This window comes from Lygodium microphyllum, chromosome 30, assembly GCF_053477565.2.
Source record: "Lygodium microphyllum isolate KBCC chromosome 30, Lygodium_microphyllum_v1.1.10, whole genome shotgun sequence".
Lineage (NCBI taxonomy): Eukaryota > Viridiplantae > Streptophyta > Polypodiopsida > Schizaeales > Lygodiaceae > Lygodium > Lygodium microphyllum.
The window spans coordinates 40,718,152-40,790,240 of record NC_141164.1 but is presented as its reverse complement, the minus strand read 5'-3'; the positions used below and the strand labels follow the sequence as shown (position 1 = coordinate 40,790,240).

The 72,089-nt window shown below is 41.4% G+C and overlaps 1 protein-coding gene and 1 pseudogene across 6 annotated transcripts; one reads left to right on the top strand and one right to left on the bottom strand.

The window, feature by feature from the left end:
* Nucleotides 1–13,361: 13,361 nt before the first annotated feature.
* On the bottom strand, nt 13,362–64,944 carry LOC148009772 (methyl-CpG-binding domain-containing protein 2-like). 6 transcript variants are annotated; one of them, XM_087672690.1, is made up of 4 exons: nt 63,646–63,772; nt 15,496–15,626; nt 14,470–14,528; nt 13,362–14,290 (listed from the first exon to the last, which is right to left on the bottom strand). In XM_087672690.1, the coding sequence occupies exons 1-4, from the start codon at nt 63,647–63,649 to the stop codon at nt 14,122–14,124; spliced, it is 363 nt and encodes a 120-aa protein (XP_087528816.1). In that variant the 5' UTR covers nt 63,650–63,772; the 3' UTR covers nt 13,362–14,121. The 6 variants fall into 6 exon arrangements, 5 of the variants coding, with proteins under 5 accessions (XP_087528816.1, XP_087528811.1, XP_087528813.1 ...); XR_015689681.1 differs by having other exon boundaries at nt 14,215–14,290; nt 14,470–14,523; nt 63,646–64,944; XM_087672685.1 differs by lacking the exon at nt 15,496–15,626 and having other exon boundaries at nt 13,373–14,294; nt 63,646–64,941.
* Nucleotides 64,945–65,815: 871 nt separating this feature from the next.
* On the top strand, nt 65,816–67,724 carry LOC148009771 (protein ENHANCED DISEASE RESISTANCE 2-like; annotated as a pseudogene).
* Nucleotides 67,725–72,089: the final 4,365 nt, after the last annotated feature.

Genomic DNA, 72,089 nt, shown 5'->3' with positions numbered 1-72,089 from the left:
GGAAGTTAAAGGTGTCCATCACTAAAGAGAAGGATGATGCTTTGGCACAAATGCCTACTTTGGCCATGAAGCTTAGTGTTTGTGAGGGAGAATTGAAACATGCCCAAGTGACTGTGGAATCTCACCAGAAGCATATTGATGAGTTACAATAAAAAATAGTTACCCTCTATTCCCCTCCTGTTCCTATTATGCCTTCTGTTGTGCCTTCTAAGGAGGAGCTGTACAGTTTGCAAGAACAGGCTGCTAGGCTATGTGATGAAGTTTGTTGCCAAGATGAAAAGGTTACAATATCGTATGGATTGTGTGCAGGAAGCTTTTACTCATTAAAATGAACTTGTTTCCCCTCCACCCTCTTTTTGGCTTGAATATCATCAATAGAGGATGGCCTTATATATCTTTTTTAGAAATATGGATTTACAACCTCCAGAGGAGGGTGGTTGGCAGGATCTTTGGTTAAGTGATTTTCTTAAATTAGTGTTTGACAAAGGCTTGGATTACTTATTTGATCCTCAAGTCAAATTTCTCTCTTTCATCTATATTAAAGGAGACTTGCAAATTCTAGATGAGGAGGATTTGAATATTTATATGGGGGATGTGGTTTTGCAAGCTATATTGTATGTACATTCTGTGGAGTTCGATCTCGTGGATGGTCTGCAAAATTTTCATCAACGCACATCATGGTGTAGAGGCATTGCTGGCATCCTCGTTTGGATGATGCTACCATGAGTCCATGCTATCGATAGAGTGATTTTTATAAGTCTGATATCTAGCAGGTGCGTGCTAAAGTGTCACAACACATTGCTGATAATCCCTTGTTTACTGAGGACTTCTTCCAAAATTTTAAATTTTGTTGTTCTATTTATCCTCATGATCTTATTTCCTATTCCCTTATTGTTGCTCACCTTCCTTCTTATATTCATCTTCTTACCACTAATCCTGATTCCATTCTTCTTTTGTCTTTTACCCCTACTTCATTCCCTCATATTCTAGTTTTTACTCCCCACTCTTTTATTGTTGTTGATCTTACTACTACTTCTCCTCCTATAGATCCTTCTCTTGTTGTTGTTCCTCCTATTCCTTCCACCTTTTGTTAAAAATCACCTAAAGCCTTTTTAGTATTATTTCCTCCATTTCCAATATCATTATCCTTAAACTTTGGATCTTTCTATGATCTGTCATATCCACCTCTTCAATGTTCTAACCTCATCCCTCTTCCACCTCCTATGGAATATATCAATCTTTTGCCTCAATATGTATTGGATACTCTTGGATTTGAAACTGACATCCTTTGTTGACAACAATGGACTTTACATGATTCTATGATAGGACATGTAGTTAATTGGCCTCTCATTACTAGGTCCTGGGAGACTTCTTTAACATGTTCAAACTCATATCTTCAATTTTCTCATGTGAACACTCAGTCTGAAGATACTTCTATACATCTTGATGCACATTTCTATTGGTATCTTGCCTTCATGCATCAACAATCCCATCTGAACACTCAAAAGACCATTCCAAATTTGACAATAAATCCTAATAATGATGTGATTGTTGCTCAAACGGATGTCCTGCACTACTTTTCATAGGCATTTCCTACCACATTCATTATCTTGTTGGAAAGGATGTGTTGTCTACAATTCCTTCAAAATGTACCTCTTAATTTTTTGGATGAAAGAAAAATCCTAGAACGTTTCAAGCTTATAATGAAGTTTAAGAAGAAATATCTTCATCATGCATAGCAATGGTGTAGTCTTTAGATGTACCATATTTTTAATGAAAAATATCCTTCTTTTTAGCTCTCCATTTTTTTGGGACTAGTGCCATTCAAACTACATTTTGTTGTGTATTTGTGAGTTCTATGTTTTGTATATGTTTGTTGTGAGTATATTATCCTTATCAAGAGGAGACGATGAAAGAATGTCTGGATGACTATGTGTTGCAATGCAGAAAACTCTTATATCCTTTACTAATTTGTTTGGTTCTAGTTGGCATATTAAGGATTGATCTATACTTTAAGGTGTTTTCCTTTTGTCAATCTATTTGCTAGATCCAATTTGTTTGGTTCTAGTTGGCATATCAAGGATTGATCTATACTTTAAGATGTTTTCCTTTTGTCAATTTGTTTGCTAGATCCAAGTTCTTTTGAAGGTTGATGGGGCCAAGGTTGATTCCTAAATGCTTATTGATTGATTATGAAGATAAAGTGATGAGCTAGTATTTTGATCTTCTCTTCTTCTTTTCTAAGGTTGCAAGGATGCTGCCTGATTAAGATTAAGTGTGGGGATATGTTGAGTGCTAAAATGACTATATTTTTAGCTATTTTTTGTTGATTTTTGGATGGCTTTTGGTTGATATGAGGGTATGTTGATTGAATTTTGATGACTTTAGAAGTGTGTTGGGATATTTTGGGTATATTCAGGAGAGTCATGATGGATTTTGGTTGAGATTTGATGTACTTATGGGTTTTGTGATGAGTCTATGTTTGGTTCTATTAGGATTGGTTTGCCTATGTTTTGATATGTTTTCTTTCTATTGGTGAGGTTGAGATGGTGAATAAGTCTTTTGAGGAGTAATTGAGAGTATGTTGAATGGTTTTGGATGGTTTGAAGTGGTTGCTCGAAGAAGCGAAAGAAGTAGCTGAAGAACACTTGAAGTGAAGACTACAGTGACAATGATAGTAGTGAGCTCTCAAGGGACACTATAGTGGCTCTGGTGACTCTTCATATTAGACATACCTCTTAGGAGGGGTATCCACAGATGATTGAGGTTTGATAAAAGAGATTTCGAAGTAGAGAAACGTTCTCCAAATGGAAGTTCAGAGAGATTTGGCCTGTGGAGAGAGATATGAAAGCTTCAAGCTGACAGGGTGTTGCTGCTATGGCTTCCATGGAAGCTTCATTGAAGCTTGCAGGGGAAGTTACAAAAGGAAGTTTATGTGCAGCACCCAGATTATGTATGTAGGCTTTCTAAGGCCTTGTATGGGCTAAAGCAAGCCCCCAAGGCATAGCATGATGGGATTAAAGAATACCTTATCAACATTGGATTTCATAAAGCACAGGTTGATCACTCGCTCTATGTATGTGAGAGTAATGCAGGTATTGTGGTCATTAGTCCATATATGGATGATTTGATCATTTCGGATGATAGTGAAATAGAGATTGACCATGTGAAGGGTCTCCTCAAGATTGAGTTTGAGATGAAGGATTTGGGAGAAGCTATGCTATTTTCTTGACATAGAGATAATTAAGACTCCAAATGGTATATGGTTGTCACGAAGACAATATGCATTGGATATGTTAAAGATGTATGGTATGGTTGATTGCAAGTCTATTTCTATACCTTTGGATATTAATGCTAACCTCAGTGCATATGAGGTTGACTTGATCAAGGACATCACTATGTATTGGAAGATTGTGGTGGACAAGCCTCATCTATTTGATGATGACTAGGCCAAACCTAAACTACAAAGTTAGTTTGGAGAGGCAATTTATGCAACTTCCATGGAAGCCACATTTAGATGTAGCATTGCACACATTACTCTATGTCAAGTCCAATTTGGATTATGTCTTATTCTATGGTACGAGCATACCATTGGACTTGCATGGTTATATAGATGCAAATTGGGTTGGTAGTATTCTAGACAGGAGGTCTACTAATGGTTTTATATTTTCCTTTGGGAGTGCTGCCATTGCTTGGAGTAGTAAGAAACAACAGATAGTTGCCTTGTCTAGTACACAGGTATCGCAATTGCAGCATGTGAGGTAGCTTGGCTACACAAGCTACTTGGAGATTTGGGGATGTAGGTAGAGAAGGTTATCATTTACTGTGATAACCTTAGTAGCATTCAATTGGCCAAGAACCCAGTGTATCATGTGCAAACCAAACACATAGAGGTCCATTACCATCTCATTCAAGAGTGGGTTCTGGCAGATAATATTGACTTGGTTTATGTTAGCACCACACAGAGGATCAAGTTGTTGACATTTTCATCAAGGACTTGGGAGTTTAGAAGCTTCAATGATTCAAGACTATGCTTGGAGTTCACAAGCTCATGATGAGCTCAAGGAGGAACATTGAGATGTCGAGATCTATATGAGCTAACATCCACTATGTGCCTTGGTAATGTGGTAGGATATTACTCATTGGCATTTAGGTAATCGACATGAGGTATGCCAATGATTCTACAGCTAGACTGCACCCATGTAGTCCACCCTTGATTAGTGCACATTCATTGTGCCACCTCTTTTTTCTTTAGTGGGTTCATACTTAGTGACCACGTGTACATATGTTCTGGTTCTTTCATATTAGTCTTTTATCATGTTATAGGTATAGTTCTTTTGTGTGGAAGAAAAAGAAGAAAGAAGAAGAATAAGATTTTAGCCCTATCTCTCTGTGTGCTTGTCTCCATTATTTTGTGCATATGCTCTTGGTTTCTTCACTTCTCTCCTTTCATGTATCTTTTCAAAAATATTGTTTGTGTATTCTAATTAGGGCTTATATCAAACCAAGTTGAGCTCATATAGGCATTGGGCCTTCCCTAAGGCTAGTTGCGGGAGTGTTTCACCAAAGGGTCTATTCTTGTCCGCTCTAGATACCAAGACTTGCTCTAGATATGAGAGATCTCTCGGTATGGATTGGACATTAGCTAGGAGATGACAAGGCTGTGAGGGGGGACTCCGACCCCATAAATCCATTGGACATCAAAGACTAGTCTAACCACCACCACCACCCCCCCAAAGCCCAAGATGGATTTCCTAGAAGCCTCAAAGTTCCTAAGTTAAGGGCAGATTGGTGAAATTGACTTTGGGCAAAGTCATGTATGGATGATTGCTCTGATGAAATAAAACAATCTACCCAATTTGAAACAAAGAATTGTTTTCAAAAAGATTGTCCTCAAATTGTTTTCATGTCATGTGATAAATTAACTGAAGGAACTTTGTGCATAATTGGTTAATTAAGGAACCTTTTTATGCATCAAATTAAATATGCTAGGTAATTAGACAATTAGGAAATCCAATCATAAAAAGGAAGTGGGAGGTCATATCCTCGACGGATCTCTATCCTTGGCTGTGTCCTTGGCTGGGTGGTCTCGATAAGCTAAGAGGATTTCCCTTGAGGATGATAGACTAGGAGGAACTAGGAGGGATTGGATGATGACTGTCGTAGGAAAATTACTATAGATCTTGATTCCATGTAATTTTACAGGGTGAGGGTGAGACTTTGTCTTATGGACAGAGAGGTTGACACACTTTCTCACCCTCTTTGAACCAAGTATGACATATGTCCATTTTGATCCCGATAAATTTGCATAACCAATTGCCATGACTGATGCTAAATAAATTGTTAGGTGATCTTAGTATTGTTTAGGAACCTTATTTTTAGGTCGATGCTCATGGAAACAAGATCCCTTACAAGGTTGAATCAAATTATCCTAGGCAACAAAGTCCGTGATATTTCAAAGGTGTTTCAGATGGTGTCTCCTAGGTCGACTACCGAAATTGTGTCGTCAAGGAGCGTTAGATAGGCATGTTACACCATTGTGATATGCAGATCTATAGGTATCTCTTGTCCCCCTAAGAGATTTCAACTTGGGCTTGACTATGTGATGTTGATTGTTTGTAAGGAGCCATCTTGTTTTAAAGGGGCCATGATTTGTGACGATAAGCTTAAGTGGGAGCTAGCTATGCAGTTTGAAATGAATTCCATTATGAAGAATTAGACTTGGGAGTTGGTTACTTTTCCAAAGGATCCCATCCAAGTGGATCTACAAGTTAAAGATTACAAGGGATGCTAAACCAAAGTGCAATGCAATGTTAGTGGCCAAAGGTTTAAGCAAGACAAATGTATGGACTCTAATGAGGCCTTTTCACCTATGGTGAAATTAAGTACTTTTTATACTATGCTTGCCTTGGTGGCTAAGGATGACATGAGCCTTGTACAACTGGATGTCAAGGCAGCACTTTTGCACAATCACCTTCACGATGAGATCTACATGTAATAGCCAAAGGGTTTTGTGGAACATGGCAAAGAAAAGCTTGTTTATAAGCTTAAAAAAGAGTTTTTATGGATTAAAGCAAGCCCCATGAGAATGGTACAATAAGTTTGACACCTTTATACAATCTCATGGCTAAAAAAGAAGTGAAACGCAACATTGTTATGTGGATGACATGTTCATTGTTGGAAAAAACAAGTATGAGATTAATGTCCTAAAGAAATTGTTAATGAAAACCTTTTTAAAAAAGGATGTGGGACATGGAAATTACATTTTTGGAATATGCATAATCAATGATAGAACAAAGAGATTGCTTTGCATGTCTCAAAAGGATTATGTTAGCAAAGTGCTACACCATTTCAATATGGAGTAGGGGAGGCAATCAGCACTCCATTGCCTCCATATGTGAATCATAGTACTAATAATTGTTCCAAATCCAATGAGGAGAGAGCTAAAATTGGCTAAGGTTCTATGCTCATCATGTGTTGATAGTCTCAGATATGCTATGATTGCCAATCAATTGGACATTGCTTTTGCAGTGGGAGTAATGAATACAAATCCTAGAAACCTTTAAAACAAAGGAATTGGGACACAAAAAGTATATTTTTGGACTTTTCATAATCAAGGATAGAACAAAGATATTATTTTACATATCTCAAAAGGATTATCTTAGCAAAGTGTTGTAGCATTTCAATATGGAGGGGGGAGACAACTAGTACTCCGCTACCTTCGTATATGAAACTTAGTGCTGATAATTGTCCCAAAAGTGACGTGAGAGGGATAAAATGGCTAAGGTTCATATTCACCATGTGTGGGTTGTCTCACGTATGCTATGATTGCCAAGCTCTTGGACATTGCTTTTGCAGCAAGAAGCTACATGTCAAATCCTAAAAAGAAGCATTGGAAAGAAGCAATGAAAGGCATCTTGAGATACTTGAGTGGTACAATAGATATATGTATACACTTTGGGAGGAGTAGTATATTGTGGTGCAATCTCATGGATGTCTCATCTATAGAAATTGTGGCATTATCTACCACTTGTTGAGTATGTTGTAGCCATAGAGACATGCAAAGAAGCCATATGGCTCATTCATCTAGTGGGAGACTTGGGCTTAAGTAAATGCATGTCATTTTTGCATAGAGATAGTTAGAGTGCTATCATGCTAGCAAAGAATCTTGTGTTTGTGTTGTAGAAATTGTGGTAGTATCTACCACTAACTTTGAGTATATTGTATCCATAGAGGTATGCAGAGAAGCCATACGGCTTATTCATCTAGTGGGAGACTTGGGCCTAATTAAATACATGCCATTGGTGCATAGAGATAGTCAGAGTGCCATCATGTTAGCAAACAATATTTTGTTTATGTTTCATGTGAAAACTAAGCATGCAGAAGTGAGATATCACTCATTCATCAAGTGCTTGAGGACAAGTGAGTCGGGCTTGTCAAAGTTCATATTGATGATAACCTTGAAAACTTTCTCATGCCCTCCAAAAAGTTTTCACATTCTAGGGAGTTGATGGGAATTGGATGAGGGTAGCTCCCATGTATTTACCTCACACATTCTCTAATTGTTTTGTCTCTCTTAAAGTCCAATGTGCCTTTAAGTGGGAGGTTGTTGGGGGTGAAGCCCAATGTGGCCAGCCACCCATCTTATTCAGTAGCCCTAACTATATATGTATATACCTATTATTTATTCTTAATAAGACAATAAGATGTTTCTCACAAGAGAGCACCACAAACATTCTCTCTCTCTCTCTCTCTCTCTCTCTCTCTCTCTCTCTCTCTCTCTCTCTCTCTCTCTCTCTTGTGTGTGTGTGTGTGTGTGTGTGTGTGTGTGTGTGTGTGTGTGTGTGTTCACAAACGATGAAACCCACATAACAACCATCAAGAAGGAAAGAAACCAAGAATCTATTATTCACAACAAAGTCAACCACACCATTTAACTATCAAAAATTAGAGAAATGACCTCTCAAGTTACTAGCCATGTGGTTGAGAAGAAAGTGACTATGAAGGTACCGATTGAAGGAGAAAAAGATAAGAAAGTAGGTCTCCATATAGTACCAAAGGTAATGCTAACTGCTAGTGCAAAAGTGGAAAAAAAGTATTGGAGAGACATGAGAAAATATACAAGAGGTTTAATCCATGTCTACAAATCACCAACTTCATAACAAATGGGGAAACTTTATAACAAACAAGAAACTTAAAGAAACCACAAGGAATAAGAAAAAGGACCTTGAAGAACCAACTAAGAAAGCTACCACATTTCAAGGACATCATTACAAACTCGAGACTTCTAGCAATAAACAACTAAGCAATATCTGCTTCTCAAAAATCAAACCCTTGCTGGAGTAATAAAGAAATGTACATTTAGCATGGCAGAAGATCTAGTAAAGCAAACATGGTAGTCTCAATGGTAAACTATTTTACAAAAATATAATGACAAACCCAATCACACAAGGCTATGGTCTTGTAGATAGTGGAGCTTCCAATGAGGCCATAATTGAGGTAGTGGATTGGGAGAAGTTTCCTCATGGATGAGCTATTGTACTACCAATGATAGATAAGATCCTTACAAAAGAAGATATGCTTGTTGTAAGTCATATTACGAGTCCATTGATACTGGTGAATCAGTCACATACATAACCCTATTGAGCATTAGATCAAGCAAGTTGAACAAACTTGTAGAGCTTCAATATAATCCCTACATAAATTAGCAATATAGTTTGAAATGCCATCATGAATATATAAATAAATGAAAGCAACTAAGATATCCTTGCAAATAGTATAAAACAACACATTGAAAACATGAAAAACTACATATATGAGAACCAGATTAATGTTAGAAATGAGAAAAAGCAGAATATCATGTAAGTTTATCAATGTGTGTTAACTACATCCTATACTTACAATTTTATCTAACAACTCCAAGCGATAAGAACACTTGATAAGTTGTAGGGGAGAAAGGTTAGAGACCTATAAAGAAATGAGTTGAAGGGCTCTTGCTTATTCAAGCCACTGTCATAACTAGAAGGAGGCAAATCCCTACCCACTTCTCTTTGTCTTTCTCAACCAAACCACAAATCCCTATTATCATTCAAGGAAGAAGTAGTCAAGATGCAACCCTACAAATTCTTCAACCAAAGGGTACCTAGATAATTCACCTCACCCATTCTTGAACTTCCTTCATTATTTTATACACACTAATGTGTATGTAATTTGGTTTATGAGCAATGTACAACTTTGTACTTCAACCCACGTAAGAAACACTAAAAGATTGATATAATGATTATATATAGCACTTCAAAAAGAACAAGTAGAAAATAAAAAAGAGTACATATATTGACCTATGCCAAGGAGGAACAATATATTTGAGCTAAATGATCTTATAGCCATGCCTTGGGTAGGCACAAGCAAACTTTGGCATGAAAGGTTTGGTCATATTAGATTTTGAGTATTGAAGAATATGTACAAGTAAGGTGTGGGTTTTCATGTTCAACAATGGCAAAGATGAAGGAACCACATGAACCTTATCATGGGAAAGAAAAAAATATCCACAAGAAAGAAAGAACAAAGCAAAGTCTCCTCTATAGTTAGTGTATGTTGACTTGTATAGTAAGATGCCAACAAAATGGGAATCTTCCTATTGCATATTGGTTGCTAATGACCAATAGTAGGAAAATATGAGTGTAATTCCTTGATGGCTTAATCTTTTGGTAAGTTTAAAGAATGGCTTTAGCTTGTTGAAAGTGAAACAAGGAAAAGTATAAAGATTTTTAGAACAAATGGTGTCTATGAGTAAAACTTAAAGGTGGAGACCACACGAGCAATGGGGCCTAGCTTACAAGAGGGTAGATAGACTAGTAAGCTTGTAGTAACTTGAGGCACTCTGTATCAAGTCATGGGGGTGTAAGAGCTATCATAGACTAATTTGGGGTATAATGCCCAGATAGAAGGCACTAATTTTGGGTCCCTTGCCTAGATAAAATTTTCTTACTACATCCTTAGGTCAACTAATGAAGCTTAAAAATATGGTATAGTGGTTATATTGACTATCTCACCAGTCATCTAACAAGCTTTAAGCTCATCATCTAGAATTTCTTTAGATCCCTAATTATGCTTCTCTGTGGAAATGTATAAATGGAAGTAGTCATCATTATTATAGTTAGTTTTGAAATAAAGAAATCTCAATTCTTCTCTAATTTCATGTTTACTCCATTCTTTGCTCAAATTCTACTCATTGCATTGTATGTTTTGCATGGTATTACAACCTAGAGGCTGTAAGGATTGAAGAGTACAAGAGAGGCAAGGGCTTAAATAGCAAAAAGAAGCAATGTCTACATCATAGGTCTCTGAGGATGAAGAGTGCAAGAGAGGTAAGGTATTCAATAGAAAAATGGAGTGTTGTCTATATCATAAAATAGTTATGGTGCATCAAAAAGTAGTCAAAGTGCATCAAGAAGTGATGTTGATCCATCAATGATTCAAATATTAAAGATTCATTCACCAAGCTTCCTTGAGGGAAAGCTATATGATATAAATCACAGTTTGTTGAGGTTTAAAATTGTTGTTATCCTTGAAAATGGGCTTCTAGAGGTAAGTTTGAATCATCTTCATCGTCTCTTTCCCATACTCTCATATGTACACAAATATAATGGACACTAAATTATCTAAAAAGAGGGTTTCAATAATGTAGAAGAATATTTACCATGCTTCAAAGGTTTAATACAATGATGATGTAAGATCAAATTTTAGGATACATTAACCATTCACCATGACATACATTTCCCCCCTCAAATTGAGAGGGATTGAGTTAGAGGTTTTGGGCTAAAGAAGTAGACATGGGGTTTCAATTTAGAAAATATGATCTTCAATGTATTTCTTGGTTTCTTCTTTTTGAGAATTGATGATTTTCTATCATTATTCTTAAGCAAGTGTGTTGGGCCATAATCTGTAAAATTATAAACTAATTGGAGATGAGAGACACAACCTAGACCATTGCATGACAAGAGTTTGTGTCAAGAGGAATCTCATCTACATGTAAGCCTATAGGAATGATCAAATTATTTTGGGTGAACACATAAGTTAATTATGTTGAGTACTCAATCTTTGAAAGCCATGATGGACAATGTGTGAAAGATGCTATGATACCATTATGTCAGTGCTTATTTCGTGCCATGTAAACATCATCAAGACACTTGCAATTTACAAAATAAGGGGGATGAGCCGTAAACCACCTCTTCTAGATACCCATGAAGAAAATCAATATCTTCATGTATGTTATGCATACAAAGATTATATTAAGTTGCAATTGAGACTAAAACTCTTAAGTTCATTGATTGAGACTAGAACTCTTACAAAGCTCATTGATAGTAGTGGGGGGAAAGTAACATTGTAATCCTTTGTTAAAATATCATGGTGTAAGTTTATTTCTTCATTGCTTGCATATGTTTATCTATGCTCATATCACATGAGTAGTTGTTGGGTTCTCAAGTGTTTAACGAGTGTATAAAGGACTAATTGGTCTTGAAGCTTCCACAACCAAGTTTGCATATGTTAAGAGCCTATGCAAAGAGTTATACCTTAATTTTAGCACAAAGAGGACTTCATCATCATCAAATCCTTCCTAGGAAAATAGCATTAGTGGCTCTAAGGATGAGAATGAGGCTAGACATGGTAGGTTTGTGATAACAAGAGGAGAGGTGGCACTACCATGAGTTCTCTAGCACCAAATGTTTATATAAAATTCAACCTTTACTGTAAAATTTTCATTTTCTTTGTAAAGTGAGCACACATACAAAATCCCCTAATAGAACTCACCAAAGACCTATACATATATTAATGATGCTTAAATTTATGCGTGTTGGTTTATTCATGATACAATCCAATCAGTATTCACATTTATTTCGACCTTCACACTTATTAGTATGGGATGACTTCTCATCATAGTGGATGAGTTCTTATCATGGAGTGCGGAGGGTGATTAAGGCCCATTCAACATTTAACAAGCAAACAATAAGTTTCTACTCAATTTCTACTATCCCATACCCTCCACTTCCATATTATAGTACTCTGCATCATGTCCATGACAATATCAACAACTATGTACTCAACAATAAGATGGACTTGTTTACATACTTGCTAGAACTTTCTTACATGCATAGTGAGTTTAAGTTTGTTCCAATTTTGATCCGAGTAATTACCAAATAGTCATGCACACTTCAATACTTTATCTACATCACCCCCACAAGCCTATATATAAATAGTATGCTTAGAGATGCCATAAATGTACTCCATTTCAAGTCTACATAAACCATGGTAAACCAAGTGTTATATTCTTATCGCCTTATTTTTACAAAGAGCTTTTCCCCTTCTTGTTCAAAGAAAGGACAACTATGTTTTACAATTTACTCATCAACTTTGCTTCTGCAACTACAATGTTAAAGAGACTATCATGCTTAGCACATTTTCCTATGCCCTAACATAACATAGATAACATTATGTAAGCAATTGGCTTAAATATACTCCACTCTTCTTTGAAGTCACTAAATTTCATATCCAATCTTATGTTGTCATTGCTTACTACTTGACCTTTCACAGAAGATTCCACTTATATAACATCTAATGCAACGAATTTGCTACTGGGAGTGCTCATGATGAGCTAGATGCCTTGAAAGGTCGGCTCAAGAAGAGATTTGAGATGAAAGACATGAAACAAGCCTCACATATTCTTGGGATGTACATTATGCTCGATTGCTTTAAGAGACTTCTTTACTTGTCATCACAGAAGGAGTACATCCAAAAGGTCCTTGAGCGATCTCATCTACAGGATGTTAAGCCTGTTGACTATCCTTTACCTTCTCATGTGAAGGTTAGTCAAGCCAATTGTTCACAATCTAATGAGCAAAAGGCTGAGATGGCCAAGGTCCCTTGTGCATCTACAATGGGCAGTTTGATATATGCCATGATAACCGCTTGCCATGACCTAGCATTTGCAGTGGGAGTTGTGGCATTCCATCTAAATAAGATATGAAGCTACTAACTCCTCAAATATCATTGAAATCCCTGTTCTTTTGTATGCTTGTAAGCGATTTCGATCACATCCAAAACTTTAATGCACCAAATTCCCTTTATAATTTAAGTAAACTATGAAGATGGAAAATTTGATAATTTAGACATAATTGCTGAACTCCCTCCTTGCATTTCATTGCAGAAGTCAAAGGCTGTGACACTCAATGACTATTCAAGTTAGTAGTTTCAGTAAAACAATGTGGAAAAACTAACAGATAGCAACCGAATACAATCTCTAAACGTGATAATAAGCTAGTGCCATAATGATCCTCAGCCAACACATCTTGGATACTCTCTGCGATAGAGATTTTGCACAGGCACCAGCACTCAGAGAAAAGTTCCTCATTCAGACAACACTTTACAATGTGTGCAGAATTGGAAATACCAACAGATGGCAACCCAGTACAATCTCTAAACATGATACTAAGCTAGTACAGTAATGATCCTCAGCCAACACATCTTGGGTACTCTCTACGATAGAGATTGTAAGCAGGCACCAGAAGTGAGAGAAAATTGTCTCATTCAGATAACACTTCACAATGTATGCAGAATTGAAGAACAAGGCCATAACTTGCTTGAACCAACAGTGTTAAATTCTGACGTCCAGTCTGCCAGTCCACTCCTGAACACAAGTGCTTTGTTAGCACTGGACAAATAATCCTTTGACTTGGCCTGATCCATCAGCATCAGGACTCCAATTTTAAGTTTTTCAATAACATTCTAACAGAAAAGAAGTGCTAGCACTAAATAAATATACATAACCGTCTAAAGGTGCAGGTTAATGCTCAGAGACTAGTTGCCTGTTGAAATTTAGAACTGTATGCAAGGAATTTAGGTATGAGAGGACTTTTGTGGCATCAAATCTTTGATTGGTGCATCAGACCTTTACACTTAATTTTCAGTACAAGATTTTGACTGAGTTCTTTGCAGGTTCTCCTGACAGGTAAAGCTTGCATATCCAAAGTTTCTATCAATCCTTTGTCCCTGAAAGCTGGCCAAATCACTGGCATAATCTACTCCTGGAAAGGTGTTCTTTGAATATTGGCCAACTTCATGATATCAATCTTTATCATAGGGTTTCTTCTGAGGAATGCTGCCCCTCATTCTGCCCATTGTATATACATTTCTTTTCCTGACATAGCCTTGGTCAAGGGGCTTTGGTTTTACAAACGAAAACTGACTTAAACTGACTCCTGCATCTACATACTCAGGGTGCTCGACCAGATAACTGCCTTGGGGAAAAGAAAAAACACCATTGACAGAACCAAATAGAGCATTAAATTTTAATGCAACATAAACATCACACAAAAAGATCAGAAACATACTGGCACAGCATTGTTATTCAACATGATAGTAGATAAGGTGCACATCACAAAGACATTCTGGACACAGGCTAGAGGAACATACCGTTCAACCTCTGGCATGGAGCGTAATCTCCTCCCTGTTGGAGACTTATAGTACCTGAACTTAAACAACCATTAAACAATAAGAAATTAGAAATTTTAACTTCTTGGTCTCTGATGCTGGATAAACATAACGGCAGTATATCATAGTGGCATGCAACATTTCATTGTTTTAAAGCTCCATATCATATATCCAGTTTCTTTCATTTCAGACAACACACTTCGTGTTCTGCAGAATATCATAACTCTGAACGAGACACAAAAAGAGAGAGAGAGAGAGAGAGTTACAAGGAAATCAACATACCACGCTAAAACATCCAGACTCACTGTCTCAAACTTAAAAAAGGAGCCTCTAGAGCACTTTCGTAAGTCCATAAATACCTATAAAACTAAATCTTAAAGTTTTCATTTGAAACATGGACATTGTGGATGTTTGTAAGATGTAACCACTAAAGAGAAACATTCCATACAGATACTTCAAGTATCTGTGTAAATACACATCAAAGTTCAAGGCTCAAAGCATATCTGAGCCAAAATATCAAATTTATGAAGTCCAACACAAAACTAAAGCTCTGGAAAACATTCAAAGGAGACTCTAGAGCACTCTCTTAAGCCCATACATCACAGCAAAACTCAATCTTAAAGATGTCATTTGTAATATGTACATTGCAGATGTTTGTGAAAGTAACAATCAGAGAAAAACATTTCATAAAGATGTTTGTGAGAAGTATCTGTGTAAATACACACCAAAGGTCGAGCCTCGACGCATATCTGTGCTAAAATATTAAATTTCTGAAGTCCAAAAAAGGGATATGGAAATAAAAGGGCATTCATAGTATACTATAGCTTAAAAGATCTAACACCAAATAAAATGCAAAAGAAGACTCTATAGCATTTTCTTTAGTCCTAAATTGTTATAACCAAAATTTAAGTTTTCATTTGAAACATGGACATTGAGAATCTTTGTAAGATGTAAGCATTTCAGAAAATCATTTCATAAAGATACTTCAAGTCTCAAGTATCTGCATACGTTAGAGGATCTGCTCCTGTGTATGTCAGTCAGCCAGGCCAAGCAGGTCAAAAAGGGTGGGCAGGTTGAGCAGGCTGGGCAGATCAGCCGGCAGGCAGCAGTTGGACAGTTCACCCCAGGCAGGCAGTTGCCTGCAGCAATGTGCACAGTATTTCAGTCATGTCAAGGAGACAGGGCTGCATTTATTGCCTTTATAGGCTGCCATGTGTGGTTTTCAGTATTCAGTCTATTGGGAGAATTGAGAGATTTTCTGAGAATGATATGTTCACACACTCCTCTTGTACATATTCCGCTCACAGTTTTCAGAACTCAGCATTCATCTTCTTTAAAAACACACACACACACACACTCTCTCTCTCTCTCTCTCTCTCTCTCTCTCTCTCTCTCTCTCTCGTGAGAGTGCGCAACAAAAGAGAAACACCAACATAGAGAGAAGCAAAGAGGGAGAAAGAGAGCAGAAGATTAAGGAAGAATACTGTACTTATTGAAGAAGAATGCTGATACAATGGGAATGGACTGATCAGTCCCTGCACACAACCCACAGCGTCAGTGAGGGCACCAAATTAGGTTGATGATGATGGCAGCACCAAGCATGGAGAGTCAGAGTATCAGACTGTGCACCTATAAACGGAAGACCAAAGACTAAAGAGTGTGTACATGTTTGCCAAGTGGGAGGTGCAGCTATAAATAGCCAAAACGCCAAAAAACTGGCTAACTTGCTCCTATAGGGCCATAAATGCTGGAAACAACCTTCCTTCCGTGGATGGGTGGTAATTCCTTAATATTAACTTAGTTACAACAGTAACATTTATTACAAAACTGAGAAATGCAAACTAACTTATAATCTTGGACAATGGACACCCTAATGGCCCCAAAACTAGCACCCCTTTCAATATTTATTTAACTTAATTGAAGAAGAAATTCTCCCAATCCCTTTCAGTATTCCAACTCCCCTTGCTGTCCAAAATGACCAGCAAATCTTCAATCTGATTTACCCCTTAATTCGGGCACTCAATTGGCCTTCACCTGCTTTGATGGAGATGGAAAATGCCCCAAATTCTTTGATTTACTGGTCCCTCCACTTGAATTTGACTAAAAATAGCTTCAGCCCTATTGAATCCAAGTCTTGGAGCTTCCAATTTCTAGTACGCTTCCCGGGCTGCTGCTAAACCCTAACTTCTGTTGCAGATTAGGGTTTACAGTAGAGAAATCTGAAATTTCCCAACCTCTGGTGATCTCAATGCTATAATCTTCAAAGTAATGCTATAGAAAGGCTGGGAGATGAGAGAGAATGTTGAGGAGAGAGAAAATTCAGACTTTCTTCGCAAAGAACAAAGAAAATCTGTCATTTACAGTTGTTGCCGTATCTCAATAGCTTGTAGATGCAAAGAACTCAAGAAAATCAGTCAGCTGCCATGTCTCAATAGCTTGTAGATGCAAAGAACTAAAGAAAATCAGTCAGTTGCCCTGTCTCAACAGCTTGTAGATGCTATCACCTGTTGTTGATTGGTCTTCTCTCGCCCCTAGTTGCCTCCGAAGGTCTTCCAATGGCTGCAAATCAGACCAGTAGCATCTCCTCTCTCTCTCTTGCAACCTAAATATACTAAAATGCCTCTCTCCAGACTCTAAAGACGTTTTTCAGTCTTGCATGGGAATTTTTGATAAGTGGCAACCTTCCCAAATGGTTTTCCCAACATTATCCATAATTACATATTAATTTTCAGTCTTTAAATACTAAAAATTAATCATTATTACAGTGCTTTGAAAAATAATCTAACTGGCCAATAATTAAATTGGCTAGGTAACTTCCATTCCCGAGTGACTTACACCACTTTGACCATCAAATTGGTGTTAGGCATCATTAACCACCACTTCTCTAGTGTCACCAACTAACACTTATGGACAAATGAATGACCTAGGCCAACAACTAACACCCAATACCACCAAGTACTTGTACGGCATAACTTATAGCAACTTTTGTCTTTGACATACCATAATTTCCTCTGGTCCCAAGCTCGTAAATTTACTCTAACCCAAGTTACACCTCATATGTGTAACACTTAATTAACCATGTGATTAAAAATTAATCCACATGTTAAGTGAGGTTTCAAAAATACATGTCCTCATGACAAATGTTGGTCGACTAGCAATAAATGCTGGTCACTAAAGAGGACAAAGCCAAAAAAATAGGGGAGATGCCAAAATGTTCCCATATAACAATTACAATGTCCAACAGGTATAAGTAGACTATGGAGAGTAAATTGGCCTAGGAATACACATAGAAAGCCAACAAATAAAGAAACTGCACCTGAACTACTACAGCTCCTATGTCTTTGTCAGACTCTCACAATAGCTCACAACCAAGAGATGACTGACTAACATAACTAACGTAGGCAAGCTAACACCCCCTCTTAGATCATGGGAGTGTCTAAAGATCCAACAACCTCATGTGATGAAGCATGGAAGCCTTGGCCAACGGCTTCATGAAGAGATCTCCTGTGTTATCGTCTGTGGAATAATAAGCCACCGCTAACTCGAAATCCACAACCGCTCTCGAACATAGTGATATCGAAGCACTCTGATCGTCAACACGCAGCTCCGTAGGTCCACGCTGAGAAAAGCCAATCTCTACCAACATGCGGCAAAGCCAAACCGCCTTCATAGCAGTAGAACATAATGCACAATACTTTGCCTCTATAGAAGAAAGAGCCATAGTAGGTTGCTTCTTGCTGCTCCACGAGATAGCTCCTGATCCAAGAAAAAAGACACAACCTATAGTCGACCCTCGCAAATCCATATCACCTGCCCAATCAAAATAACTCCAACCAGATAGAGTAACCCCCTCTCCATACATGATCCCATAGAATCAAGTCCCCTCTAAATAACAAAAAATGCACAAAGCCGCTCTCCAATGCTTTGAGTGGGAGTCTTCATGAAAAAAGACAACAATCCACAACAAAGAAATATCAAGCCGAGTATAATAAGCCGAATGAGGGAGCCAACAAAACACCTATAACGAGTGGCATTTGTGAGGGGATCTCCGGTTGCCAAAAGCTTAAATGTTGGGTCCATGGAATAAGAAATAGGCCAGTGATCAGCCATACCAAACTCTGAGAGATGTTTAATAATGTACCCGTGCTGTGAAATAAAAAAGCCCTATGCCATCTGATAGATCTCCAATCCAAGGAAGAAATATAAGAACCCAAGATCCGCCATGGCAAACTCCAGTTGCAAAATCTCGAGTGCAATCAATCTCCTGAGTAGAGCTCCCTGTAATGATGAGATCATCCATATACAATAAGCAAAACACACTTGTCACCCTCAACGAAAGAATCGATCAATCCATTGATAGCAAGCACGAGGAGCCTACTTTAGGCCATAGAGAACCTTCCGCAATCTCTAGATATGGTCCTCCTTCCCTTGCACAAAAAAACCTGGAGAGTGTGAAACATAAATCTCCTCCTCAAGGACACCATTCAAGAAGGCAGACTTTGCGTCCCTCTAATAAACAAGCCAGCAATGGTGGGTTGCAAGAGCGAAGATAGCTTGAATAGTAGACATCCAAACCGTAGGTGCAAAAGTCTCAAAATAGTCCAAACCAATCCTCTAAGCAAAACCCTTGGCTACATGCCTAGCATTGTGCTTGTCCAAGGAACCATCTACAAGGTACTTGGTCTTATTGACTCACTTCACACCTATCACCTTCCGCTTCAGGGGACGCGGAACCAACTCCGAAGTCTAATTACACTCGATAGAATCAAGCTTCTCCTACATGGCCTGATGCCAAATATCCAATGCAAGAGTCTCCTCAACTATAGTAGGCTCACTGGCATGAAGAATATGTAACATAAGAGCAGAGTTCACAAAAAGTGAACTATTCCTCTAGGCCTGTAAGTGAGCTGATCTGCATGGACCTATAGGAGAAGCAAGGAAGTGAGAAACACCTAAATCATGCATGAGCTGTCCGTACCAACGAGGAATACGAAGAGGCTCATCCTACTACAAGGGAGACCGAGTAGTCTCCAATACCTGTAAGGCACCTTTGTGTGGTAGGGACTCCCCCTCACCAAGGAAAGGTAAATCCTCCCCCCTCCCCCTCTGACGGCTAATCAGCCCTAGAAGAATTTGAAGGGGAGGATGAAGAGGTAGAAGTATGCAACGAAAAAGTAGTTGTCGCATCTGTCAAAGGTGGTACGGAAGCCAGAGTAGAGGGTGGAGAAGGAGAGGGAGGGAGGAGCTGAAGACGAAGAAAGTATGCTAAGAGGCAACCTAGAAGGAAGTAGAGGAACAAAGGGTGGGAGAGGCTCAATTGATGATGAAGAATCACTTGTAAGAGAACCATCAATAGGATTCTCCAAGGCCGCAGCCTCGTCAAAGATTAAATTCCTGCTCACCTCAAGCTTTTGTGTCCATGGGCTATACAGGCGATAGCCCTTTGTGGTAGTGTTGTAGCCTACGAAAATGAGCTTCTTGGACTTTGAGTCAAGCTTCATCTTCCTCTTCTTCTTGTCTAAATGGAAAAATGCATCACATCCAAAGGTACGGAAGTAAGACACGGAGGGCTTTCGACCAAAGAAGGCCTCGTAGGAAGTTATATCCTATAACACGGAAGTCAAGAAACAGTCTGGATGTGAACTGCAATAGCCACCACCTCACCCCAAAGGATATAAGGAAGACCCGATGCTCCAACATTGATCGAGCAATCTCTAGCATGGTCCAATTCGCACACTCCACCATACCATTCTCCAAAGGTGTCTTCGGATGGGTATACTCCGTCTGAATGTCGTGATCCCTGCAAAACTAAGAAAAGAGATTAAAATAGACTCTCCACAATGATCTGCTTGTACACCACAAACTTTGGAAGTAGTCTATGCTCCACAAACACCTTTCACTCACAGAAACAGAGGCCACATAGAACAACTGAAGTCGCCTATAATCAACATCAAATACTTGGACTTCCCAAGGGAGGCCATGTCCATAGGTCCGCAAAGGTCGGTACGAACCAAGTCAAGCAAAGTAGAAGCCCTCCTAGTAGCAACCTGGGGATGAGACTATCTATGTTGCCTGCCCCTCAAACAACTAGGGTACAAAGTGTGAATAGGAGGGAAATCGAGAAGTCCCTCCACCATCTTCTTTCGAGAAGCCCGTTCTATCAAGTCGAAATTTACATGACCATAATGAGCATGCCAAAGCAATCCAAGATAGTGAGAAGACCTCGCAGCAGCTAAGGCTGTGAACATGTAAAAGCCCACCCTCTTGGGATCCTGTCCAAAGAACGGCACCTATAGAAGCATCCTCCACTATTATCACATCCTATGTGATACCATGCGAGTACTAAGCCGTGTAAAACCATGAACAGACAAAAGGTTAAAACCTAAATCTAGTACATAAAGAACTTTGGCCAAAGAAGACTACTTATCCGGCAATAAAGGAATAGTCCCCACTCCGCGAACGGAAATGGTAGAATTGTCACCAATGGTAAGGTGCCCCCTCCGGCACTCAAGTCCTGACTTCTCCCTAATGGAAGAACCAAGAGTTGTGTCCTCCTCCACAAATACATGCACAAAGATAGACTCTTGTTGCAGGAGCAACCCTCGTATCCTTCGAATCCTTCTCCTTTGGCTTCAAATGGGGGTAGTTTTGCCAACACTTCACCAAAGAAGACTACTGATCCAGCAATAAAGAAATAGTCCCTACTCCGCGAACGAGAACGGTAGAATTGTCACCAATGGTGAAATGTCCCCTCTGGCACTCAAGTCCTGAAGCCAATCCTTCCCACTGTTAACAAGGCAAGGCTTCTCCCTAGTGGAAGAAGCAAGAGTTGTATCCTCCTCCACAAATATATACACAAAGACAGACTGTTGTTGCAAGGGCAGCCCTCGTATCCTTCCAATCCTTCTCTTTTGGCTTCAAATGGGGGTAGTTTTTCCAACACTTCTCGTCGAGATGAGTGCCCTTTCCACAGTGTGGGCACTTGGGCTTCTTCTCCTTCTTCTCATCCTTCTTGTCCTCCTACTTCTTGTCCTTGGCCTGCACCATCTTCTTCTCCCCTCCACCTATACTTGCAATAAATGCATTGCTCGAGCCAGAACCACGAGCCCCAACCTCTCTAAGTCGCTCGTCATGCTCCAAGTCAAGCGATGAAAGCTCCTCCCATAAGAGTGACTCATGGGTCCTTCACATGATAAGGCTAGTGTAGAAGACATTGAACCAAGAAAATGGCAGTTGAGTCAAAAGGATAATAGCCATGTCTTTGGAGGATATCATCCAACCAAGAGAGGCAAACTCACCCCTCATGTCCATCTTCATGATGTGCTCCTTCAAAGAGGAGAAGTCATCAAAATTGAGCATCCGCAACTTCTTCTCGAGGGACATCTTGTGGACAAATATCTTATGCTAATACAAACACGCAAGCTTCTTCCACACTTTTGCCGCAGTCTTCAACCTGCAAATACGCACAAGGACAAAATCTACAAACTCATATAGAGAAAGGATCGAGCTCTAGAGTTGAGTCAATCCCACAAGGCTACTCGGTCCATAGAAGTCCCATCTATTGAATTCTCCTTAGAAAGGTATAGAATCAAAAACAAGAGCCCTAAGATCAAAGGTGTGGACTATGTGCTCCACCTTACACGACTACAACGAATAGTTGGAACCATCGATTTTGTCTTATTTGGATAATAAAAGTAAGACAAGCACCTGCACCGAGGATATCAAGGATAGCATCTTCACTGAGGACGGAGCCTTCTGTGAAAGATGAATAAAAGAGGGACCATTGTGAACGGGAGACGTCTCTCACTAACTATAATCGCAATAATCTCATCTTCATCCAATAGAATGTGTGGAAAGAAGCTCCTCCTCTAAGTCATAAAAGCGCATGAATTGGTAAGACATCTTTGATTCTACAATCACCCAAAAAGTTACATTTTGATGGAGACAACACGGGAGACAAAAGGCAATCAGCTACACGGATTGTAGATGTGTCATCTGTTAGGGAAAAGTTGTCGCCTGCCACCAAAAGGGGGTTGCCTCCACCAAGAACCTATCACCTGAGCCAGAAAGCTGCCACCTGCAAAATGCAAATTTGTGTTTGCTGCAAAACACAGAAAATAGGGGCTGCTGGATGCTTGGACGTTGGCACCCGGTCCTGTATGCTATCACCTAGTCTTCTCAAGAAGTCACCTGGCTGCCAGAAAGGTCAAACAAGCAGTGGACCACCTGTACAAGCTATAAACACAGTAAACGGAGGCTGAAATCTGCATTTCATAAATCTGGGCTGCTCCTCCATAATGAAAACCTGCTCTTTGAAGAAGAATGCTCCAAACTGTGTACTCACTTGGGTGATGATACTATGTGAGAGTATGCAACGAAAGAGAAACATAAACACTGAGAGAGAGAGAGAGAGAGAGAGAGAGAGAGAGAGGAAGTAAAAGAGGAAGAATATTGCACTTACTGAAGAAGAATGTTGATACAATGGGAATGGACTGATCAGTCCCTACACACAGCCCAAAGCATTAGTGAGGCTGATGACGATGGCAGCACCAAGCATGGAGAGTTGGAGTGTCAGAGTGTGCACCTACAAACGGAAGACTAAAGACTGAAGAGTATGTATATATATCTGCCAAGTGGGGGGTGCAGCTATAAATAGCCAAAAAACCAAAAAACTAGCTGACCTACTCCTATAGGGGCCATAAATGCTGGCCGACCAGCAATAAATGCTAGTCATTGAAGAGAAAAATACCGGAAATAAAGAGGAGACCCTGAAAAGATCCCATAAGAAAACAACAATGTCTGGTAGGTATAGGCTGAGTGTGGAGAGCAAAAACCGGCCTAAGAATGCACACAAGAAGCCAACAAATTAAAAAAATGCACCTAAACTACTAGAGCTTCTATGTCTCCATCACACTCAAACAAGAGCTCACAACCAGGAGATGACAAACTGACATAACTAACATAGGCATGCCATAGGCATGCTAACAGCCGCTGTCCCCCCCCCAGGCCCCACCCATGCATTCACTTCCACATCACTACCTCAAACATGGAACAAAACAGTAGCAGGCTGCAGCAAAGCTGGACAGACTTGGATGAGCTTCAGTGCACAAGAAGAGCAGCATTTTCAGTGTAAAAGTGCAAGCAAGAGGGTTGCACATCAGGCTACTGCTGGAGCTAGCTGAAATGCACATCAACAAAGGGAGGACTGCTGTGTTTGCTGATTGGGAGGGCTGCTTGGACCCACACTGTGCCAAAAGGAGGCGTGAAGACCTGATTTTGCAAAGGTTTCAGTAGAAGAGTGCTAAAAAGGCTGCATTCTCAGTGATCAAGGGCAGATTTTGCATTTTCATCACTTCCGGCAGTGAATAAGACCCAGGGATCAAGCGAAGGAAGTCCTAGCTGGCTGACATTTTCAAAGTTACAGGGGGCCTGCCCATAAAGTGCGGTATTTTAAAGGCAGGAGAAGGATGTCTACTAATTCAGACCTAGATTTCTAGGCCCTGATGGACTGTAAAGTCTCAATTCTACCTATGCTTCCTCAAGATCAGATTATAGATGGAGACAACTCCAACATCTCGAAGGTCATGATGGAGGCCATTCTAGAGTCGTATGATCTTGCGGAGATGGTGACTGATAAGATTGACCATCCCATGATCGGGAATCCCCAACTCTCTATCTAAATCCAAGAAAGCTGATTTGGAGAAGCCTGAAGGCCCATCCACACTCGGACAAACTAAATGTGCCCAAGTCATTGCACAGTTGCAGCCATTGCCCAAGTCAAGAATACAATAGGTGCACAGTTGCAGCCATTGCCCAAGTCAAGAATACAATAGGTGCACCGCAGATTTGGCTGCACTTGGAGCAGCTCTACAACTGGATGACGCCCATGAAGCGGGTGTCCTTGGAGCTGCAAATGCAGACTTTGGACCCAAACAAGTTTACATCAATAAAAGATCACATTAACAAGCTGCAACAGCTGCATTAGGGGATTCTCTAGGCAAGGAAGGTGATCTCCTCCAAAGGTTATGCTGTCAATCTACTTGTACGACTTGTTGAGAAACCACATCATTCTGTACAATTTCCCTTCTTCATTCCCATTTTTGGTTTCAATTTCCAGCCCCAAAAAGGCTTTCTAGAGCCTTCTGAGAGAGTCGGAGCACCGCTCGAGAGACTTCAATGGGCAAGACTCGAGACTGTTTGTGCCTATATATATGGCGCCTCCCATTCATTCTTCACCCACTTCACCACACTCACTTCTTCTGAGACTTTTGACTCTCTTCTCTCCTTCCATCATCTTCTTCAGGCATCCTATCTACTCTACATCACGTTTGCATTTGGAGTCCATTCTCAGTCTGCCATCGGCTTCTCCACCCTGGAGATAGCACATCTCAATCTTGTGTCAACATCCCCACCTTGGAAACATCTTCCTTCTCCTCCAAAAGTCATCTCCACCTTGTGTTTGACTATCTGGGCATTTTTTCTTCATCAAGTGTCCTCATTCACTAGCCAACGTCACCATCAAAGCTAGTCGGATCTTGCGTTTTGCATCCTGGCTGCTCCCTTCATCAAACGTCACACTTCCCAGCTCGCATCATCATCATCAAAGACTCCGACATTTGTATTTTCAGTTTTTGGCCCTTCCGTCTTCTCCTGTGTCACTCTCCACCAGCTGGCGTCAATCAAGCTTGCATTTACAGATTCAAGGGCTCCTCACCCTTTGATAGCAATTTCCCTACTCTAAGCATCACCTCTTCATCTCTATGTTGCAGATTCAGAGGCTTCTTCGACAATCTCCCTGCTCCACGGCATCCTTTGTGCTACGGCGCCCTTGTATCAGATTCACTTCATTATTTCATTCATTCATCTGACTAATTTCTTGACATGGTATCAAAGCCAGAGGCGCTCATTGAGCCGCGAAGATCCTCTGCATCAATGAAGGCAAAGATAGGTTGGTCATGCGGACATGTATTTTTGAAACCTCACTGAACATGTGGATTAATCTTTAATCACATGGTTAAGTAAATGTTGCATATAGGAGGTGTAACTAGGATTAGAGTAAATTCACCAACCCGAGACCCAAGAAAATCACGGATTGTCAAAGGCAAAAGCTACTATAAGTTATAGTGCATGGGTACTTGGTGGTATCTAGTGTCAGTTGTTGGCCTAGGTCATTCATTTGTTCATAAGTGTAAGTTGGTGACACTAGAGAAGTAGTGTTTAATGGTACCTAACATCAATTTGATGGTCAATGATGGTGCAGAGACACTCATGAATAAAAGTTGCCAAGCCAATTTACTTATTGACCAGTCACATTATTTTTCAAGGCACCAAAATAATTATTAGATTAATTTTCAATATTTAAAGACTGAAATTTAATATTTAATTATAAATAATGCTGAAAAAACCATTTGAGAAGGCTGTCACTTGTCAAAAATGCCCATGCAAGATTGAAAAAACATCTTTAGAGGCTGGAGAGAGGCATTTTAGTATATTCAGGCTGCAAGAGAGAGGGAGGAGATGTTGTTGGTCTGATTTGCAGCCATTGGAGGACCTTCTGAGGCAACCAGGGGCAAAAGAAGACCAATCAACAGCAAGTGATAGCATCTACAAGCTGTTCAGACAAGGCAGCTGATTGATTTCTTCAATTCTTTGCATCTGCAAGCTGTTGAGACAAGGCAATAGATAGCAATAAATGGTAAATTTTCTTTAGTTCTTCGCGAAGAAAGTCCAAATTTTATTTCTCTACTATAAATCCTAATTTATAATAGAAATTAGGGTTTAGCAGCAGCCTCGAAAAGTGTGTCAAAAATTGGAAGCTCCCAGACTTGGATTCAATAGGGTTTATGTAACCAGCCTTCTCGCATAGGGTGATAAATCCCTGATTACAACTTAATTACAGCAGCAAACAATTAATGCAAATCTGAAAATATAAATTTACCTACTGATCTTGAACAATGCATGTCTAATTGGCCCTAAAATTTGCGCCCCTTTTGGTATTTCTTTAGCTTTATTGAAGAAGAAGTTGATTTACAATGGGATTCTCCCAATCCCCTTTACAATCCAAACTCCCCTTGCTGTCCAAAGTGACCAGCAAGACTCCAATCTATTTTGCTCCTTGATTTGGGCAATTAATTAGTCTTCACCCACTTCATAGACGATGGAAATGCCCTAAATTCAATGGCTAGCTAGTCCTCCACTTAAATTTAGCTGAAATTCACCTTCAACCCTGTTGAATCCAAGTCTTGGAGCTTCCAATTTCTAGCGATGCTTCCCAAGGCCGCTTGTAAACCCTAATTTCTGCAGTAAATTAGGGTTTACAACATAGAAATTTACAGCTTCTCAGCATCCAAGGGTCCAAATGCTGAGATCTTTGAAGCAAGGCTGTGAAATGGCTGGGAGATGAGAGAGAAAGCTACAGAGAGAGAAAATTCAAAGTTTTGTCGCGAAGAATGACTAAAAATTAATCAAATGCAATTGATGCCATGCCACAACAACTTGTAGATGCAAAGAATTGAAGAAAATCAGTCATTTACTGCTGCTGCCCTGTCTCAACAGCCTGTAGATGCTACCACCTGCTATTGATTAGTCTTCTCATGCCCCTGGCCCCTCTCTCTAGCCTCTAAAGACGTTTTTCAATCTTGCATGGACATTTTTGACAAGTGGCAGCCTTCCCAAATGATTTTTCCAACATTAACCATAATTAAATATTAATTTTCAGTCTTTAAATACTGAAAATTAATCTAATAATTATTTCGGTGTCTTGAAAAATAATCTGACTAGTCAATAATTAAATTGGCTAGGCAACTTCCATTCCTCAATATCTCTGCTTCATCTTTGACCATCAAATGGGCGTCAAGTACCATTAAACACCACTTCTCTAGTGTCACCAACTGACACTTATGGCCAAATGAAAGACCTAGGCCAACAATTAGCACCATATACCACTAAGTACCTGTGCAGCATAACTTATAGCAACTTTTGCCTTTGACATCTCGCAATTTTCTCAAGTCTCGGGCTCATAAACTTACTCTAACCCCAGCTGCACCTCACATGTGCAACGTTTACTTAACCATGTGATTAAAAATTAATCCACATGTTAAGTGAGGTTTCAAAAATACATGTCCTCATGACAGATGACGTTTTCAATCACATTCAGATGGAGGGACCAACAAATCAATGACTTTGGGCATTTTCCATCTCCATAAAAGCGGGAGAAGGCCAATTGACTACCCGAATCAAGAGGCAAATCATATTGAAGGCTTGCTGGTCATTTTGGACAATAAGGGGAGTTGGAATACCAAAAGGGATTGGTAGAATCCCATTGTACATCAACTTCTTCTTCAATTAAGTTTTAAAAAATACCCAAAGGGACGCCAATTTTGGTGCCAACACGATGTCCATTTTCCAAGATTGTAAGTTAATTTGCATTTCTCAATTTTGTAATAAATGTTACTGTTGTAACTAAGTTGTAATTAGGGAATTACCACACATCCACGTAAGAAAGGCTAGTGTCAGGTTGCAAGTTCGGTAAACACATCTACTTTCCTTACCATTTCCACTACGTCAATGGGAAATATCCTTCTTCTCCCTTCCACCCTAACTTTCACAAGCTCGTACTATAGTATCATGGCATCTCCCCCAACAGATAGCCTATCTCTTAGGTGCTCCTATTGCGGCAAGAACGGTCACACCACCGACGATTGTTGACTTCGACCTTTGCTTCCTACCCCACCAGAGTATATACATCTTCTACAAGGCACTCGTTGTGCTATCTCTACTTTTCAGGCCATAGATATTGTCCTACATCAGCTCTCAACTTATTATGCTCAAGGCAATAAGCCACATCCCACACACACTAAGTCCTCAAGAGCAAACGGAGGTGTTAAGACCTCACAGGGTGATATGTCGTCATGGAGACCACAATACTGCGCAAAAGTTTTCCCCATCCATTTTTTAGTCCAATGGCTACCATGGCCCACATCTCCTCCACAGTCCACTCCATTGAGAGCCCGCGATTGTTCCCCACCCTTGGCTCATCCTGAGTCTCCTCTTTCCCCATCCTCTTCTACCCAAGTTCGAGAAATTACCTTTGGGTGATATCCTTCTTCTCCTTCTAACCCTAACTTTCACAAGCTGGCACTATAGCATCATGGCATCTCCCCCGTCAAATTACCCATCTCCTAGGTGCTCCTACTGCGGCAAGAACAGTCACACCACCGACGATTGTCGACATCGACCTTTGCTTCCTACCCCACCACAGTATATGCATCTTCTACAAGGCACTCCTTGTGCTACCTCTACTTTTCAGGCCACAGATATTATTTTACATTGGCTCTCAGCTTACTATACTGAAGGCAATAAGTCACATCCCACATGCACTAAGTCCTCACGAGCAAACAGAGGCCTTAAGGCCTCACAAGGAGATACGTCGCCCTGGAGACCACCACACTACATAGAAGTTTCCCCCACCCATTTTTGAGTCCAGTGGCTACCACGACCCACATCTCCTCCACAGTCTACTGCATTAAGAGCACACGACTGTTCCTCACCCCTGGCTCATCATAAGCCTCCTCCTTCCCCATCCTCTTCTACTCAAATTCGACAGGACACCTTTGGGTGCTCTTCAATTTTTGCTCCTTCCAAGCCCCATATCACTTCTTCGGCCTGACCGGCAGTACTTATTTCGTCCTCAGACACCTCGGAGTCTGTGATCCCTAAGTTAGAGTCCCTATCTCTCTCAAAGGGGGCTACAAAGGAGGATCTTTTTCCTTTGCCCTCAGAGGGTTTATCTCCTTTTTCTTCGACTTCACAAGGGACTCCTCCTTCAGTTTCTGAGAAGGACCCTACTACTCTCGAAGTTCCTCACCTACCATCATTTACTTGCGAGGACTCACTTTCTTTCAAGCACTCCTTTCCCCTACTCCTACCCAATCTTTAGAAGATCTATCTTCGATCCAGGGCCATGGATTTTCAGCCACGATTTTTTGACTAGTCCTTCGTATTCCTTCCAACATGGTGTAACGAATCTAGTGGCTTCTCAGCTAAAGTTGTGTTTTAGGTTCTACAGCTCATCTCGTCACCTGACTATCTTTCAAGTCTCCTTTCAGGTGGCCTTCTCGAATTACAAGGTGGATCTTCTTTTCTTCACCTCACTCCTCTTTTGTGTTCCTTTTTTGGCCTAAGAGGGGGTGTTGAGAGACCACATCATTCCATACAATTTCCCTTCTTCATTCCCATTTTTTATTTCAGATTCCAGCCCCAAAAAGGCTTTTTAGGGCCTTCTGAGAGAGTCGGAACGCTACTCAGGAGACTTCAATGGGCGAGACTCGAGATTGTTTGTGCCTGTATGTATGGCACCTCCCATTCATTCTTCACCCACTTCACCACACTTGCTTCTTCTAAGACTTTCGTCTCTTCTCTCTCCTTCCATCATCTTCTTCAAGCACCCTGTCTACTCTGCATCAACTTTGCGTTTAGACTCTAGGCATCAGCTTCTCCACCCTCACGACAACACATCTTAGTTTGGTGTCAACATCCCCACCTTGGCAATAGCTTCCTTCTTCTCCATGCCTCATCTCCACCTTGCGTTTGACTGTCTGGACATTTTTTCTTCATCGGGCGTATTCATCCACTAGCAGGCATCACCATCTGACTGGATCTTGCATTTTGCATCCTAGTTGCTCCCTTCATCAAACATCACACTTCCTAGTTGGCGTCATCACCATCAGAGACTATTGACATTTGCATTTTCAGTTTCTGGCCCTTCCGTCTTCTCCACCGTCACTCTCCAATAGCTAGCGTCAATCTGCAAGCCTGCATTTGCTGATTCAAGGGCTCCTCACCCTTTGACAGCAGTCTCCCTAGCCCAAGCATCACCTCTTCATCCCTGCGTTGCAGATTCAGAGGCTTCTTTGACAATCTCCCTACTCCAAGCATCCTTCGTGCTACAGCACCCTTCTATCAAATTCACTTCATTATTTCACTCATATATCTAAGTTTCTCTTCTTTTCTCCTCTCAGTGTTTGCCGTACACACTGTGTTTCTCATGCAAACCCTACTCTCTCTCAGGTTGCTCAATCATTTCTTAACACAACTACTCTCTCAGTATGGTGGGTTTTACCCTTTTTTAATCACTTCTAGCAAGCTTAATAGCATCACATGGAAAGAGTTATTGCCCATGGTGTTGGATCAAGAGGACCAGTTCAAGTTATGTTCTCCACCAAAGGGAAATTTGGAGGCTTTGATGGGCCATAACTCAAACACAAAGGAGAAGGGGAAGGAGTTAAAAAAGGAAATCAATAGACTCTACTTGACACAAGTGTGGCAAGATCGATCACTTCAAGAAGAATCGCCTAGATAAGGACAAGAAGGAGGCATCAAAGAAGAATCCAAAGTCTTCAGGAGCAATGGCTGCTCCATCTTCACCAGCATTTCTACATGGGGAGATGTTGGAGGGACCCCCCCTCTCCCAAGATGCATATTTCCTTTGGTTCGTGAATGGATTATGGACAATGGCACTTCCCATCACATGACTCCATCAAAGGAAGGTATTCAACACTTGTGTTCCATGCAAGGCAATGCCTTCATCGGCAATAGTTATTCAATCCCTATTTGTGTCATCGGAGAGATACAAATCCCTCCAAATGGTCATGGAGGTGCTTTTACATTAAAGGTGTTTTATGTGCCTGATTTTGGCTTTCACCTCCTATCAATAAGTAAGATCTTCAGCCTAGGGCTGCTGGTTGAGTTTGACGCCAACTGTTTCAGTATTTGAGATGGCAAGACAAAAGTGATGGCGTGCCAACGTTCAGAGGAGAACAGCATCTACAAGTTGAAGAATGCAATAGCTCTCTCTCATTATCTCCTTTCTTCTCAGTCCCAAACCGAGTTATTGTATGCTCAGTTTGGTCACCTCAACCACCAGTACCTTCAAAAGCCAACTCATGACAAGATAGTTGTATGGCTTGAGCCAAACACCCTCTATGTCTTGCATTAAAGGGAAGTTGCAACAAGGTTCCATTCAACAAGGCATCTTAGAGGGTTAAGAGTCTATTGGAGCTAGTACACACGGATTTGTGTAGGCCTATGTGACAAGAGTCCCTCAAAGGAAGCGCGTATTTTATACTCACCATTGATGATTTTAGTAGCATCACATGGGCTTTCTTTTTGCAATTGAAGTCACAAGCATTGCCCATACTTTGAGATTGACTAATCTTTGAAGAAATGCAACCTAGGTGGAAGTTGAAGGCCATTAGGGCTGACGAAGGTGGCGAGTTTACCTCCAATGTAATGGCTTAATTTTGTGCAAATTGAGGGATACATCAAGAATTTTCCCACACCAATACTCCATCAAAGAATGGGATGTTGGAACACAAGAATCGGATGGTGGTGGAGTTGGCAAGGACCATGGTGGAGCATTGTCAAGTGCCCCAAGCTCTATGGGCAAAGGCCATAGCAATGGCCATTCACACCTTAACAGATCTCCTACTTTGGTCGTTCCAAACGTGATGCATTTTGAGGCCTACTTTGGCACTAATGTGATGCATATGCCACATTTCAAAGGAGCTAGGGAAGATGGATCCGGAGGTATCATGGTATCTATTCATGGGTTGCACCTCCCAATCAGTGAGATACATATCCCATGATCCTGAGACTCAAAACATCTACACCAATAGGGATGTGCACTTCATGGAGTTTTCAACTTAAAAGGGGTGTGAGAAGCACCCTATTCTTGGAGATCCAAGCAGCCACAATTGCAAGTTCATCATGAGCTGTTAGAGGATGAGGTTCAAGTGGAGGATGATCCACAGTTCTTAGCTTCACAACCGATGTTTGTTCAAAATTGAGATTCCGAGACAATGGAGTAGGAGGAGTTTTTGCCTCTTCAACAAACTTGTCAAACCCTTGGACACAAATGTTGAGATTGTCCTAGAGAAATAGGAGTGGCAAGATGGGTCACAGCCATCTTATCAATATCAAGCCCATTCAAGCAATTCTTGCACACGAATTATGAGTTCATGACTCGTACCATGGCAAACTGACTTCAATTGGAGAAGCTACACAGCATGAACATTAACAAAGAGCCATGGAGTAAGAATTAGAGGCCATTGGGTAATATGGCACTTGGGAATTGGTGCCTTGAGCAGCTAAACACAAAGTCATTGGAGTGAAGTAGGTGTTCAAAACAAAATAGCAAAACAATGGTGTTTTGGACAAGCACAAGGCCCGACTAGTAGCCAATGGGGTTGCTTAGAAATATAGAGTGGATTTTGATGATATCTTCACCCCTACCATATGGGCCATCTTATCAGTATCAAGCCCATTCAAGCAATTCTTGCACACGAATTATGAGTTCATGACTCGTACCATGGCAAACTGGCTTCAATTGGAGAAGCTACACAGCATGAACATTAACGAAGAGCCATGGAGCAAGAATTAGAGGCCATTGGGCAATATGGCACTTGGAAATTGGTGCCTTGAGCAGCTAAACACAAAGTCATCGGAGTGAAGTAGGTATTCAAAACAAAATAGCAAAACAATGGTGCTTTGGACAAGCACAAGGCCCGACTAGTAGCCAATGGGGTTGCTTAGAAACCTAAAGTGGATTTTGATGATATCTTCACCCCTACCATATGGGTTGTGACCATCAAGGTTGTTCTTGCTCTAGCTAGCCACAAGCAATGGCCAATCTATCAACTTGATGTGAAGTCTATATTTCTCAATGGACATCTTGTCAAAAGTGGATGCAGTGATGAAAGCGTGGAAAGTTGTTGTAATAGACCGCTGCATATAAGAGACAAAGGAAAGAGAAACACTACAAAAGAGAAGAGCATTGCACAAAGAACTCAAAAGCAAAGAGATTCTTGGAAAATGGAATCCATATACTAAGATATGAGACAAGTCACAATACAAAACCAATGTGAGTCACCGATTGTGAAGGCACTGACACTGACTCCCTCTCTCCAGCAGAACCTATCAGATGATAAATAATAACTGTGGAGGAGTGCCTAAAATGTCAAGAATCGCGTGGTGGGGGGACTTGCTTGAGCTGCTGCGCTAAACACACACTGTATACACAAGAGCAAGCTCACTCAAGAATACAAGAAGAGAGATAGAGGCCAAAACGTTTTCTTGCTGATTTTTTCTTATTCTTCTACACACTATACAATGTACACAAAGTATAGATAAGATACAACATAAAGGAAAGTTGCATTTTAAGTCAAACAATGCATAACCGACTACACTAATCGACTGGCACTATATCTTTGTCAGCTGTAAGTAGGTGCAACAAACTAAATATAATAAGTCATAAGTCAATGGCCATGCGAGTGTCATAATGACCCCATTGCTGCATCCCACTGAGCATGACCAACAGCATCCTCAAAACAAGTGGGCTCAACATCCTCAACTAGTTTCACCATGTAAGCATAATGATGAGCTATATAACCTTTAAAACCAGATCTTTTAACAAGATATCTGACCTTGCTAGATCTGCATACCACCGGATCACTCAATGGAGCCTTTACATTACTATGAGCTCTCTGTACACCTGGTGTCCTGACTGAAGGAATACCAAGCTCATCATCCAAACTCTTCGAACCACTAGAATCTCCATCAAATCCCAAATGACTGGTAGATGTATCATTATCATCCAGCACTTTCTTCTTTCCTTTGCCCTTCCCTGCAACACTTATAGATCCACCTGAAGATGTGGGGCTACTCCTTAGTCTCCCAAACCAAGGGCTCACTGTAGGTATAGTACCAGAAAATGATTCTTATCCACTAAGACTCCGTGATTCTTGTTTTTCTTTCTGCACATAGCTATCCTGATCATTATCATCATCTAATACATCACCATCAGGTGCATACCAGCTGCCCATCTCATCGAAGATAACATCCCTGCTCACTCTAAACTCACCTGTGACAGGGTTATAACAATGATACCCTTTCTACTCTAAAGAGTATCCAATAAAAATACAATTTTCTGCCTTTGGATCAAGCTTCTTCTGTAGCTCATCTGGCACATGAACATATGCAACACATCCAAATACCTTCAAGTGTGATACATCAGGCTTCTTGTCAATAAAGCATTCTTCAAGAGTCATCCCATGAATTGCAGCTGTGGGGGTTCTATTCATAATGTAGACAGCAATATGAACAGCCTCAGACCAAAAAAGTTTGGGCATATTCTTTTCAACCATTAATGCCCGTGTGACTTCTACAATATGTCTATTTTTTCTTTCTGTAACCCCATTTTGATATGGGGTATACATACAAGTAAATTGCCTATTTATCCCATGAGTCCTCAAGAAGCCACTAAACTCATTAGAGAGGTACTCTCCCCCTCCATCTGATCTCAAGCACTTCACTTTTAAGCATGTTTCCGTTTCAACAGCTGTCTTAAAAGATTTGAAGTGCTCAAACACATCACTCTTTTCCTTCATGAAGTATATCCATAACTTCCTTAAACAGTATTTGTTGCCACCAAGAGATACATTCTGTGTAGGCCCCCAAACATCTGTATGCACTACATCAAGTATTTTTCTACTCACTTCTCTGTCATGCGAGAAGGGTTGTCTTGTCTGCTTACCAAACTAGCATGCTTCACAGACTTTATGCAATTTTGCAACTCTAAATGAAGGCAATCCTGTAACCAATCCTCTGGACTGCATTAATTTCAACATTTACGCATTTGCATATCCAATACGTTTATGTCATATTTCAATATCTGCAACTGTTCCTTTTCCTTTAGCATACATGGCAGTATCCATTGCAGGAATTCCAGCATCTAAAGTGAACATTCGGCCAACTCTACTTCCTCTTGCAACCAACTTGCACTTATCATTAAAGTCTTCTACAAAACAACCTTTTGCATTGAATCGGACATGCAACCCTTGCTCTACCATTTGGCCAACAGACACTAGATTCTTTGTGATTGATGGCACATGTAATACATATGTCAAACTCTTTGTCTGGCCATCATACAAGGATAAGGAAACCTTTCCAATGTGTGAAATTGGGTGGCATGAATCATTACCCGTCTGCACATAACCTGGATTTTGTAAGTCTTGCATCTCTCCAAACTATTCAACATGACTGGTCATATGATTAGATGCACCTGAATCGATATACCATACATCATCATGTGTTCCCTTTTCTATAACTGTATTCATCATATGCTGTATAACAAACAAACGCTCATTTTTGTCTTCATTCTGTCGTGAAGACGATGCATAGTTTCCTTACTGCAATTTACCACTGCCAATATCATCCTTCTTAGCATAGCAATGGACTGCAATATGGCTTGTTTTACCACAATAATGGCAAACAATAGCAGAATTTCCAGAACCTCTATTCTGTCATCCACCTCTTCCTCTAGAACTCCCCCTTCCTCTAAAGTTTCCTCGACCTCCTGAAATCTACATTTCACCAAATTGCTGATTGAACTTGTTTTGCTGATTATCGCCAGTATGTCCTATACCATGGCCTCTCAAAGAGGATCTACCACGTCCCCTTCCTGAACCTGAGTAAAATGCTTGGACCTGTTGACCATTTCTTTTAGACGAATCACTCTGCATATTGATCTCTTCGGTAATCATGAGAGAGATCAGCTCATCAAAATCTGAAAATGGCTTCTGTACATATACTGAAGTAACAAATGATTTTCATGCCTTCTCATTGTTAAGGCCACTCAAAGTGGATGAAACAAAATCACCATCATCAAGCATTGCATCAATCGCTGCTAAAGCATCTACAATGCTCCTCACCTTCAACACATACTCATTGACAGACATTTTCCATTTCTTCAAGGCATTCAACTTTTGCTTGAGTTGAATCTTTCGTGCCTTTGTATTTACTGAAAACATGTTCTCAAAAATTGTCCAAGCTGCTTGTGAAGTTTTTGCATTTCTGATATGTCCCAACATCGTATTATCAATGACTATAGATAGCTAGTACATCACCTTTTTGTCTTTCGCATTCCATTCTTTCCATGCTTTTAATTCATCTACAGTCGAAGAGATACCCAGCTCTAGCTCCTTTTCTTCACCTAAAACAAACTCATAAAGGCCATTTCCAATGAGAAAGTTCGTCACACGGAACTTCCATGAAGGGTAGTTGTTCTTGTCGAGCTTCTCAATAATGGGATTTCCATTGTTCTCCATCATTATCACAAACAAGGATACAACACAGCAAGCTAGTCTTCCGCAATCTTTCACAACACGTGCACAACAATACACCAAGCAACTTTTTTCACTAATTGCTCAATAGTACATGTAATCTGCAATCTGTTTGCAAATAAACCTTATCTTTGTTTCTTGTAAACACTTCAAAAAACTACGGATTCGAAATCTGTAACTTGCATTTATTTTTTTTTTGTAATTAAGTCTAGCGATCAAATCGAATAAATTTCTTGATCTTAATACTCTCAAGAAAATGACATAACATATCCGATATTATTCTAGGCAGTACTCGTGCAACAAAAGCATCATACCAAATCTCACAGCAATATGAGATTTTCACTCTACCCTGCTTCCGGTGCCTCCACAGGCACTATCCAAGAGAGAGAGTGAAAGAATGAGAGAGCTTCTTATCCGTTGCTTGCTTGCTCGAACCTTACTTCTTCTCCTTCACTTCAACCTTCAAAATCAGCCTCTCTCAGTGGTGCGGCTCTGATACCATGTCAAGAATCGCGTGGTGGGGGGACTTCCTTGAGTTGCTGCGCTAAATACACACTATATACACAAGAGGAAGCTCACTCAAGAACACAAGAAAAGATATGGAGGCCAAAACGTTTTCTTGCTGATTTTTTCTTCTTCTTCCACACACTATACAATGTATACAAAGTATAGATAAGATACAACATTAAAAAAATTAGCCTTCTAAGTCAAACAGTGCATAACCGACTACACTAATCGACTGGCGCTATATCTTTGCCAACCGTAGGTAGGTGTAACAAACTAAATATAATAAGTCATAAGTCAGTGGCCATGTGAGTATCATAATGACCACCAATGTACTAAGTATAGACGTGCGGACCCATCTAGCCAGGTGATCCATCATCAATGTCCGCACATGTTAAGCTTGCCATCTCAACATAAAATAAATAGGCAAAAATAATGAAATAAATGGCAACATGTTAACCAACATAAAATGCTAAAATAACCATCATAAAATACTAGATAAAATACCTAAATAAACTAGGAAATAGAGTGGTGTCCTACCCCCCTAAATCACGTATACAGACTCAACCATGAACTGACATATTTGCTAACACCCTCTCTCAAATCATGGGTGATCTGATATAATACAATATACAATGATAATGTCCCATCATAGTACGTACAACAAGGTCCACCAAAGTAGAACCATGGATATCCAAGCAGTGGATAGACAGGCCACCACCAAGGTGCCTTGAAGAGAACCTAATGTTGATGGTGATCATACTAGCTCCAAAAAATAGAGAAGAATCATAGCAACTCTCAATATTTGTCAAGAATGTCTCACAATAGCATACAAGATCATCCTGTCAAAAATCCCTCTGAACATACATAACCATGGATTCCCCGCCTTTGGCCAAGACCACCAAAGCTTCCCCTCATGTGAGCTCAACCGATCTTGCCAACTATCAAATAACCAACTCATCATGAACCTAGATGTCAATCCCAGCTCTAGGATTTGAACCTACTAGACTTCAATCAATGCATCAAGAAACCTCTCTCGAGAACCTGTGCATCTATATACCTGTATAGATGAGGCTCTCTAACCCCATCTCACCACCCTCTCACACTTCCTCTTTGGCACTAGGGTTGTGAAGAATGACCGCATCATTTGTACTAGCAACCTAGAAGGAAGGCCCCTGCAACCATTACCGAGGTCACATAGCTAGAGCCTAAACCTGGACTTGGAGATGAGGAAGACTCGCCGAGAGAGTCATCACCGTCTGCTCCTACTCCTGCCGTAAAGCTACTGATGTCCTATAGTCCTTCCGGAGTTATCCATTCTTACCACAATAATAGCACTAAGACTTATTCTTCCACCGTATGGCACCCCTCTTTAAAACTAGAGCATTTGAAGCACCAAGAGATAGCATCCTCACAAAAACCTAAAGCTGAACACAACAAGAGTAAATAAGTCTCCAATATAACACTTATAGATGAGTAAATAATGTTTGCATGCTGACCATCAGAAGGAGATGCCGGAGGAGCCATGATGAGGGGGATACAAAGAAGAGGAAGAAAGAAACAAGGGATCTTCAGGGAGAAAAGTATGCCAAAATACAGAGTCACAAGGATTGCACAAGTTTAAAGCAATAAAGAAAGCACATAGAGAAAAGATCAGCATTAACTAGAGTATAGTGATGAGAACACGACAACCGGATGCACATGAACCCTCTCTAAAACTAAGTAGTGTACCACAAAGTGAAAAGACAAACCAAACTTAGCCAAAAAATAGCTTAAAACTTGTCACCCAGCCCTGCATAGAAGCAAAAAGGCAAAACGCAGATGCTAATGACAAAACACACACAGGAACAGCAATAAATGCAGTTGTCTTGCAGGAAAACTGTTTGCCTCAGCCAGCAGACACCCAAACACTGATGTAGAAGGGTCAAAAACAGATCCCCAGCCCTGAAAGAGCCCCAAAAAACAATAAACCCAAATGGCAAACTGCGAAATGCTGAGAAAATAGCAGAAAAACAGGCTGAAAATTAGTAGAGAAAGGCCGCATAGGCTGTAAATCAATCGCAGAAGTCAGAAACAGGTCCAATAAGCAAACAAAAAAATCAAAACTCAGACCTGAAACAGTGTAAAACAGCAGCAGGAACAATGATCCTGCTCTAATACCATGTCAAAAGTGGATGTAGTGATGGAAGCATGGAAAACTGCTGTTATAGATTGTTGAACATAAGAGATAAAGTAAAGAGAAACACTGCAAAAGAAAAGAACACTGCACAAAGAACTCAAAAGCAAAGAGATGCTCGGGAAATGGAATCCATACACCAAGATATGAGACAATACAAAATCAATGTGAATCACTAGCTGTGAAGGCACCGGCACCGGCTCCCTCTCTATAGCAGAACCTGTCAGATGGCGAATAATGACTGCGAAGGAGTGCCTGAAATAAATAGGCAAAATAATGTCATAAATGGCAGCAGGACGGCTAGCATAAAATGCTAAAATAGCCATCATAAAATGCCTAAATAATCTAGGAAATAGACTAGTGCCCTAGTCCATTGAATCACATGCACTGACTCAATCATGAACTAAGACATCTACTAATAGATATAAAAATCTATGTTGGAAACCTCCCAATTCACAAGGTCAAATGCCAAGGCACAAGTGTACAAGTTAAAGAAGGATTGTTATGGCTTGAAACGAGCTCCACGTTTGTGAAATGAAAAGATCAACACCTTTCTTAGGAAAAGGCTGGGGTATCAGAGATCAGACTCTTAATCCCAATCTCTATGTCCACATCTTAGGTGGCCCAATAGCCATGTTCATGCTCTACATGGCAGACCTCATTTTGATAGGAGACCGCACTCAGATGGTGCAAAAGACCAAGGATTCCCTTAACTAGGAGTTTGAAATGACATGCATGGGGCTATTACACTTCTTTCTTAGCTGTGAGATATAGAAAAGTAAGAGGGGGATTTTCTTGTCTCAACAGTGGTACATTCAAATGAGTTACCAACAGCTTTAGGCATGACATCCTATCAACCAATTTCTTTTTAATGGATCCAAATTGAATAGTGACAGCTTTTGGAGATTTAGAGCCTATGGATGCTTCTAATTACCAGAGGCCTGTGGGTTCCTTTAGCTTCTTAACATGAGGCTAGATCATTACTTTTCGATTGGCCTTCTTGCAAGTTTATAAGTGAGCCCAAGAAAACTCGTTGGCAGGAAACTATGAGGCTAGATCTATACTTTTCGATTGGCCTTCTTGCAGGTTTATAAGTGAGCCCAAGAAAACTCATTGGCGGGAACCTATGAGGATTTTACAATTCTGCAAGAGCACACCAGATTGTGATCTGTTTTCTCCAAAAAGTAAGGGTGATCCCAACATTGTGTTGCGCAGACAAACACATTACACTTCGGTAAGAAATGCCAATCTCTGAGGGTGCATTGGGGGCGAGTATAAATAATCTGGGAGGAGACAACCCACCATGCCGTGAGGTGAAGCCAAGTGAGGGTGAGGAACCAACATCAAATGGAGGCCGCACTGTGAGACCATTGGGACCTCGTAGGTGCCGGTGAGGTAAAACAAGCTAGAGCTCGTAGAAGCCAACGAGCAATACAAAGAATCTAGCAAGTCCAATTAGTTCTCCAACCACTTATGGACATCGGGCGAGTCAAAAGAAGTCAGAGGACAAGACAACCCACCACGCCATGAGGAGAAGCTAAGAGAGGGTAAGTGTGACATTAAGGTAAATCAAGGGAAACATGCACGAGGATGACCGTCCGGGGTCTTGGGCGCCTGAACGGGTTTTAGGGGAGCCTAGAACCAAAGAGAGTCCAAGAATAGTAGGACTCACCAAGGTTTGACGGCTGGCAATCGGATCACGATGGGTCTGGCCAGCAATAAACTAGGCAAGGCTGGGAGGTGAGGAGATCGCTCGTACTCTTTTATTTTTACTGCTTTTCCTCTGGCTTTTAGGGTCTTCTTCAGAACCGTCTGACATCTGTTCGTCGAGAAGACAGAGCCGACGGGTCTCGTGAAGCTGTTCTTTTCGGGCGCCCAAGACCCCGGACGGTCATCCTCGTGCATGTTTCCCTTGATTTACCTTAATGTCACAGTAAGGAACCAACATCGGGTGGGGGTCATGCCCAAAGACCACTGGGACCTCGTAGGTGCCAACGAGGTAAAACAAGCTAGAGCTCGTGGAAGTTGGCGAGAGATACGAAGAATCTGGCAAGTCGAGTTGGTTCTCAACACGCTCATGCATCTGGGGCAAGATTAAAGAACCAAGACAGGGATGTGGATATGAGCCAAGGCCGGAGTGAGAGGTCTTAAGCAAATGCCCCAAACTGCCCAAGTGGAGGCCAGGCAAGTGGTCATGTGTTCCACTATAAAAAGCACTTATCCCCTCCATCGCATGGGGGACCCCTCTTTGCATATCGTGCCTGTACTACCTGGATACAAGACCCTTAAAACATGCCATTCTGACTAGGAGAAACTGAGGACATAGGAGCCGAGGGCAAGGAACCCATAAGATGGTAGCCTAGAGACTCTTTGAGGCGCGAGTATAAAGAAATGACCTCTACCTATGCCGATGAAGCCCTATGATCAGGCCGGAAATGTGTGTAACACTTGTAGTCCTGGAGCAAGCTAAAAGAAGTCGAGAGTGCATCACCAAGGGAGGATTTGGAAATAGGTGACTTGGGGCTGAGACCAAGAAGCTTGCAACCAAGCCCTTCTCCATAGAAATTCGCAAGGACTCTCCCAAGGAGTTTCAACAGACTTCACCACAAGGAAGCGAAGGATCTTATGTGGGAGAATCGGACCCATGTGTGGAAACACACTTCTCAAAAGAAGCAGTCACCCATGAGGCAGTGACAGTCATCTCTCGGCCACAGAGTTCCTACAGTGGACAGGGTGAGTGGATAGACCCAACTAGCAGTGACATTAACTAGCCCCTCATGTCTACAAAGGGAGGTGATACCTACAACCTCTGGAATGCATAGTCACCCATGAGGCGGTGGCACCGACTTCTCATTCCCGTGAAGCCTCTATAGTGGAACGAATAGCCTCAACGTTAGGAGACTCGGAGCTTACTTGCATATCCGATGTGCAAGCATTGTACCCTTTACCTATAAGGGGAACAAAAGGTGGTCCAGATAAGATGCGCGTCATGAGTGCGGACGGGACCAGACCCTTGGTTGAGAAATGACAAATGATGTATGCTCCAGGAAGAGATGTCCTAAATCCCATATGCACAATGATGAGAGTGGAACAACCCAACTTCTATAAATCGTTGTACTTGACTATCACTTTCATAATGATAAATGCAATATCATGATGCTTTCCTCTTCAATTAGTGTAATTGTCATTGTCAGTCCAATACACAAGATTGTCTTTATGAGTCCAAGCTTCCATCTTGGAACCTAATTAACAGTTGCGTACTCATTGTTCATGTCAACATAAATTCAGTCTTCACCTTCCAACCTCCATAGCTCCTGCCATGCTTTAGATCCGACATTCTCACATGGTATCACAGCTCAGCTCAGCATGGTCAACTTCTCACTCTGCTTCTCCAGCTCCCTTTTTGCTTCTCCAGCTCCCTTTCACTTCTTCCCAGCTTGATATCAATTCAAGACTTCATTTCCTACTCCAACTTCACCTTCACCTTCATTGGAGCTTGCATAGTTGCCATAGCCTGTTGAGAAACCCTTCATCCGCAGTTTGCGTTTTTGCATTTTTGTGTTTTGCGTTTAGGGTTTGCAGCCCCAAAAAGAGGCACCATCCTAGACTAACTGTGCCTATTTATAGGCTGCCTCTGTCACTCATTCTTCACGACTGATTCATTCAGTCCGTCACCTCTTCTCTCCAGCCTCTCCACTACCCTCTCACCCCTTCAGGAGGACATTGCGGTTCGTGGTTTGTGGCTGTCTTCATCATCTTCCTTGTGCTATAGCACCCTTGTTTCCTTGTATCACATTCACTCCATGATTCAGAACTTCATCATTCCATTCATCAGAGTTTCTTCTCTCTTCTCTTCTCTTCTCAGTGTCTGCTGAGTTCACTCTGTGTTCCTCCCCGCAAACCCTACTGTCTCGCTGGTACGTCATCTTTTGACATGGTATCAGAGCTGGATCTGCTCAAACAGTGGCAAAGACCGGTGGCGGGTTCAGCATCCACTTCTCTTCTTCTTCCGCTGCATCAAAATTCTCGTTTTTGCAAGTTTCAGATGTTTTTAGCTTGCTACCCGCACCCCTTTTGCGGAGGACATCACAGTCTCAGTTGTCCTTTACTGTCATCTACACTTTGGCGCCTGTTTCCAGCCTTCCACCCGCAGTTTGCAGCTGTTTACAGCAGAGCAACTGTTGCTAATCGCAATAAGACGCAACCGACGTGCACTAAGTCCTTTCAAGCACACAGAGACTTTAAGACCTTACAAGGAGATAAGCCCTCCTAGAGACCACCCCACTGTGCGGAGGTTTCCCCTACCTACTTCCGAGTACAGTAGCTTCCACGGCCCACATCTCCTCCACAGTCCACTCTCCTAAGAGCCCCGGACTGTTCCCCACCCTTGGCTCATCCTAAGCCTCCTTCTTCCCTACCCTCTTCCACTCCAGTTCAAGAGGCCACTTCTGGGTGCTTTTTGACTTCTTCCAAGCCCCAAATAACTTCTTCGGCACAACAGGCGGCACTTCCTCCATCATTAGATGCTTCACAATCCGTGAGCCATGAGTGGTTGGATTCCCTCTCTCTCAAACTGGGATTCAAAGGGGGATTTTCTTACTTCGCCCTCAAAGGGGCTTCTAGTTCTTCGGCTTCAGAGAGGGCTCCTGCTTCTACTCCTTCCAATTCAGAGAGGCACTCTATGTGCCATGAAGTTCTTCACACACCACCACCTTTCACTTTGGAGTAGTGGCTCTCCTTTGAGCAGTCATTTCCTCTACTCATACCCAGGATCTAGAGGATCTACCTAGATCAGAGCCCTTGGGTCTTCAGCAGCGACTTGGTGGCTAGGATTACGCATTTCCCAAGTCGTTGCTCAAAATTGTATCGATTCTAGTTCGTACACACATTCGTCTCCTACACTACGTGATTTACCCTGCGAGTACAGGGCTTTGGAAGCTCACTATGTAAGCCTACTCCCCATGCAATATCTCTTGCAATGGTCAACTCCTTAAGCTGCACAAGCTGAAAAAATAGTCGCCTATCAAAACCCTGAAGAAGAAGCCATAGCCATTGACCTTCAAGGTCATAAACACTTCATTTTTCCACTTCATTCCAACACACTAAAGCCTCAAACACTCGGGACTGATCAATTTCCAGCAAGAGAAATTCTCAAAAAGAAGATTTTGAAACATCAAGCATCAACTATCAAGCTCAACATCGAGTAAGGCACAATCAAGGCATAGCATCTCTTGATACTCCATTAGTGCTTCTTAGCACTTGGATCATAAGCTCACTCAAGAACAACTCATTTTTTATCCCATCTCAACTGCTTGATCAAATATCTTGTAAGTCTTAACCCCCTTGTAAAAAGACAGACACTGCCCAAGTATGCTCATGCTAAGACCTCCTTCAAAATGAGTGAACTTGAGCAAAATAGCTAAATTCAATGGTGAAAGCTTTCATGCCTAGAAGGAAAAGACCATAGACCACCTCATGATGAAAGCCCTCTGGGATCTCTTTGAAGATGATGAAGGTAATGCAATGGCCGGAAAGAAGATTCAGAAAGTGGGATCCTTGCAATAGCTCCACCAAAAACCAAAGAATGGAAGAAGATGAATAACAAGGCACTAGGCATCATTACCTGGGGACTAACTGATAATGTGCTACATTATATCTCTGGCATTAGAGATGCTAGAACTACTTGGGAGGAACTTGATAGGATTTTTGGTACCCAAGCAAAGAATTCAAAGGTAAAAATACTCGTGCAATTTTATAAACTAGATATAAAAGATAGTACTTCCATGACCATACGCATTAACAAGTTCAAGAGCCTAAAAACCCAGCTTGCAACTCTTAAGAAGAATATTGTTGATGAAGACGAAGCAATAGCCGTACTACTTGCAAGTGTAAATAAGGATCCATATGAGAATCTTGTGTCCACCCTAAGTAATGTTCCAAGTCTCTCACTTAAAGATATTGAGTACTCACTACTTGATGGAGAAAGCAAAGTTAAAAGCAAGGATACAAAGAAATACACCACCAACAACAGTCTCTTGTACACCAATGGCACTTATGGAGCAAAAGGCCGTGGTCGAGGACTCAGTACCAACAACAACAAGGATCGGATTATATGTCATTACTGTGACAAGACTAGCCATATAGCCAGTGAATGTTTCCACAAGAAAAGAGCAAAACAAATGCAGAATGATCACCACCAAAACCAATTCATGAATGAAGAAAAAGAAAAAGAAGATGCTTCCGCTACCATCAACAACTCTGACAGATTGTTCTAAAGAATTTTCATTGTATCTTTCATATGTTTTTCCCATAGTGGATCTCTATTTTTTTCCTTAGTGGATTTGCTTTGCAAAAACCCTTGCCAAAGACTTGAGCTTTAACTTAACTAGGCTGCTCAAAGCTTGAATTTTCATGATTATTTCTTGCCCTCGTGGTAAGCGCTTCTTATGAAAGGCCACCAAGTCTGCAACAAGGTTGCCAATGTACTCCTTCAGAGCTGAATCCTTCCGTCGATCCGCATACCGAGCTCCTCCTTGCCTTGATGCAAACTCATCTATATACAGTATGTCCGTTTGCTTCAAAACTAATACGCTCCCCTTCAGCTCTTTCTCCAGGAGAAGTGGATTTGACACTTTAGCAAGGTCACCTAATGTAGCAAGCACACACATTGCTCCACCACGCGTTTGGTCAAACAAGTAAAGAAGCTTTGACTGCTTGATGAGCACCACTTCTCCGAGCTAGATGTCACAGGTATTGCTCAAAAAGGTCCTCATACCCTTGATATGGAAGTAACACTAAGCCTTAGAAGCAAATGGTGGTGGATCACTTTGGTTTAGGTTGTTCGAAAAACAATTCAAAGACCACAGGTGACAGATGTGTCTTTGATGTGAAAGCTCAAGTAGTGGCAAGGTGACAGGCTATCGGAATTCCAACAAAAGCAAATCATGAGCTAGTGTGAACTTTCCCGAAGTCTACGGACCAGATCGAGCCCTGACTACTAGTGGGCTGAGAACTAGTAACAGCTTGTGGGTCCCGTTGAAAGGAGGTCAGGAGACACGCGAGGAAGTAAGATCCATAGTGCACCCAGACTCAGTAACACCAATGTTACCTTGACTTCTTGAATGTTAGGTCCGACCGAGCACCTGATGGTTGTAGTATCTCTTATACCACTTTGATTGTTCAAGGTCTTTATGCCTATAACTCGATTTCGTAAGGACACGAATTCCGTGAAGGGTGGATGTGTATGAGGATAGTGGGGTGTGAGCACTTGGGCAACCTGGCATCTGCTCCCTCCTCCACGGCACCTAGTGCCAAGGAGCAACCATCTTCTTGCCCCCCGATACTGCAAGGTTCACAAAGGAGCCAAGGCAATCAGGCCCTATGTCCTCCATGTGAGTCGAGAGGCCCCTTGGGGGTGAGACGAGCCAAGGCATGGGGATAAGTCGTCGTGACTCGAGATGGTTCCGTAGCGCGATATGCCTATAGGGCGTCGCGTTGTGCTAGATAAGCTCGACATTATGAGTCTGGCAAATGAGACGCACAAGGTGCCAAGTGACCATGCTATGTGAGAAGCCCCATGAGAGTTGTGTGCCAAGAGCAAGCTGCGACGCGGAGCGGATATCTAGTCCCAAGGGGACTGTGATGCACTGAGGCGCTATGGCAAGGCGACGCGACATGATGGAACAGTGTCAACCTCCATGGCCACCCCATGAAGACTTGAGCCATGCAAGGCATGTTATAGTACCAAGGCCGAGTGAAACCCCGCGCCCGACCCTGGATATGAGTGTGTCCCTTCCATATATGCCAGGGCGTGTTGTGAGGTGGCACCTATACGAGAGGACGAGCACCTTCAATGGTTCTCCCTTGTGTGCACGTTGACGGGATGAGTGCCTTAAATGGTTCTCCGTTAACATGGGGCACGTTCCCAAGAGCAAATCTTGGACGGAAGGTTAATGGAAACACCTATCCCTTCCGGGCATGAGACTTGTAGATGTAAACACGGGTGAAGCTATTGATGATGCCACAATATTCATATCTCAAGTGTTAACGTCTACATGTTTGATTATTTAATGGAATTCCAATGATTAATTGTTTATTATAACTAGCTGTTTTTATTTAGTTAATTATTTTTCTAACATAATATTTTGAATTTTTTATAGCTGATGTGTAGAGCAAGATGAATTGGATATTCATGGCAAGCATAACTTACTCCAAAGACTTCTTCATTAAATTATTTAAATAAGGCGCACCGCTGTTTATTCTAAGGCGTGCTTACATCCTCTTTGTAAATATTTATTGATGTTTAAGATTCTAGGAGATATAGTATATCTCTCAACAGTTTTGTGGGTTGTGCAATTGATTGTAACCATTGATTCAGTTAACTCAAACTCTTTTGCGAAAAGAGTGATTATAAAGGGCCTATCTTTGAGCAAAGCAAGATTCACTTTAATATCATAAATACGACATGGAGGAGATGCCCACTCCATGTACGGGGGGAAATTACACCCAATAGTGTGTCACTCAAATTTACTTTACTCTTCTTTTTGTCTATTTTGAGATGTATGAGTCATGCTATCAATTTTTATAAGAAAAGAGAGTAAGGGAGAGCTTCTTTGGTTCGCTACGTGCAAGTCTTACATCCAATCTACGCAATAGTGGTATCACACATCTCAACTCAAACCAACTACACCTAGATTCCCAAGGCTTCAAAACCTCAAACCCCTCTATCTCTACTCAGAAATTTTGCAATTCAGGCCAAGATTGAAAAATTCAATCCCCTCTCGCATGGACCATCCAAATCAGCTTAAATCATCTCTAACTTCCAGCCTCTAAGAGGTGATTCTTGTACGGTCACTCCGGGGCTGCGGAACCTTATCAAGATATTATCAAAAATTCCCGTCCTTCTTGCCTATTCCGTCTTATTATTTTGCTAAGAAGCCGCTCTTTATTTTGGTGCTTATACGTCAAAATTCTATTATTACAGGTAAAGAGTCTCTTCAAGGCGTCTTTATTATTCAGATATCTTCATCAAGTCATCCGCAATCATTATGTCTCATGAAGGCTCGTCCAACACTACAAATTTTGATTCCACATCACTTCTTCCCCTGAACCAACCATGGAGCAATGCATGGATTTATTGGCCATGCAACTAGAAGAAGAGCATCAACATCGAGCCCAACTGGAGCAAGAGTGAAACCAACCTTCCTTCCATGGATGGGTGGTAAATCCTTGATTACAACTTAATTACAGCAGCAAACAATTAATGCAAATCTGAAAATACAAATTTACCTACTAATCTTGGACAATGCACACCCGATTGGCCCCAAAATCGGTGTCCCTTTCGGTATTTCTTTAGCTTTATTGAAGAAGAAGTTGATTTACAATGGGATTCTCCCGATCCCCTTCGTAATCCAAACTCGCCTTGCTGTCCAAAGTGACCAGCAAGTCTTCAATCTGATTTGCCCCTTGATTTGGGCACTTAATTGGCCTTCACCCACTTCATAGACAATGATTCAATGGTTGGCTAGTCCTCCACCTGAATTTAGCTAAAATTTACCTTCAGCCCTGAAAAATCCAAGTCTTGGAGCTTCCAATTTCTGGCACACTTCCCAAGGCTGCTTGTAAACCCTAATTTCTACTATAAATTAGGGTTTACAGTAGAGAAATTTGCAATTTCTCAACCTCCAAGGGTCCAAATGTTGAGATCTTCGGAGCAAGGCGGTGAAATGGCCGAGAGCTGAGAGAGAAAGTTGTAGAGAGAGAAAATTCAGAGTTTTGTCACGAAGAATGACTAAAAATCAATTAAATGCAACTACTACCCTGCCACAACAGCATTAAATGCTATCGCCTACAGCTGAGACATCCAAATCAGCTGTCACCTTGTACCTGCAATCGTCCAGTTGTAGAGGGTCCCCAATCTGCAATCGCCTCCTCAAAACTCACTCATGGCTAGCTGCAATGGCTAAAAATAGGTTGGCCATGGCTACTCACAACTCTCCCACATTTGCTATAGCAAGAATGATCTCGTTTTTCCTCTTCTTCAACCTTTTACTAGCTTGTATGGGCAAGTTTGCCAAGTGGCAACCTTCCCAAATGGTTTTTCCAACATTATCCATCATTAAATATTAATTTTCAGCCTTTAATTACTAAAAATTAATCTAATAATTATTTCGATGCTCAAAAAAATAATCTGACTGGCCAATAATTAAATTGGCTAAGCATCTTCCACTCCCAAGTCTCTATGTGCCATCTTTGACCATTAGATCAGTGTTAGCTACCATTAAACGCCACATTTCTAGTGTCACCAAACTGACACTTATGGCCAAATGAATGACCTAGGCCAACAATTGACACCAGATACCACTAAGTGCCTATGCTGTCAAAGTGCAGCGATGCGGAAGCATGGGACCAAGACTGAGAGAGAGAGAGAGAGAGAGAACGCAGAGAGGAGAGACAGAGACAATGGAAGATGAAGATCCGCTGTATAAAGTGTGCTGTATACAAAGATATGCAGATATGTACACGGGTGCAGTACGCGGGACTGCCTGTCTCCACCTCGACGATGCAACCTGCTGTTCACCTCGAAGTCCGCTACAGTCTGTACGATCTCCAACCTGAAATCTGCAGACAGAGATGAAATCTGCACGAGCCTCCAGCCTGTAATCTGCGAACAGAAGTGGTAGAAGACTGCTGGAATATCGGCTATAAATAGCCACAAAATAGGCGCCCAGTAAATGCAGGTCAGCTGCATTAAATGCAGCCGACTGTCCAGCAACAGGCGGACTGCCACGTGGCAGTCCGACTGTGCAGTCCGACTGCAGTCCCCGACAGGGTCTGATCGCTAACACCCCCTCTCAGAGCCTGCAGCCGACTGTCCAGCAACAGGCGGACTGCCACGTGGCAGTCCGACTGTGCAGTCCGACAGGGTCTGATTGCTAACACTCCCTCTCAGAGCCTGGGTGGGGCAGAAGCCTGAGGGATCTGGCATGTCTCCGAAGTAGAGCCTGGGGAAGCGCCTTCGTAAACAAATTTGCAAGATTGTCCTCCGTCTTGCAGTACTCCACCGCGATGGTCGCATCCAGAAGCTTCTCTCTGATGAAGTGGTACTAGATCTCTATGTGCTTCGTCCGGGCATGGAAAACAGGATTCCGTGCCAAGGCAATGCAACTCTCATTGTCACATTGCAGCAAAGTAGGACGCGTCTGGGGGCAGCCAAGCTCCTCCAACAATCTCCGAAGCCACACAGCCTCACATGTGGTGGAAGACGCAGCTCGATACTCCGCCTCAGTAGACGAAAGGGCTACCGTGGGCTGCTTCTTGCTACTCCATGAGATAACACCTGCACCCAAGGTAAAACAGTAACATGTTGTAGACTGCCTGTGGTCCACATCACCGGCCCAATCCGAGTCGCTCTAACCTGCAAGTACAAGATCTGAACCACCTGTGCCTTGCTGGATAATGAATCCCTAAATCAGATGTCCCCCTCAAATACGGAAGTATCCTCTGGGCAGCCTGCCAATGCACCATCTGAGGTTCACTCATGAACCCCGCCAAGAGACCTACAGCAAAACAAAGATCAACACGAGTGTTGAGGAGCCAAATCAATGATCCAATCAACTGACAATAGCGGGAAGCATCCGCCATGGGAGAAGCTGAATGTGAAGTGGCCTTCCAGTTCGGATCCATAGGAGTAGAAATGGTCCGACAATCCTCCATCGCAAAAGAAACCAAGAGCTCCTGTACATATCTCTGCTGAGAGATGAAAATCCCCCTCTGAGACTGATAAATCTCATGGCCCAAAAAGAAATGGAGTAGACCCAAATCGGTCATCTCGAACGTCTAATGTAAATCTGCCTTCATCTCTTTGGCCTTTTGTGCATGATCACCTGCGACAATCAAAATCGTCAACATACAACACAAAAAGCACACAACCAGCCTCGGAAGTGTGTACATAAAGCTGCGGATCGGCCTTGGAACACCGATATCCCAACTGTGACTGAAGGAACGGATCAATCTTCTCGTTCCATGCACACGGAGCCTACTTGAGGCCATATAAGGCCTTCTTCAACCTGTAGACTTTCCCATCTCAAGATCCAAAGCCAGGAGGCTGCTCTACATAGATCTCCTCCTTCAAATCACCATTGAGGAAAGCTAACTTCACATCCAACTGGTAGACAAGCCATCTCCTATGGCCAGCCAAGGCAAGAACAGCTCGAATAGTCGCCATACGAGCAATGGGGGCAAAAGTGTCATAACAATCAATCCCTGGGCGCTGTGCAAAACCTTTCGCAACAAGGCGAGCCTTGTGCTTGTCCAAAGAACCATCGCTAAGGTACTTGGTCTTGAAGACCCAGTTGACGCCAATCACCTTTTTATTCGAGGAGCGAGGCACGAGATACCAAGTGCCATTCCTCTCAATAGCCTTCAACTCGGCTTCTATAGCTTTCTTCCATGGTGCGGACTGTAAAGCCTCCTTCACGGAGGTGGGCTCTCGATCCTGCATAACACAGGTCATCAAACAATAGTTAGAGCAAACAAGCTCCGTAGAATGGGCCTGGTGCCGCCGTGACCGCCGCGGACTATCCTGCGGTCCCCACTCCTCAGGGACCCCCTCGATCCCTGAATCACGGAGTGTGTCACGGGCCCAACGAGGAGGAGGCCGGACCTCTCCTCGTCTCTCTCCAGCAACTGAAGACTCTGGGATATCCACCGGTGGTAACTCCTTAGAGGTGACCGATTGAACAGTAGACTGTATCGGAACCAAAATCGGAATCAAAAGGCGCGGGCTCCAAAGAAACTGTCGCGAGAGCCCAACTCTCCCCTGGATCTCCAAGAACGGGATGCTCCTCACCCGCTGCTATGGCCGGAACCTCCACGAACCGCACATCTCGACTGGTATACATATCCCGCTTGACGGGATCATACAAACGATAGCCTTGGGACTGAGAGCTGTAGCCAACAAACACCTGTCTTCGGGAAGCTGCTTCAAATTTATCACGATGAGCCTTGGGAATGTGAACATAGGCATCACACCCAAAAACCCTAAAATAAGAAACATCGGGCTTAGTCCCAAAGTAAGCCTCAAAAGGTGTCATCCCATCAACGGCCGAAGTGGGGGATCGGTTGAGGATGTGAACTGCAGTAGCCACAGCCTCGGCCCACAGAAACTGAGGTGTCTGTCGATGCTCCATCATGGTATGTGCCATCTCGAGCACACTTCGGTTCTTCCGTTCAAGAATGCCATTTTCTTGAGGAGTGTTGGTATTAGCAAACTCCTGGTGAATACCTTTATCTGCACAGAAACGAGCAAACTCATTAGAAACAAATTCACCACCCTTGTCGAATCGCAAGGTCTTCAATCTCCGGCCTGATCGGTTCTCCTCAAAGAGAAGCCAATCCTTGAAGTGGGAGAAAGCTTCTGACTTTAACGCCAAGAAATAGACCCATGTCATCCTGCTGTAGTCATCTACAATCAACATGAAGTACGAGCTCCCTCTCAGGGACTCGCTCCTCATAGGGCCACAGATCCGTGGATACAAGCTCCATCGGTGAAGTAAACCGCCGCGAAGCTTTGTTGGGAATCGCATCCCTATACTGTTTCCCACAAATGCAGGAGACGCATGGCTACTGGCTCACCACTATGTCCAGCAACCCTCGAACAAGCTGTCCACGTGACGCCCTCCGAAGATGATCATAGTTGAGGTGACCAAACCGAGCATGCCATAGCTCTGACTATGTCTGAGAGGTAAAAAGAAGAGTAGGAAGGGCAGTAGAAGACGTCAATTTGTAGATGCCGTTCTCCTCATATCCTGATGAGAGAACCTTCCTTGACCCACGATCAAGGACTCGCACCGAATCACTGTCAAACTCCACCAAAAGTCCAAGGGAACAAATCTTATGAACTGAAAGTAGATGATACCCTAAACCTGGCACATGCAAGACCTCTGAGGTATGGGTACCACCACGTCCATCTGGAATAAGCTACACTCACCCCGTCCTGCAATAGACACCGAAGAGCTATCTCCAATGAGAATCTACCCACGCGAAGGTCGCAACTGGGCAACACCAACTGATGAAGGAGTCATGTGCCGGGGAAGCACCACTGTCAACGATCCACTCTCGAGCCTGGGGAGCTGTCATCGCAGCATCAGAAGCATGCAGTGTAGAGTCCTCAATGACAGCTAGATGAAGAAACACAGCTGATGAGGATACAACCACCGCTCCAGAATCCTTCGTGTCCTTCTTGTTGGTGTCCTTCTTGTCTTTGTCAAGGCAATCCTTCCAATGGCCAGTCTTTCCACAAATATGGCATGTGGATTCTTTGTCCTTGTCCTTCTTTGAACTTGTTGTCCTCCTTCTTCTTCTTTTGGTCCTTCCCCTTCTTCTGAGAGGCTTGACCTGTCAAGGCTTCCGTCTTGGAAGCATGCTGTCTCTTTAGTTGTTCCTCTTGGTCCAAGACCATAGGAACCAACTCTTCCCACCGAAGAGTAGACTCACGCCCCGAAGTAATAAGGGCGGAGTAGAAAGCACCGAATCGTGGCAGCAACTGGGACAAAAGTGTGATCGCCATGTCTTCGGAGGAAATCGGCTTCCCTGCATTCTCAACCTACATCTGAAGCTGTCTAAGCTTGTTGATGTGCTCCCGCAGCGAAGAAGACTTGTTCACGGACAAAGTCCGCATCTGCACCTCCAAAGAAACCCGCTTCATAAGGGTCATCCGGTTATACATCTGATCAAGCTCCAACCATATCTCCCGAGCCACCGTCAAGTGCTCGATGTGGACTATCACGGCTGTAGTACAAGACAGAAAAAGAAAAGAACGAACCCGGGCATTCAGTTTGTCCCAGTGAGACTGTGCCTTGGCCAACTCCGCACGAGCATCGGAAGAGTTTGGACTCATCTCTCACCGAGGGCCGGTCGATCTCCTCCTGTACAAGCTTCGCCAAATTGTAAGACTCAAGGATGGCCAACATCATCACGCGCCAGATGCGGTAGTTGTCGCCATTGAGCTTTTGATCTGAGGGAAGAGCCGGTAAGACAGGTTCATAATCGTCTGGAACTCCAAGTCAATCTCTGTAGATATCTTCACCTGTAATGCCTTCACAAACGCAAAAGTAGCCACCTCTGACTGTGAAAACGCAGCCTGCTAGGGCTCTTTCTTCCATGTCCCGAACCTTCTTCACCCGCCGGAGGTGATGAAAAAGCAAAACCTGCACTTGAAGACTGAAAACTTAGCCTTCCTCCTCTTCAAACAGCAGCAAATCCACCGACTGGACTCCTTTCCCGCACGCCCACGCTCGCTTTAGCCTTCTTCCGAGACGCAGCCCTCCCGCTCACCCTCAAACGCTGGAAACGCAGCCTTGTGTCGCGATGGAAACTCTTCTTCAGGTTGGTTCTTCACTCAGCCAGCCCTTCTACACTGCTCTGATACCATGTCAGAGTGCAGCAATGCGGAAGCGTGGGACCAAGACTGAGAGAGAGAGAACGCAAAGAGAAGAGAGAGAGACAATGGAAGATGAAGATCTGCTGTATGAAGTGTGCTGTATACAAAGATATGTAGATATGTACACAGGCGCAGTGCGCGGGACTGCGTGTCTCCACCTCGACGATGCAACCTGCTGTTCACCTCGAAGTCCGCTGCAGTCTGCACGATCTCCAACCTGAAATCTGCAGACAGAGATGAAATCTGCACGAGCCTCCAGCCTGTAATCTGCGAACAGAAGTGGTAGAAGACTGCTGGAATATCGGCTATAAATAGCCACAAAATAGGCGCCCAGTAAATGCAGGTCAGCTGCATTAAATGCAGCCGACTGTCCAGCAACAGGTCGGACTGCCACATGGCAGTCCGACTGTGCAGTCCGCAACAGGGTCTGATCGCTAACATATGCAACATAACTTATAGCAACTTTTGCCTTTGGCATCCCGTGATTTTCTCGGGTCTTGAGCTCGTGAATTTACTCTAACCCCAGTTGCACCTTACATGTGCAACATTTACTTAATCATGTGATTAAAAATTAATCCACATGTTAAGTAAGATTTCAAAAATACATATATCCCATGACAAGAGTTGCGATTTTCTTACTAATTTTCTTCTTGCCCGATTCGAGCTTTGTATGCAACAACAATGGGATATCTTTATGTAGCAAGAGTGAAAGACCATTCTTCAATACACCGAAAGATTCTTGAATACTTAGCTACAACTTCAAATGGTCAAGCCTATAGTTGAATCAACGTTTAAAAGGAAGTATATATCTGGCCTTCTTCCGGTTTTCCAAGCTGAAGTCAATATGTTTAAACCCAACACATTCGACAAGGCTATTTCTTTGGCACATAACGCCGAGAAGAAACAAACTAAAGATCAGCGACAATTTCCAGCTTCCACCGAAAATAATATGGATGATAACAATTTTCGTTTTAATTCTTTTCATGCTTCCATCTTTTAATTTGGAAAGAATCATTATAATTATCGACCTTGGATGAGAAACTTTTATAATAATGCAAGTCAATCTAATCCTAAAATTTCTCCTTTGCCTCCTACTAAGCCATCTGAATCCAAAAATATTAATCCAAGTATCTCAAATACCATTTTCAAATATGTAATATATTACAAATGTAATCACTCTAGCCATATTACAAGTCGTCCTATGGGCAGCACTCATGACTAGAAAAAGCCTACTACACACTTAAATTATCTTGGAGCTAATGAAGCAACTAAAGACCTTGAAGCAATACCAAATTTTGATAAAGCCGCGCTTATGGAAGAAAACTCTAACGATATTGATAAACTTGCTAGTAAAATTTTTGTCCATGCTTTACTAAAAATAATATATAAAATCCATAATTATGAAATGACTATTTTGCATGATAACAGAAATACACATGACTTTGTTTCAAAAAAGGTAGTCAAAAAATTACAACTTAAAGCTATTCCATCTACTTATAAAATGAAGATTGTATTTTTAGGGCAACAATATAACAAAACTAAAGAAGTACATGGATTAGAAATTTACATTGGACTCTATAGAGAAAACTGAAATTTTCTAATAGTACCTTTACAATCTACCGATGTAACTTTAGGTACGCCTTGGTGATATCAATTTAATCCTAATATTAATTATAACACGCAAGTAAAGTGTACCATTCGAAAACAATCTAAAGCTTTTCTCGTATTACTTAATGAAGTCGAAGTTGCTAAGTCTAAATTGATCGTAAGACAACAAAATTTTGTTAATAATTTTTTTATTGTTTTTTTAAAATTCACCTCTTCAACTTCCTCCATCACAACCCGAGGATCATCAAATTAACCTTCTACCCGGTAGTCAACCTCCCTGTAAAGCTCCTTATCACCATAATCAGGTAGAGCAAAAAAAAATCCAAAAAAAAGTTGAAGAATTATTAAATAGAAAATTAATCCGACCTAGCAATTCACCTTTTGGAGCTTCCATTCTTTTAGTAAAGAAAAAAAATCAAACCTATCATATATACATAGACTATAGAGCTCTAAATAAAATTACTGTTAAAAATCAATATCCAATTCCTCGTATGGATTATCTATTATTAGACAAATTGCAAGGTGCTACTGTGTTTAGCAAAATTGACCTTAAGTCCAATTATCATCAAGTGCATATGGCTACGCCTAATATTTATAAAACTGTCTTTAGAACCCAATTTGGCCATTATGAATTTTTAGTAATGCCCTTCGATTTTACTAACTCACTTGCTACTTTCAGTAGAATAATGAATCGAATATTTCTAAATTTTCAGCATTATATTATTGTTCCTTTCAATGATATCCTTGTCTTTAGTAAAACTAAAAGAGAACATAAACATCATTTATCTTTAGTCTTTGGTTTACTAAAATAAAATCATCTTTTTGCTAACCCAAAAAAGAGTATTTTCTTTCAAACAGAAATTGAATACTTAGATCATATTGTGTCTGCTAAAGGAATTCAAGTTGATCTACGTAAAATTAAAGCTATTAATACATGTCCTACATCCAAAAATATACATGAAGTCCATTCATTTTTAAAACTAGTCAGTTTTTATCATAAATTTGTTAGAAACTTTTCATTACTTGCTTTGCCATTAACTGTATTATTAAAGAAAGATCTTGTATTTCATTGGGGCGACAATCAACAGTGATCCTTTGATCTACTAAAGCATGCATTAACTCATGCACCTGTTTTACAACTTATTTTCAATAGACTATTTTTCCTCGTCCTTTTACTAACACTAGTGGTTTTGGTATTGGAGTTGTATTGATGCAAGATGATCATCCAATTGCATACTTTAGTTGTAAATTGAAACCTTCTGAACTTAAGTATAGTACATATGGCAATGAGCTTTTAGCTGTAATACATGCATTATACATATGGAAACATTATTTCATGGGTTCAGAATTTATGATTAAGACAAATCAACAAAGTATCAAACACCTTCTTTCTCAACCACAAATTTCTAATCGGCATATACAATGGGCATCTTTCATTCAGTCTTTCCATCCTCTAATCCACTATCAGCCCAATAAAGAAAATATTATAGCTGATGCATTAAGTCGTAGATCATCTGTAGCTAATATTTATGTGCTTTCTACATCTTCATTAGATACTATGAAGAATATTTATCTGTATGACTCTGATTTTCATTATGCTTGGTTAAATTTGTCTCAAAACAAATGGATTCCTATTAATAATTTTTCTGTCTCTAATAGATCCCTCTTTTATGAAAAACGTTTGTACATTACTTAACCCTTTCGTCATTTTGTTCTCCAAGAAGTTCACAATCCACCTTATATAGGACATCGTGGTATCGTTTCTACTCTCCATAATTTGTAAGAAGATTTTTATTAGCCTAATATGAATCACGATGTTTCCACCTTTGTTTTTGAATGTCTTGTTTGTCAATGCATTGAAATACATCATGGTAAGCGGTATGGTTTGTTAATGTCTTTACCTATTCCTAACTCACCTTGGAAACAAATCTCAATAGACTAGTTTGCCACTAGCTTCTTCACAAAATAATATGCTTTGAACTATTATTGATCGATTTAGTAAGCAAGCATATTTTATTCCATGCAAGAAAACACTAACTGCTTCACAAGGTGCTAACCTTTTCCTTAAGCATATCTTTGTACATCATGGTTTGCCACACATTATTATATATAATCGTGATCCCTGCTTTTGCAATAACTTTTGGATCACTTTGTTCCTTAACCTTCATACTAAAATTGATTTTAGTTCAATCTTTCATCTTGAAACTAATGGTGAAACTAAAGTTACTAATAGCACTATTCTTAATTTGATTTGTGCCTATACTATCTCTTCACCTAGTACATGGAACCAACATTTGCATCTTTTACAATTTGCTTATAATAATACACCTCACTCTGCCACCAACAAAGCACCTTTTGAAATTATCTATGGTCGCAAAATGCCAATACCAACATTTCATTTAAGTCAAAATGTACATTTTGTTGATGATTGGATACATACTCATTCTACTATTTTTTACCAAGTTAAACAATTGATTGCTAAGGCCCAGAAATCCTACGTTAAGCAAGATAATAAGGAACGCCAAGCTATGCGTTTCAAAGAATGTGATGGATATGGAGCTTTGAAAGCCATGTAGTTGCAGAGTGAACCATGCCATGCAGGAGTAGAATCGATAGTACGAACGACGACAGGCATAGAATTTCAGCAAGCTGCATTTTTTCAAAATGCTGGAGTAGAGAGCATGTAATGTCGACCTTTGATGTGATACAGTGATGCGACCTGAGCAAGGGAACAAATATCTAGAAGAGAGCTAGTTGAGATAGGCTCTACTTGTTTGATTGTGAATTGAGAAACATAGACTGCATAGTGTTTAGAAGAATCCTAACAAACTTGCACCTAGATTTTATGGACCATTCAAAATTCTTCACTATATAAATGCTAATGCTTTTAGATTAGAATTACCCTCACATTGGAAAATTCATAATACCTTTCATGTTAATCTTCTCCATTCATTTAAAGGTTCATTACCTATCCATCCTGTGTATGATTCTCCGCCATTGCTTGAAGATGATAATGAGCTTTTAATTCCTAAATCTATTATTGATATTGATTACATAACCACCCACACTGGCAATACTTATCCTCGCTATCTTGTGAAATTTCAAAACCATCCTGTTGAGGAAGCTCAATGGATGATTGCTCGTGCCTTGCATGATTATCCACATTTATTGACTCTACATCCGGACAATAACAATTGAGGACAATTGCTATCCTACCCCGAGGGTATGTTGCTAGGTAACACCTACACAAGGGAATGAGCGTCTTCAATGGTTCTCCCTTGTGTGCACGTTGACAAGAGTATCAAATGGTTCTTCATTAATGCAGCCACATTTCCAAGAGCGAATCTTGGGTGGTTGATGGAGATGCCTATCCTTTACAAGCATGAGACTTGCAGGTGCAAACATGGGTGAAGCCATACATGGGTGATGCCACAATATTCATATCTCAAGTGTTAACATCTATCCTTTACAAGCATGAGACTTGCAAGTGCGAACATGGGTGAAGCCATACATGGGTGATGCCACAATATTCATATCTCAAGTGTTAACGTCTACATGAATTGATTATTTAATGGAATTCCAATGATTAATTGTTTATTATAGCTACCTGTATTTATTCAGTTAATTATTTTTCTAACATGATTTTTGAAATTTTTGACAATCGGTTAATGTGTAGAGCAAGATGAATTGCATATTCGTAGCAAGCGCAACTTATTTCAAAGACTTCTTCATTAAATTATTTAAGTAAGATGCACCACCATTTATTCTAAGGCGTGCATACATCCTCTTTGTAAATATTTATTGATATTTGAGATTCTAGGAGATTTATTGCAAATATTTTAGAAATATTTTATGGCTTTCAACAGTTGTGGGTTGTGCAATTGGTTGTGACCATTGATTCAGTTAACTCAAACTCTTTTGCCAAAAGAGTGATTGTAAAGGGCCTATCTTTGGGCAAAGCAAGATTTAATTTAATATTATAAATATGGGATGGAGAAGATACCCACTCCATGTACAGGGGAAATTTACACCCAATAGTGTGTCACTCAAATTTACTTTACTCTTCTGTTTGTCTATTTTGAGTTTTATGAGTCATGCTATCAATTTTTATAAGAAAAGAGAATAAGGGAGAGCTTCTTTGGTTCGCTATGTGCAAGTCTTGCATCCAATCTGTGCAACATGGCATGAGACTCTCTCGAATGTTTAGCATTGCGCATGGACTCTGAGGTCCCCCCTAGGTTCATGACATTGACTAAGAGCTACTCTTCTTATTGGATTTGGGTGCTATTTCATGGAGCAACAGGAAGCAACCCATGGCCCTTTCTACTATAGAGAGAGAGTATCAAGCAGCATCTACTACATGTAAGGCCATGTGGCTTCCCAAACTGTTAGGTAAGCTTGAATGTCCTCAAAGCCATGCTACTACCATTCTATGCAACAACTAGAGTTGCGTAGCCTCTTCAAGACCCGATGTATCACGCCCAAACCAAGCATATTGAGATCCAATATCATCACATTCAAAAAAATACATTAGATGTTGTAGCTCCATATATATCTTCTCCATTAAGGGTAACTTCACATCTAGTTGTTAAATGGGCTATCTATGACAGGCATTCATTGCTATGGCCATCTTAATAGCAGTCATCCAAGTGGTTAGTGCAAAAGGTCTCTACATGGTCCAAGCTTGGCTTCAAGGTAAAACCCTTGGCAACAACCTTGGCTCTAAGTTTATCCAAGGTCCCATCAACCATATACTTAATCTTCCAAACCCCTCTAACCCCAATCACTTGTGAGAGTGCACAATGGAAGCACATAATGAACATGAAAAGAAAAGGGTAAAAAGGGAGAAAGAAACGACCGAGAGAATGAACAAATCTTCACTAATCAAAAAGAAAATGTTGAATATATGGCTGCTATAGACAGCCTACACACTACTTATCTACATCACTCAGAATGCCGCAATGTGGCAATAGAATGTTGAGATGGCAAGAGGAAGACCACATGTTTCCATTGTGGTCACCATTTTTAAGTTTTTCATGCAAATACCCTTTCAACGCATTGATAGGCCACTTTGTGGGTGTTGCCATGCTTGTGGGACATTCTAACACATGAGTCATCTATGAAGAGGGGGCTCACTGAGTCACTAGCAAGTTGGACTGATTTTGATTGGGTAGACTACACACTTGAAGATCCACTACATGTTTTTGCTTTACCTTGGCTTTAGATGCTATTACTTGGAGCAACAAGAGACCTCAAACAACCTACCATTGTGCTCTTGTTCTACAGAGTACAGAGCTACGTGTTTGGCAGCCTACAGTCCTATGTGGTTGAGATAGATGTTAGCCCCAATTGGTTTTCCACAAAAAGATCCTTGTAGTTCATGTTCTCGCAACAACCAAAGCTACCTGATCATAACCAAGAACCCCGTGTTTCATCCTTGCACAAAGCAAATTGAGGTCTTAGTACCAACTATGTTTGAGAGCAAACCTTGGATCAAGAGATGGAAATGGAGCATTGTCATCCAACTAACAATGTGGTAGACATCTTTGCAAAAGGCAATGGAAGAGCCTTTACTTCTTCGCCATTTGCGCTCCTTGAGAGTTCAACCACACCTTGGATCCAAGAGGGGATCTTAACACTCATGGTCATTTCTTAGTTGTGAGCCCTACCCTAAGTCGTTTGGGTCTATTTTTATCAGCCTATGTCTAGTATCCTTATTTTTGGGTCCGCTCATGTCTTTGGACCCAAAACACATTTTAACATTTGTGCCTATTTAGGTCATGTGCCTATTTATAGGCTGCCTGTCAGTTGGTGATCTCTTTTTATCTCCACCCTTTCATTCTTTCTCCCGCCCTTCTAACTCTTAGTTCCCTCACTACAGCTTCAAAGCATAGGACACACAAAGGCTTCCTTGTGTCAGCATTCTTCATCATTAGTCTTAGTTCTTCATCACCTTCATCATTGATCTTCAGCGTTCTTGTCCTCTACTTGTGTATTCCTTTGCTGCCATTCTGACACAAATTGCCGATAACTTGTCATCTGACGTCTATGTTTGTACCTTCCTTCTAGTGATTGCATCTCAGCCCGCAAACTGCAATATTCCTAAGTTTCCTGCTCAATGCAGCAGACCAGCCTTATGCATGTATATTTCTCCATCCCTTGGATACCTTAACATGTTTAGGCTCTCTTGATAGATGCTTTGTGCTTGTGCAGATTCAGATTTTAACATCACACTTCTTTTCCAACTTTGTGAATTTGCATTTTGTTGTTTTCTGTTTATTTTCAGTAGACTGTTACACTACCCTGTATGTACACAATCTGTCCTATGAACTTCCCAATTTCGAGGTGCATAACATGTGAACATAATAAATTAACACCTCAGACATGAACGTGTTAAAGGAGGTATGGAACAGCATATGGGCATTTCACATGGGAGAAAAAGGTGTCAATGTTTTAATTGTTGCCAATGCACAAATTCTGCATCCAAGCTGGGTAAATGGCTACTCATTCCAAAGTCCATATCTCTTGCTCCTTGTTGCCATCATGAACACCCAACAAAGTGAGGATCATGTGATATATGCCAAAGCATTTTTCTGATCTGGGTCAGCAAGTCGGTATCAACAGCAATACACTAAGGATGATGTTTTACTTGCTGCTGTAAATGGAAGGTAAGTATATGAAACATAGTTACCAGAAACACCCTGAAACTCCACTCCATTGCTGTTTCAATACTCCTGTTTCCTAGTTACTGGATACACCCTGAAACTCCACTCCTTTGCTGTTTGAGCATTCCCGTTTCTGTTTCTGCCTTTCTCATCCCGATAGTTACTGGAAATTCCCTGAAACTCCAAATTTTTGCCGTTTCTACTTCCATTTGTGTTTCTCTTCCTCTTTTTGTTTCCCATTTCCCATAACCATAACATGAAACACTTCAAAACTTCAGAACAATAATGAACATGGCCAGACCAAGTATGTCATCATCTCTCTCCCTCTATTTTGTTAGACAATGCATTCAATTTGTAAGTGTGTGCCTTCCCAAAAGGTTACTTCACATACATGTCAAGCTGGCCTCTGTAAAAGCTAGTTTTATGTAGCTGTCACTTGAGAGTTGAGATGTTTAGCATACAGTGCCATATTATAATTGAAGTACTGGTCTAAATCCACTAGAAGCCTTCAGTTATCAATAGGTACCTGAAATTTGGAACTTAAAACTTGGACAGCAAAATTCAAAAACAGATAAAGGAACTTACACATCCGCAAACTTTGTAGACCCTTCAGCCCTCAAGACAATCAGCCGCTCCCATCCACTTGGAGCTAATGGGATATTTGGTTGGTCGATGGCCCACACATGGCTGGCATCTTGAGACAGGTCTGAAGGATCATCACAACATGCATTTGGACGCCAACTTGCTGCACGGCTACATGAGAAAGGATTCTCCAGGATATGCTGTCTAATTTCTTCATACAACTCTTTGCTAGGAATCAATCTCCACTTCAAGCACAAGGAGCATTGTATGGAAAATGCAGCAACAGCAGGTAAGATGCGTGGGGAGTCAACATGTCCATCCTCTTCAGCATCAGTACTGCAAAGCCCTAGTTCACTCTGTTGGGCTTTGTACGGGGCCACACTTTCCAGTCGGGGTGCATGTGACGAGGCAGAGGTGCACCCATTTCCTGCTTGGCCTGCAACAACAGAGAGAGAGGAGTTGTTCTCTTGAGGTCCCTGAGAAGGATAATTGTACCCCGTCGCAAGGGTACTAAAGTTATTTGTTGTCTGCACGTTCTTTTCTTGCTGCAAAGAAGAGATCTGAGCCGAGGATGTGGTTGTTAGCAGTCCCCTCATGGTGCCAACAGGTTATGCTCACTTCTTTACAGTTTTCTGCAGTAGAAAAGAGGTGGTCGGGGATGAAGCCATAAACGATAGAGCTCATCAACAGGATATAAACCGTCTGATAATATGTTGACAAAGCTGAAAAGCGAGCTTCGTTATCCAGTCATCCGATTGATCCCTAACAGCAGCTGCATGATCCAGCTTAAATGCAGCCCAGAACAGAGATGGTAATGTCTATGAGAAAGACACCTTAGGGAGGACATAACAGTTGAATTCCGGGGAAGAGGCAAAAATGGTGCTCTGTTTACAGAACCCGAGAATCAAGAGCCCACAATTGAATTCTGCAGAAGGAAAATCCGAGAATGGGCTTGAAATGACCTGTCTTACCCTGCTCCTTTCAACACTGGAGCTCTCAGTCTTCTAACTCTTCTGCCTCTCCCTGTTCTCCCTTCTAACTATGGCTCTCAGAAAAACTACCACCAGTTTCCCAGTGGTAAGGCAGACACCCCTGTCAGTGCTGGCTATCTTCTCTCTCAAATCGCAATCAATCAATCTGCAGTGAAGTGGGAGACGCTTGCTTTTAATTTTGTTTTTTTTCGGTTTCAGGGTTTTGGGATCTGGGCTATGGCTGGATAGGCTGACAGCCTACAGGATAGACAAGGGGACAATCGTCAGGGGACGCATTCGGACAGAACATGACGCTATATAATTTGCACTGTACACTGCCGCTACAGCACCAACTCGTGAAAGAGGGTTTCACACCAGGCCTCAAATTGCTCCCGGACCACCCCCGGGTCCCACACACCCTCCCCCCAACCACCAGGTTGGAGAAAATACGGGTTTGCTTCACTTAGAGTAGGCTCAAGTTATGGAAACCCTTCCTAATACCTACTAAGCGCTCCGCGCCTAGACTCACCCCAGTCGGGGTGGGTGCGATTTTTGCGGCGAGGGTGGGTGCCACGCGTCCAGTACCCGCCCCCATGTTTCTTTGTGGGGAGGTTGGGGCCTGCCACGTGGCACCTGCCCTCGCCTCCCCTTATAACTAATAGTAAAGATAGTAAAGATGATGGAACAGAAAGCCACGACAAAGATAACCAGTCAGAGAGAGAAAGAGAGAGAGAGAGAGAGGCACGGACACAGACAAACAGAGAGAGAGAGAGAGGCTGCAATGCCACGCTCGTTAGCATCGTCCTGTCTGACCACCACCCCCACTAGGTCATTCCATCACCCAAGTTAATCCTCCCCCTCCCCATCCTCCCTCTGCCCCCTTGCTGCCACAGACACCATTGAATTTTTCACGTCTACACGTTTCCTACTTGATCTTCATAATCATCCTCCCTCACGCCATCTTCCCCTCGGATTTGCAGACGCGCTTATCATAATCTGCTTTCTTGCCCTGCATATCCATCACTTCTTGCCTCCTGATGCCGTTGGCCATAACCCGCCTTCCTTTCTTTGCTTAATCCGTTTGCCTTCTCCCTTTGCCTTCCAAGACAGACCTTTCCATTTCCATTAATCTCCCGCACGGAAGGCTGACAATCTTAGCGAGGAGAAATTCTTTCCTTGTCGGCCACAGCTCGCCGCTGCACATGGCTATGGATGCCGCAACCAAGGAGTCCGAATGGGTCGAAAAGCTCAAGCACGGAGGTCCGCTACCCCTTCGGGACCTTGATAACTACTCAAATGGCTGGGCCTCTCCTCCAGGTAACATCTTCCAAGTCCAAGGTCCTACTTATCTCGAGTCTAGGCTCAAAATTCCGAGCGGAGAATGGCTCCTGAAGCCCCTCGCCTTCGACTAGATCAAGAGCTCCTCCAAGATATTCAACATCATGAAGCATCCCAACGCCAGAGTAAGAGCTGCTTTGGAGGAAGCCAAGAAAGAGCACAAATTTGCCTTTCATCTGGACCTTCAATCTGCAAGTCCCGAGCAAGGAAAACCACAGCTTGGTCTTCTACTATGTCACATTTGAGCATCCACCAAAAGGTTCCCTGATGCAACGCTTCCTTGACGGCGACAACGCCTTCAGGAACTCGCGCTTCAAGCTCTTGGCCAACATTGTGCAAGGCCCTTGGATTGTCAAGACTGCCGTCGGCGAGAGGGCCATCTGCCTCCTTGGCAAGGCCATCTCTTGCAGCTATACTCATGGTGAGGATTACATGGAAATAGATGCAGATATTGGATCCTCCTTGATGGTGAACGCCATTGTTCATCTTGCTTTTGGATATGTTACAACCGGGGTGGCCGTGTTTTTTTTTTTGGGGGGGGACACGTGGCACCCGCCCCCGCGTCCTCTTTGTTTTTTGTGGGGGAGGTGGGGGGCTGCCACGTGGCACCCGCCCCCCACCTTTCCTTAACTAATAGTATAGATAAGAGTTCAAAACAGAAAATTTCCTTTTCGAAAATACATAGAGTTACTTACACTCTTAGAGCTACGCCACGCCCAAATCCATTGAGTTCGGTGTGTAGTAACTAATGTAAAGATATCATTGCCACACTCTTCCAAACTTGACCTAGACCCCACCACTGCCAACTAGGAGAGAGGCTCTATGTGAAACCATTTAGAGGGGAGGAGAGAGGTGAGAGAAAGGAAACTTAAGGAGAGAGAATGCAAAACCTACCAATCAATGACCACCATGCCATTTTAACTCTAGCTAGTTTGCAAGTACTCCATCAACTCCAAAAGTTATGACACAAAAGTTAAGTGTGGTTAAGTAAACCATCTATGCATTATTAAACTTAACTACATAGACTTGTGGAAGTAGAATTTGAGTAGGCATGTCCTAGCTTTTAGAACTAAAAAGAAGATAGGTTATGGTTTTGAAAAGCCTCCTCAATCAAAGATGAGAAGGATTCATGTATTGTTCAACAAGAAATATTACCTTAACCCTACAACCAACCAACAAAGGAGAGAGAATAAAGTTGAGAAGTGTGGAAAGCTTACTATCAAGGTGCATCTTTGAAGCTTAGAGCATCATTGCATCTATGGCCAATAGGATTAGGACTACTAGAAGTGGTCATATCACTGGTTAGTGAGTAGCCTCCTAATTGTTTATTTCATTATTGGCCAACCTATTTTGTGGTAGGACAAAACATTTATTTATGTATATGAATTGAGGGAGTTTGGCCACATTTATTAGTTCATGTACTTGTGATTGCATATTCTTGTTGTGGAGAAAGGGAGCTTGTGAGTGTGTGAATTAGTGCTCAACCATTCTACTTTTGATTATTTTAGTGGAATCCTATTCACAGTTTCATCATGTGCATATTTTGCTACTTCTTTTGTTCTTCCACATGGTATCATATGCTTAGATTGTATGAGGAAGTTATGTTTGTGTTCTATGATCAATTGTCTTCTTGTGATGTGCACTGGCATGTTTCTTTAAGTTAGTGTTTTGACCTCAATTGCAAGCTTGTGTTTGTTGTTGGAACTTCCATATCAAGTGATTGCATTTCATTTGGCATGCTTACATGTTTGTGAATTTATAATGCAGTTGTGATCACCACTTAACTTACAAATTGTATATTGGTAAGGTTGTTTGTTGCTTTTACAAACTTGAGATGTGTCTCCTCTAGTTTACATGTTTGTGAATTTATAATGTGGTTGTGATCACTACTGAATTAATAAGCTATCATTGGTAACTTATCAATTGTCAATTAAAACACAACATTTTGACTTTGTGTGTTGACTGCTAATAGCTCATGACAGTTATCTAAGACTGAAGGTCTTCATATTTGGAAGCCACATGTGACTATGCTATGATATTGATGTAATTTGTTTGCATTTGTGTACTTGGTTGGCATGGCAACTTGTTTTTGCCCATGTGTCTATTATGTGTCCTCGTACCTAATTTACATGGCAACTTGTGTTTCCAACTGTAATGTCCCCATTACTTAGTTTATTTTAATAAACAATGTGCATATACATTCCAAAAATTGATTTATGTTGAAAATAAAATAATAAAGATTGCACTTTTTAAAAACTAGCTCTAACTATGAAGATAATTGAAGGAAGGCTTGGGAAACCCTCCCAAGACAAGCTTATTAAAACTATGTTTGTAGTATAAAACAATAAAAAAGAACTAGCCTAGTGGATAGTCACTTGGTAGTTAAGTGCACTTGGGTGATGACATTGCTGGGATGGGTGACCCTCCGAGAAGCTTCTCCTACAAGCTAGCAAGAGCTTCTTGCGCGCAACCAACAGCGCCAACGAAGCCTTCGTAACCATTGCCAAGTATGCCAAGGCCAAGGTGCCAAGATCTATGCCTTGGTCATGAGCCCTGGAGTGACGCCCGCCCAACAATGCGACATGCGGTGCTCACCATATATTCATAAATTTTTTATATCCACGCTACGTTCCAAAAACAAAGCCCCTCTTTGACATCATCGATGATATAATTGAAAACGCTAAAAGTAAGCATTCTCTCTTTATCCCCCCCCCCCGGATTACTATATAAATAGAGATAGAGCGTCACGTCAAAAAAACAACCCATGCAAAAGTCTCTCTACATGTTGACGCGACGAAGCTTTGTTGCAATCAGCCAAGTCTCTCTCTCTCTTCACACCTACGCGGAAGCGTTGCTCAAATCCATTAAGCTTCTTCCATGGCTCCCAAGACACGTCGAGATGTTGAGCAAGGTCATACTCGGGGAACTCCCCAATGCGAGGAAGTAGCCGCCGCTGAAGCGCAAGCAAAAGTTACCCCCGAATCCATTCAACCCGAAGGACCGGTTATTCCACAACAAACCAAGGTCGCGGTCATACCCCATAATCACGATAGATGGCCGAACGGAGATAATCAAGTTTAGTACATAAGAAAAGGATTACTTTTAAGTTATTAACTTTACAACTTCCTAAATTTTTTATTTTTTATTTTTTATTTTACATCTTACAATAAAATGAGGGATAAGTTAGTAATGTTAAAAAAGCCCATAGGATAAGTCTGTTACATAGATTATGATTAGTTAGAATGTACTTAAACTTACAAAAATATGTTAGTATTATCAATTGCTTTTTAGGAAAGAACATGGAAATTGATGACAAGGATAGATTCTATGCATCGCATACATTGACAAGTGTGTTAAAAATGTTTTATGGTTATGTCTACTTTTGGATTTTATGAATTATGTCTCGTATGATTCCGTGCTTGTAACAGCTAGACAAGTTGTGGATTGTGGTGGTTCAGGACGTTGGGGTCCCCAACCCAATCCTCCCTAACACTCTGCAGAGTGTGGAAAAACTCACTTGCGGGTGGGGGTCCTATGCTCTCGAGGAAGGTAGGTGTTTTTTATTTTTGATCACTCAAACACCTAAGAGGGCAAAGGGCCGAGTGATAAAGTGCCCCTGCTATGTAGGACGGCTCTTGAGGCTCATGGAAGCTTAGAGGGGCTCTGAGCTAGTAAATTCCATGTCGACCGCAGAGAGAGTTCGATCACATACAATCCAATCCTATGAGATTGGAAGGTCCTACCCTAGGCTGGACAATGTCTTTAAGCTGAAAGATGGTTTTGTACCACTTTGCAGAGTGATGGTTCTGCTTGTTATTATGAATTAAAGTATTTGATATTTGAATTGTTTGTCATGTGCTAAAGATTGAGTTTAATGAACCTAGTTTAACTGAGTAATAAAATGAAGGTGCTTTTAATATGTCCAAGTAGGGTGGTAGTATGCTTTGCTAGTTAGAAAACTAAAGCAAGCCCAATCGAAGAAAGTGGGAGGCTTCAATATCCTGGCGATCGAATGCATATGGCTGGGTGCACCCGATAAGTTGGTGGGAAACTTTCCAATACTAGATAGAGATGATTAAATCGTGACCCTCCCAATATCGATAGGATTAGTCACCAGGTTTAACATCGTTTTAGGGGGCTGGAGCTAAGATTTTATCTTATGGGTAGGGGAATCGAGTTACACTCTCCTCAGTCTCTCACTCTTTTTGAACCAAGTGCGGTGTTAACCTCACTTCTGCCTTTGATTAATTACAAAGTGGTCTTGTCCACTCTTCCCTTGTGAACTAGAATTGAGATTCCATGTTCAACTAAGTCCCGGGTCTCCCATGGGGAGATTGGATGGTGATGTTCATGGATATGAATTTCGGTCGACTACTAAGAGGACTCCTCCGGGTCTGTTGGAGGAGGCACCGCACACGTGGTATCAGAGCCTAGGTTTCAAAAGAGCTTTTAGTGTAAGGTTAGGTAGTCAACGTATAAAATGAATTAATAAAATAACCACACTTGTTTGAAGAAAATTGTTGTTGATTATCTTACACTAACACTAGCATACACGTTATGCCCACAGGAACTTAGCGATGAGGAAGCTACATGTTTGCGGTATATTTTTCCCATCATGTATCAAGTAGCCTTAGGGTCGAATAAATTCTCATACCACAAAGCTATATTTGAGATAATGGAAGTGATATTTATTTCTCTAATTGTATAGCAACCTTATCCTAACTCATGGTACATGAGAGATTTCTAGCCAAGGAATAGGTCACACATGGGGATATATTGTGGGCATAACATCCTCCTTCATTACGAGCTATGGAGGATTCTATGGGCTGAACAACTAAGGATAGTTAGGATATACCTTTTGTTCAGTGCCTTTGTTAAACGATTACTAGACATTGGGAATGAGCCTACACCTGAAACTTTGTGGGTATATGGAAAAGTGGTACAAACAGTACCACCCGAGAGAGTTGTTACAGTGTCAAGAAGGCCTTATTTTGGCACGGGATGCTTTCGTTACCTCCAAGAGCCATAATATTATGTTGTTTGCCATATACACATTGAGAATCCACCAAGATATGAGAGAATGGACCCTGATGCTTTTCATGAGAAAAGGATCCATGAGATGGTGTGTTAGTAGATTATAGTATGGTCAATATATCTTTGTAAATACTCATTATTATTTTTGAAGAGCGTGAGTTATGAGCTTATGATGATAGTTGAGTTGCTTTGACAGGTTAATGATGAAGTACACTTTATGCGCTTGATTTTTGAAATCATATATTCCACTACTTGCCAGTCAAACATGTTGGAATTAAGAGAGATCGTAATGGCTATCTTAGAGAACACTTGTCTATGGGGTTGTTTAAGGTTATGAAAGGGGCAACAACTGGAACCCAACCTGGGGACGGGACGGCCCTTAATTTTACTTAGACTCAACTCTATACGAAGATGTGAAAGTCCATCTCAAGTTGTTGAAATGGCTTGAAGAACTAAAACTAGTTCGATGTTTCTTATTTAAAGGGCAGAGGGTTAATGATACAGTAACAATTAATGGGGAGACAATGACCCTACATCGTTGGGTGTATGAACAAGTCATCCAAATTATACCTCCTGATCATATAGTAGTCCACAATAGACATGTCCGAAATGGCTACTCTGTTAGAGGATACCCTCCTTTACCCTCAGTTTATAGAGTCCTAGAGATAGACAAGAAACCCCCTTACTTTGTAAATGTACCATTACACGAAGTCCATGTTCAACTCCATTGTATTTCTTCTTTTGATAAATAAAGATTACTTTATTTTCTAAAGTTGACTAAGAGAGAGTAGGTACTTTAACTCTTAGAAAATCAAATCTAACATTCATCTTGTGTGGTAATCAGAATCGCCAACTAGTGCGAATTGATGAAACATACAAGGAACTCCAAGAGAAGAAGTTCCTTCTCAAGCAAACACCACCACCTATGTTTAGCAGTGAAGGAACCAAGGAGATGGAGCAAGATGCAAAAGCTTGGATTGAGGCTATGGACAACTATTTCCTAGTTGTTGAAACTATTGCTGCAAATTAGTCCATGACTGCTCGTCTTCATCTTACTAGCGAAGCTAAGCTTTGGTGGAAATAGTTTTGCCGAGATAAAGGGGT

What these genes read in the sequence shown, in the direction of transcription:
- LOC148009772 (XM_087672685.1), bottom strand. Translation starts at nt 64,238, where the DNA reads ATGAGGGGACTGCTAACAACCACATCCTCGGCTCAGATCTCTTCTTTG. An exon ending in TCTACAAAGTTTGCGGATGT is followed by an intron (nt 14,529 to 63,645) that starts GTAAGTTCCTTT and finishes TGGTTGTTTAAG; the next exon opens with TTCAGGTACTATAAGTCTCC. An exon ending in TCCATGCCAGAGGTTGAACG is followed by an intron (nt 14,295 to 14,469) that starts GTATGTTCCTCT and finishes CTTTTCCCCAAG; the next exon opens with GCAGTTATCTGGTCGAGCAC.